Source organism: Ochotona princeps, chromosome 4 (assembly GCF_030435755.1).
Source record: "Ochotona princeps isolate mOchPri1 chromosome 4, mOchPri1.hap1, whole genome shotgun sequence".
Lineage (NCBI taxonomy): Eukaryota > Metazoa > Chordata > Mammalia > Lagomorpha > Ochotonidae > Ochotona > Ochotona princeps.
The window spans coordinates 1,501,547-1,562,468 of record NC_080835.1 but is presented as its reverse complement, the minus strand read 5'-3'; the positions used below and the strand labels follow the sequence as shown (position 1 = coordinate 1,562,468).

Below are 60,922 nucleotides of genomic sequence, written 5' to 3'. Positions count from 1 at the left end.
GCTGTCACCTTCGACCTCCACCACAGGCTGCAATTTCTAGTCACAAAGCAGACGCCTGCACGGCCAAGCCAGGCAGTCCTAGCGGACAGGGGCCCCTACGGAGACAGACGCCGAAAGCAATACCTCTTGCTCGTCTGCCCTCTGGTCCCGCGGGCTCCCGCGGGCATCACGGACGTGACGAGCCCCACCCAGTGTACCCCTGTCACACGACTGAGCAACTCCAATTCCGGAACAATAAATTCCTTCAGTAAACACTCCGGGTGCACTTTCCATCCAGGGTCAGGTGGGGGGCGCGCTGGGACCACCCCAGGTTGAGCAGTCAGGGGCAGGGGCGACAGGGTCCAAGTGTGTTGCCCCCACCCCTGGCAGCTTGGCGGGCACGTCATCACGGTCGCCTTCCTCAGGAAGTTTATTCCTGCTTTCTTGGCAGGTCTGCACAGGGCGTCAGACCTGACCCTGGGGGGCTGTGGGATCTGGGCCCCTGCAGCTCAAGTTCCAGGGCAGGGCTTGGTACAGGGCTAATCCCCCCCCACACACACAGGGCACATGGGGTGGGCCATCGCTGAGTCCCTGGCATCAGGCTGTTGGATGGCACTGTGCCATGGTGTATCTTAGCCTGATGGACAGGTGAGGGGAGAACCTTGCCCCTCACAGCAAGGACCAGTCTGAGGTCCCCTGCAGCTGACAGCTGACCCAAGCCACCATCTGCAGGTGGGAGGGGATGCCTGGAGGGAGGGGCTGTGCTCCATGGAGCTGGGAGGTAGAGCAGCAGGGCTGTGGAGGCAGGTGCAGGGTTGTCGGCATGGGCACCCTCTCCCGGGGAGCCCAGCCCAGCAGGTCCAGTCTTCCTGCTACACGCAGCCCCTTGGCCCTTGCTCCAGGCCTCTGGCCCACGCCCCACCACCTGCCGGAGTGCCTACCACAGTCGGCAGCCAGCCAGAGGAAGGTGGCTGCTGACAGGCTCGGCACTGAGGCCTGGCCGCCTCTCGCCACAGTTCCTAGTCAGTGCCAATTCAGCGTCTTCAAGCAGAGGTTCATCGGGCAGAACCAGGCCGGTCCCCCAATGTGTGGCTGTCAGCAGCTCTCCTGGTCCCCTCTGGGGAGCCAGGTGCAGAGTTGGGCCTGGCCCTTAGTCACTCCGCCACCCTGGGCAGCCTGCAACGCTCCCAGCATTGCAGCAACGTTCCCCAACATGGCCACACTAGGAAGGGGCCAGGCAGCCTACCCAAAGGCCCCACACCTCCATCCACCAACCCCTGCTCAGGTGTGTGGGGAGCAAACCAGCAGCACACTGGTGGGTGGTGGGGGGATGCCGCTGCTCTGCCAGGCTCCCACAATACCCAGCCCCAGCCGTGTCCTGCCCGCCGGCGTTCACCGACAAGCCTCTGCTACAGCCAAGCATCCCCACCTTGGGCAATGCTGGGGCGATGCTGGGGCCCAAGCCACTTCTCACCTGCCGTTGCCCCTGGCTGAGGACAGGGGGCCACAGGCGCCACACAGTGTCTGCTGCAGCCCAGGTGGCCCCGGGTCCCGATCTGCATGCCAGCCCCTGGCACTGGCAGCTCTCCCCCCCAGGTGCGACAGGAGCCAGGCTGCATCCCCATGCCCATGCTGAGTGCACCCAGGTTGCAGGAGATGCCAACTCGGCTCTCCCATGGCCAAGGGCGAGGTTAGGGTCACCAGGGTCAGACGACCCTCCCCTGCAGGGCCCAACCCACCTGTGTGCTGAAGTCAAGATTCCCGGGTGCTGTCCGAGTTAAGCTGGGGTCACCTCCTGCAGAAGCCGGCAAAGCCTACTTCCCAGAACCCAGCTCCAACACTGCTGACACCACAGCGCCCCCTGCTGGGACGGGGTCCATCCACTTCTCACCACTGCTGACCCCGAGAACTCAGAGCCTCACACACATTCCTGTTAGCACACTGTGCTAGCAGAACTCAGGACAGGCCTCGTCGGGGGGAAATGGAGGGTTCCATCACGAGAGGGTACGGCAACTCCACGGCTGAGCGGGCGAACACCCTGGAGGGTTGGGGATAGCCCCTGGTGGCCCACTGTGCAGTGAGGGGCTCTCGTGGGCCAGCAGCAGACCAGCCGTTGGAGCTGGGCCGCACTGCATCATCCAGGGCTGAGCGGGCGCAGTGAGGGGGGCTGTGTTCAGGACGAGGCTGGTGGCCTGCTGGGCAAGCTGCAGAGGTGGTGCTGGTATGGCAACACCATACGTGGGCCTGGCTGGGGCAGGGCTGAACACCCTGGGGGTCAGTACTGGGACAACCACCCCTCACTGGCAGGAAGAGTGGGTAGGGCAGCTCTGCGCTGGCCTCTTCCTCCTTCACCCACCTGGACCATGGGCCAGCTGCAGCCTCAGCCCAGATGCCAGGCTGGAAGGGGCTCAGATGTGGCCATGGTGGAAGGGCAGGGCCGGGGCACCCTTCACAGGAAGGGAACAGGCACAACTCCCCTCACCATCCAGGCACTGCAGGGAAGGCCAGCGGCCACCAGGGGGGCAGCAGTGGGAGATCCCCGCACCCCCAGAACAGGTCCCCGAGATGCTGAGGACACACACCAGGCCCTGACCTGAGAGGATCCTCTTTATTGTGACTGACCGGACGCACCCAGGCCCAGCTCCGCCTCTGTTGGCCCGGCGTCTCCCCGGGGCCCGCACATCAGGACCCCTCCTTGGGTGCCAGCAGCAAGCAGCAGTGTGCAACCCCCCAGGCCACGGGGCCCCACCGACAGGCAGGCCCAGGCCAGGCAGGGGAGCGGGTGTGGGTGGAGGGCCTCTGGGAAAGCAACCCCACCCTTCAGAACAGAGCAGAGCCCCTCCCACCAGGCGGTCTACTGACCCACAGAGCCCTGGGCAGGGGGCGGGGTCTGCGGGAAGACCAAAGGAAAGCCCTGCAGAGGGACGCAAGCCGCAAGCCGCCAGGCTGGCAGCGCTGAATGAATGAATGGGTCCACGCTCTTCCCAGCACACGGCACTCACCCACCCAACGGGGCAGCCAGGAGCCACGGCCCTCAGCGTCAGGCTCCCCTCGCTCGGCACGGCCCGGGCCCCGGGGCCTCTCTGGGTGGCGTGCCCGGCACCAGCACACGGCCACGCGGCCTGCCCCCTGCACCTGTGTGCCTCAGTCCGCCCGTTCATCTCTCCTTCACGTGGTTCTGTGCCCCCGGGCCCCCGCCCCCGCCGGGGCCGCCGCACAGCACCTCCGTGAGGTCGTCCATGACCGCGGTCTCTTTGGGGTCCAGCAGGTTGAACTCCCTGGCGAAGAGCATGAAGTGCGCGTACAGTGTGTTCAAGTGCGCGTGCAGCTCGAGGGCCAGCGTCTCCTTGAAGTGGGCCCAGTAGATGTGGCCCAGCACGTGGAAGAGGAGTCTGCAGATCTTCTTCACCAGCGACTCGAAGGAGCTGGGGAACTCCCTGCCTGCAGGAGCCGAAGGGAGCCCTGAGCTCAGCCCTCACCTCCTGCCGCCCCCCGGCCTTCCCCGCGGGCCGGGACTGAGGCACGCCCCTGTGTGCCCGTGTCGGCCGAGCCGGGCCTGGCAGCACAGGGCGGGCCCACGCCTGGCACCGAGGCCCCGAGCCACGTACCATACTTGGTGGGGAAGACGTCCTCGTCCGTCACCAGCTTCTGCACGGAGCTCATGACGAAGTCCACGTACTGCGGGGCAGTGCACTTGACCTTCTTGCCCCGCTCATCATACCAGTAGTACTGTCTGTGGGACAGAGATGTGGTCAGGGCCGCCCAGCAGCAGGGAGACGCCGCAAGCCCAGGACGGGGGCCAGGGAGGGCGGGCTGCAAGCAAGGGTGGACAGGAGATGCTGCTGGGGCCGGGAGGGCCCACCTTCCCCTCACAAGGCCAGGGCCATCACCCCGGAGCCCTGCTGGCTGGAAGCAGGCTGGCCTGAGCGCTGCTCAGGGACACCCACCCACACCACTGTGGGCCTCTGGCTGGAGAGTTCCGTGGGCACTGGCTCCCTTCACCCTCCTGCGGCCAGGCAGAGCCGACTCCTTGCAGTGCCCCGCCTCTTACTGGCCACGGTCCCTACCACTCCCGGTGTCAGGGCTCACTTAGCACCCCAGGAGACCCTGCTGGCCAGGAAGCGGGCCCTCCTGAAGTCATCCCCACCGCACCCCTGCCCCTCCTTGTCCAAGCAGGTGGCCCCGATGTCACGGTTGTACCTGGCTTGGAAGAGACCCACGCCACAATGCAGACGCGGACGGCTTGGGGCACCCTCGGGTAGCCTAGCCCGAAGCCCTGGGTACTGCCAGTGAGAGGCCTGCTGGGACCAAAGACTGACAACTTTCCACAGGCAGGCAAGTAGACAGCTCTCCCAGGAGCGCGAGGGTCACTGAGGGCCCAAACCCACAAGAAATCATGGAACTACGGTCCACGGGGGCTGCCCGAGTGGGTCCCCAGCTCAGCAGATCCCTGTGCTGCGTGGCAGGAGGTGCAGGCACAGGTGCACTGGCTACCCTCAAAAGTACCCTCTGATCGGAAAGCTAAGGACCCTGCTGTTCTGGGTGAGGGGTGGGCAAGTCTGTGATGTACACTAGGCGCTGGCCATCCTGCACCCTGCCCTCGGCGTGGGCCTGCAGTTCCGTTTGCTGCAGAGTTCTATGTGTTGGGTGATGGAGCCCAGCCTGCCAGCTCCTTCTCATCGTCGGCTCCTTAGTGTCCGGTCAGATGACCATCCAGAATTGCACACACGTGCACCTGTGCCAATGGGGTAACTGCAGTGTGCTGCCTCAGTTACACCATCTCACAGCCCAAACCTCCAGACTGGGGACCATGTGGCGCTGGGATGCCTGCTGTGGTCACAGGGGCTCCCTAACCAGGTGGCATGCGTCAGCAGAGAGGTTGGGCTGGCCTTTGGGGAAGCCCCCAGCCCACCTGATGCCCAGTAGCTCCTTCTGCAGCTGCCGTCAATGGTATCGCACGATTTGCAGCTGCTGGGGTCAGGACATGGACTAGTATTATTATTATTACTATTATTATCGTTTTGGGAAGGATGTTACACATGCGGGTCTCTGATTAAGGCGGGGAGGGTTGAGGTCTGAGGAAGGTGAATGGAACACGTCTTTCCCCAGAGATGAAGGAGTCACTGGGAGACCTCAGAGACCCTGCAGTGTGGAGAGGCCCAAGGGTGTCGCGTGGATGGGTCCGAGACGTCCTCGGCTTCACTGCCTCAGAGTTGAGAACAGCTTTCCAAGGTCTATCGGCCAAGCAAGTCCACTTTAGTGCATCCACAGGCCCAGACGCTGCAAAGCTTGGCCAGGAGAGCGGTCCAACCTGTGCAGCTCTGCATTCCCGAGGCACTCAGCACCCTCTACTGGCCTGGAGGAGCTGCCCATCACAGCCCCCGCGTGTATTTAGGCACACTGGCTCACCCGCTCCCCCTGCTGGTCAATGTACTGACCAACTGAGCCTAACGGGCTCAGAACCCGCTGCAAGGCTCGCATCTGGGTGCCTTTCCTCCCTGTCCTTGCCTCAGATTTCAGGCTTGTGTTCTCCAGGCATGACACAGCGGGCTAAGCTGCCACCTGCCATAGTCGAGGCCCAGCGGTTCCCTGCTGGTGCTCCCGGATGACTCACGGGCTTTGGCCCTGCCATCCCCACGTGAGACCTGGCTTCGGCCGTCTCGACCCTGCTCGGTGCAGCCCTTGGAGAGTGTGCCAGAGGTGGAAGAGCTCATTCTCTTGCATGCCAACTCTGCCTTTCGAACAAATACGTCAAATGTCTCAAAGCAAGCAAAGTGCTGGCCCCTCTCCTCGAAGCTCCAGAACGTCTGAGCGTGTACCCACGGCGTCCCCTAGGGACAGCCCTGCCTCATCCCTTACGCTGCCAATTTCTGCCTTCTTGAAAGAGAATGCATTTGAAACTATTTACTCAAGAGGCACAGCAATTGGTGGTGGGCGGGTGGTTAAAAGGGGAGATGTGGTGAGAGCGAGCCTTCCACCTGCTCAGCCACAGCAGGTTACAGGCGGCCAGGCTGCCCTCCCAGGCACATTAGCAGGGAGCTGAATCGAAGTGGAGACGCCAGGACTCGAACCAGCACTCACTTGGGATGCTGGTGCCCCATCCCCAGCTGTTGTTGTTATCTGAAAGGCAGAGTGACAGCCAAGACCTACCGTCAGATTGCCCCTGCCGGCTCACTCCCCAGAAGCCCGCAACAGCCAGGGCTGGGCCTGCCAGCCTCTCCCGGGCGAGTGGCAGGGGTGGAAGTGAGCTCCCTGCTGTCTCGGGGCTGTCCCCACGGCTGGGCAGGGCGCCCGCCCCTAGCTCATCGCTGCTACTCCCACCCGAGCCGTTCCGCTCTTGTAATAGCCTTTCTTCTGCTTCATCCAAGTTTATTTTGCTTTTTCTAGACAGCTGAGATGGAAACTCAGGCTTGCCTTGACAATAAGCCCTTGGGGCCGGGTGTGCCAGGACGCGCTTCCCTGCTGCCTGGTCATGCTGGCGCATGCAGGTGCCTGGTGGTCTCTCCGCTTCCTTCAGTCCACAACTGCCCCGTGGGATCTACACTGTGGACTACTGTCTGTGCCTCGCACCTGCAGGGAGAGGGCCATGACTTGGGTCCCATCTCCCACCTGTGGCGTGGGGACCCACAGGCAGCCAGTACCCCAGCTGAGTCCCTTCTGGGTTCCCTGCAGCCCCATCGTCTTTCTCCCTGGCTTTTTTGGCTTCCTTTTTATCTGCTGAGATCACAGCCTCAACACTCATCGTCTGTCCTGCCCATGACCATGGGAGGTGCTGAGGTCACGAGGGGACCCTGGGGGAAAGCCCATCTGAGCACCTGGGGGACTCTGGCACCGTGCCTTGGGCCTTCTGGCTGCCACAGGCCAAGCTGACGGGACTGGCAGACGACTAGCTGTGCCGTGAGACCACCTCTTCCACTCTCACCAGAAGGCTCTGACTTCCGCTCCCACGGTCTGGCATCGCCTTGGGAGTCCAGAAGCGGCCCTCCCAGCGGCCCCCTCTGCTAGCCCCCAGGCTCCCCGGGCTGCAAGAGTGCCATGCCACTGTCCTCCAGCTGCCTGCACCTGCTGAGCTTCCTTAAGCACCGGTGTCCCTGTGGAACACCTCCAGCTGGGACGGGGTCCTGCTTCCCACCTCCCAGTCCCGTGGACGGCGTGGGGTCAGCAGCTCTGTCCCAGGAGGGCCCTCCCTCCAGCAGGATGCAGGGAGGCGAGTCTCTCAGCTGTCTGGTCACCCCAAGGGCCAGAGGCATCTATGCCAACATGAATGCCATTCTCTCTTCCAACACACTGCCACGACGCCAGTGGGAGCTGAGGGAGCTGGAGCTGCCCAGTGCGGCCCAGGGCCTCTGTCTGCTCCTCACACTCCATCTCCGGGGGACCCGCGGGGGCCATGAGCCCGGGGCTGTGGTGACTCACGTGTTGCACACGGCCATGGTCTGGCACGTCTCCCCCGTACAGAACTCCGAGACCGTGCTGTACTGCAGGTTGATGTGATGGAAGAAGGTTGTTGCTACAAGGGAAGGAGCCGGAGTGAGGGTGCGGCCGTTACCCTGGCAACCGCTGCTGCCGGCTGTCCCAGGGAGCTCGGCTCGGGCACAGGCCGCACCACCCAGGGGCGCCAGCTCGGGGTCCTCCCACCGCCCACGCACTGTTGCTGGCCAGCCACTCATTGAGGTCGATTTCCCGGGGCAGCACCACCAGCTCCTTGAAGGCCAAGTCGGCAATGCGAGACGCGGCGTGCTCGGGCTCCAGGTAGGCCTTCTTCTCCTCGGCGCCTGGCTTCTTGCCGTTGGGCTTTGCTTTGGACTTCCTGTTGGGCAGAGGGGAGGCGTGGTCAGCAGGTGGGGCCCAGATCCCGAGGACCCCCCAAGCACACCCTCTCTCCCACCCACTCCCCAGCCAGCCCCGTCTGTGTCCAGGGCCCCCAGGCCTGCTCCCATGGGACTGCCGAGTCGGCCCTGCTGGGGGCTGTGCTTCCAAGGAGGGGCAGGCTGATGGGGCCTGCCAGGGCGTGGGCACCTGGGCCCTCAGGAGACTCAGCAGGCCAAGGGGGTGCCCCTCGCAGAGACCACAGGGTACCCCCAAGTGCTGGCCCAGCAGAGCATCAGCCTGCTCCTTCGAGACAGACCCCATGGCGACAGCTTCCCCTGTACACCAGGCCCTCGGCCCTCGGAGGCAGCCCACTCGCTGCCAGTGCCCGAGCTGAAGGCAGGGGCCCTCGGCACTGCCTCCCTGGGGAGCACGCCCTCCTATACGGGAGGCTGACAGAACGGACGGCTGTCCCGTGAGGGACACTTGGAAATGTCTCGTCACTGTTGACAGGGTAAACACCCCAGAACACTCCTGCTGCAGGCCGGCTGTCCCCACCTCAGACTCATGCCTCAGTGGACTCAGGAGCAAGCCACCACGTGTCGCGTGGACCTGGGGACACCTGCAGAGAGCTGGATGGGAGCATCCTCGCTATACCACCTGGCACTGGGAGGAGCTATGGCAGCCAGGAGGCTTCCTGACTGAGGCACCCGCAGGGAGCTCCTGCAGGGCTGGCCAGCTTCACTCCAGGGGCCCCAGGCCCTGCAGGCTGGGCCCCTAAGCAGGCACTGGCAGGCAACTCTCGTCCTGACCACACGAGGTCACTGGAGAGCAACCAGAGGATGCAAGCAAGTGGCGTGCCAGGCAGACCGAGACCCGGCAGTGGGGTGCAGCGCGGCTGACCCCCGCCCCAGCAGAGGGGAGCAGGCGGGCCGCTGCTGGTCCCACTACCAGGACACAGTGGTGCAGCAGCCCTCCCTACGCCAGCCCGGGGGGTCTTCACATCACCCTGAGCCCATTCTGGCTTTCTGCTTTCTTCTGTTTGGAAAGGCTGCTGGTGGTTTATCTAAGCGAGAGAGGAAGGAAAAATGCTCCTTGGGTGCCAGCGGAATGCTCTCCTTTCTGCATCTCACAGGCGATCTTCGCCTTAAAAGGCGACGTGTGTCCAGCCTCCAGGGCAGGGTCCAGAGTGGCCGGAGCCAGCCAGGGGACAAGCCAGGCCTGTCCCAGACGGGGGCAGTAGTGCCATGCTCACTGACAACCCCCTGGGAGCAGTGCCGGGCACAAGGGCTGTGCTGCCGTGTGGCCCACGCCCCTGCCTGGCACACTGTAGAGCCCGGCCTTCCCTGGGGCCACAGCTGAGGGGCTCGGAGGGACCCCAGCCGTCCCGGTCCTCAGCCTTCCGCAGACCCAGGGCCTTGGACGGCTGTTGCTGCCCATGGGCCACCCTGTGGGGAAGGCCGAAGGCAGCTGAGGGCCCCACACCCACAGGACCCTCCCGCAGCCACGTCCGCAGGACCTGCGTGGGAGGCACCCAAGCCCTATGCCGGCTTTTGCTGGGTCATGCCCAGGTCTGCCTGCCAGTGAGCCTGGGCTGATCAGCCTGCTGGCTGATCTCACCCTGTGGGCTCCTGAAGACCCCCTGGGCCAGCAGCCGTGGTGCCCGCCTCCTGACTCCAGGAGCCACGATCCCATGACCGCATGGAGGGTGTGGCAGGCCCAGTGCACGTGTTCTGGGGTTTAAGAGCCTGGCCTGCTCAAGCGAGGGATGGTGGCTCCACTCGGCACTGTGCTGGGACCGGGGTTTGCACTTGGGCCCGCTGGGAAGGCCGCCCTAGGCCAGCAGTGAGCTGCCTGGCCCCCCAGGCCAAAAGTGCTTCTGGATCCCAGGTTACCTCTGTGTCTTGGGACTCTTCTGGATCCCGGGTTACCTCTGTCTTGGGGCTCTGGCCTAGCTGCCAGGCCTCCCGGCAGCAGCACCTCCCACCCTAGGACCTGCCTGGGCCCCGGGGCTCTGTGTCCTCTGGGGGAGTGGGGGCGCAGGCAGTGGCTAGGGGGTCTTGATGACCACGTCCTCAACTTCCCAGCAAAGGAAGCCACCGTGTGCTGCTCCCCCAAGCCGGTCCACGGGAGCTGCCTGTGCCCTTAGAGGACTGGCCCCTGACAGAGCCGATCTCTGCACCCCACTGAGGCCCGCAGGCTCCATGCACCCAGAGCTGTGCCCAGGCCACCCTGCTTCCCACTCCCCGCAGGTCCAGCCAAGTCTCTGGCCGGGAGGTGGCTAACAGTCGGGGCTTGTTTGGACAGGACAAAGGCTGCCCTGAAGGGACGGGGCGTGGACACCAGCCTCGGCCCTGCCCAGGCAGCCCCCACCTCCCAGGAGAGGAGTCCTCTGATAAAGCTCCATGGGCCACTGTCTGCCGGGGAGCTAGCCTCTGCTTGGAGGGCTCCATCTTGCCCAAGCCCACCCAGTCTCACGTTACCAACCATCTCCTGAGCCCCAGTCATCTTAGCTGGGGCCCTGGACAACACATCCCAATGGGACCAGCACAGCAGCTTCTCCTGGCCTGACAGTTCCCCTCCCCAGGGCAGCTGTACGCAGGCCTCCCATGCACCCTCGCCAGAAAGGGCCATACGTGCACGGGGCAGGTCTGCAGCACACATGGGGCTGTGTTGGCACGACCACCAGCCTCAGCCCTCCTCAGCCCGGGCCCGTGTCCAACACCCACAGCCACCGGGGCTGGAGGCAAGGGAGGGCCGTCGCCCCAGCGGCATGGGCCCTGCTGACCCTCACAACCTGGGGCAGGCCACCCCAAGCTCCAGGTCCAGGAGCCGTGGCTGCCTTCTCCCTTGGTACCTGCTGCCCGGGCCAAGCTCACAGCTGGGACTGCGCCCCTGACCCCAGTCCAGTTCTCACACGGGGTTGGAGTCTTGACTGAGGCCTGAGCCCTGCAATTCTGATACCGCACTCTGAGCAGGTCCAAACTGCATCACCTTTGCCACCTGGCTGCCAAGGCAGCAGCAAAGGCCAGGGCACTGTCCCCCTCCTGCACAGGTAGGCCCAGACAAAGTGCATTCTCTCCAGGCGCCAAGCCCCTTCCGAGGGGCTGCCTGACCGTGTAGACGGGCCCTGAGAGGCGGAGCCCGGCGTCCACACCAAGGAGCTGCCTGACCGTGTAGATGGGCTCTGAGAGCCGGGGCCCACACACCAGCACTTCTCACTCTGGCCTGGCTTGGAGCGCGCTCACCTGTGGGGCCTGCTGGGATGGAGGTGGATGGGGGCCCCAGGAACCAGCCTGGCCTCTGTCTCCTGCAGCCCGGGCTCTGACGTGCCAATCCTGCCCCTTCTCTGCCCTGAGCCCACAGGGCCCCCAGTCCCACACCTCCACCCCAGCGGGTTTGCCACTCAGCTCTCTGGTGTCCACCTCCCATGGGGACACATAGGTATGCAGATGGTCCAGAACTTAGCAGCCACTTGCCCACTTGGCAGGCGGAACGGCACAGGAAACAGGAAGACCACGGAGGGAATGGGATCTGCTCCCTCAGGTTTGCACGGCCCTGCCAGGGACAGCGGGGGTGAGGGGGTACCAGCACCCCACTCACACGTGCAGGCCACCCACTGCCTCAGAGCTCACACCCCAGGAAAGGGAGAGGTGACAGTGGACTCGTCACCCCCCAGCAGGGCAGACACCTCCTACAGCCCACCTGCCGGCCTCCCTCCTGTGGTCCAGAGATGCCGGCTTGGCTACCGGCCCATAGCTGCCACGACCTCACCTGGGCGGGCGGGCACAGGCTGGCTCCCCCTGGGCGGGCGGGCACAGGCTGGCTCCCCCTGGGCGGGCGGGCACAGGCTGGCTCTAGGCCAGGTTACCTGAGCACTCTGCTGACTGCCTGCAGCACCATCTTGCAGTGGAGTCCGGTTTTGGGGGGCTGGCCAAGCAGAGCTCGATCTGTGGGGGCAGCACTGCGGCCCCCTAGCATGCTGTGTGGGCGGCAGTACGGGCTGGGCTGGCCTGAGGCTGGCGGCAGGCACCCGGCTGAGAGGCAGCCTGGCTGCTTAAATAGGAGAGCGGCAGAACGGCCGGTTCAGAGGGGGCGTGGCCAGCAAGGCCCAGGGCGGGAGCACCGCAGGACAGGCAGTTGGCCTTGCACCTGCAAGAGGCCCTCGCTGGCTCTTCACTGGTCCCCGGGGTCCTGAGGGCACGGGGCTCGCCAAGGCCTCCCTGGCGGCTGGTGTGCACACAGTGGACCACCAGGGCCCAGAGTGGGTGAGGCTCTGCCCTGTCAGTGTGGGCTTTGCTCGGGGACAGAAGGGGGGGCATCGGGCTGCCCAGACCCCCAGTGTCTACATAGTCAAGAAGGCAACAGCGACCAGCAAGACATGTTGGTGTGCACCCCAGCACCCCACGAGCTGTGTACACACACACACACAAACCCCCAGCACCCCATGAGCTGTGTGCACACACACACAGCACCTCACAAGCTCTGGTCCATTGGATGTCTGCATATGCGTGCATATACACACACACACACACACGCACACACAGAGCGCTGGGCACACAGCGGCCTCTGCCTACCCAGCACACAGCCAAGGAGGGCTCCCACAGCTGCACACACACACACACACACACACACACACACACACACAGAGCCAAGGAGAGCTCCCACAGCTGCACACACACACAGGGCCAAGGAGAGCTCCCACAGCTGCACACACACACACACACACACACACATACACACAGCCAAGGAGAGCTCCCACAGCTGCACGCACACACACACACACATACACACACAGGGCCAAGGAGAGCTCCCACAGCTGCACACACACACACACACAGCCAAGGAGAGCTCCCACAGCTGCACACACACACACACACACACAGGGCCAAGGAGAGCTCCCACAGCTGCACACACACACACACACAGCCAAGGAGAGCTCCCACAGCTGCACGCACACACACACACACACAGGGCCAAGGAGAGCTCCCACAGCTGCACACACACACACACACAGCCAAGGAGAGCTCCCACAGCTGCACACACACACACACAGCCAAGGAGATCCCACAGCTGCACGCACACACACACACACACACAGCCAAGGAGAGCTCTCACAGCTGATGTCCAGACTGAATGCTGGGTCATCTATGATGGCGAGGTGCCCATTGCCTGTGGGCCTCTGGTCACACTCATGACTGTCCACCTGCCACAGCGGCCCCTCCCGCACTGGGGAAATGCTATCGGGGCACTAAGGTCCCAAAGGGGCCTGGGGGACGGGGGTCTGAGGGCCGAGGGGCCTGGGGCCGTCTTCAGGCTCATCAGGCTGCCTGTGACTCCCATAAGGTGAACCTTGACCCACACTCCTGTGGAGGTCCCCCTGTGACCCCTTCCTGTCCCCCCAGGACATCCGGACCCTCTCCCTAGACACCTCCTGACCTGGGTGACCTGCATGGCTTGGGAGGGTGGCTTTCAGGAGGAGGCTCTTCTCAGGTTTGCTGGCATCTTCCTCCGGGTGAGGCTGGGGCTTCCCAGCTGCCTGCATTGGTCAGGGCCCCACAGTGGAGCGACACACCCCCTTTGCACCTGGTGCTACCAGGAGGGGGCTGTGTGCACAGCCCCCAGCCAGGGGGACACCCACAGCAGCCCCGCCTCACTTGCCCAGTCTCCGGGGGCACTGCTGTGTAGCTGTGGGTGTCCGCACCACACTGGGTCACAGCAGTTCCCTGGCCTGAACCCCAAGAACCGAGTCCCAAGCTCAGCTGCTCTCTCGCAGCCTGGGTCCTTAGCTGCAGCCCACCAGAGGCGCTGGGGCTGTGAGGAGGTGTGTTCCAAGCACCCCCATCTGCGCATTTCCACCCTGCCCTACTGCACAGCCTAATTAGGGGTGCGCCCTGCAGGCCCACTCCCACCTCCAAGGCGAGGAGATCTGAGAGCAGGCATCACTTTGTAAAAACAGAGGAGGGTGCTCCTGACCCCTCAGTTAACAGTGAGCTAGCACGGTACAGCATGTCACGCTGCCACCTGCAATGCCTACATTCCAATGGGCAACAGTTCGAGTCCCGGCTGCTCCACTTCAGACCTGCCTTTGTGCTAATGGCCTGGGAAGGAGGGAAGACGGAGCAAGCCCCAGGCCCAGCGGAGTGCTCTGGCTCCCGGGTCCAGCTCGGGCTGGCCGCAGCCACTGTGGCCCTTTAGGCAGTGAATCAGCAGATGGGAGATGCTTTCTCTCACAACCAGACTTTCAAATAAATAAATAAATAACAACCCCCCCCGAAACAGTGAGCAGGGAAAAGGTTTGCTGGCCATGAAGGCAGAAGAGTGACACTTTCAGAAAGGCTCGTGTAGAAGCAATGGGCCGCAGGCAAGGCTGCAGGACAGGAGGGAGAAGCCTGCACCCAGGGAGTGCGCGCAGGTTCCGGAGCTCCACTGCCCATCCACATCCCTGCCGGGGACCTGGGGAGGCACCGGAATGTGGCCCCCGTGCTTCAGCGGCTGCACCCACGCGGCAGACCCGAGGGAAGAACCTGCACCAGGCCTGGACACACGGCACATGACAGAAATGAGCCCAGAGACGGGGGTGCAGAAACACCCACTGCCCAGCAGGACTTCCCCCCACAGGGCAGTGCCCTGCAGTTGGCGGGCACAGGCAAGAGAAGGGATCTGGCGCAGCTGCCAGCTGAAGGTGGGCGCCACCTTCCAGGAGCCCCAGCAGGCCTTCACAGGAGACGCGACACTGAGGGCCCGGCGGCACTGCGCTCTCGCCCGCACAGCACTCCAGCAGGAACAAAACCCACCGCACCAGGAAGCCTGCCGAGGGTGCCGGGGTGCGGGTGTGGGGAGGGGACACCGTGGCCCCACACCTTGACAGCCACACTGCGGGACGTCGGAGGATTCCACTGACTCCAAGCTCCGCCAGGCTGGGCAGAGCCTCACCCAGCACCCACTCACGCACACCCATTGCTCCCTGCATGGGATGGGGGTGCCCTAATGAACAGGCAGGGTGGAGTGTGGTGGTGGCAGCTTTCCGGTGTGCTCCACGTGTCCCCACATGTGTTCCTCAGGGGGTTCCCTTCCCAGGCCTGGAGGCAGGTGCAGCCCAGGAATGTGGCATAATGGACATGCAGAGGGTGGAACCAAAGTGTGGGCCACACACTGCGGGAGCATCTGCCGGCTCCACTCTCCCTAGCTCCTTGCCCAGTTTGCTACTCAAAAATAATGAAATAAAAGAAGGGAAGAAGGAAAGCAAAGGCCGCACGCAGGACACCCCTCATGGGCTGCCCTGGCCAGGCTGGCTGGGCACTGTGCAGGATCAGGAGGACACCCCTCATGGGCTGCCCTGGCCAGGCTGGCTGGGCACTGTGCAGGATCAGGAGGACACCCCTCATGGGCTGCCCTGGCCAGGCTGGCTGGGCACTGTGCAGGATCAGGAGGACACCCCTCATGGGCTGCCCTGGCCAGGCTGGCTGGGCACTGTGCAGGATCAGGAGGACACCCCTCATGGGCTGCCCTGGCCAGGCTGGCTGGGCACTGTGCAGGATCAGGAGGACACCCCTCATGGGCTGCCCTGGCCAGGCTGGCTGGGCACTGTGCAGGATCAGGAGGACACCCCTCATGGGCTGCCCTGGCCAGGCTGGCTGGGCACTGTGCAGGATCAGGAGGACACCCCTCATGGGCTGCCCTGGCCAGGCTGGCTGGGCACTGTGCAGGATCAGGAGGACACCCCTCATGGGCTGCCCTGGCCAGGCTGGCTGGGCACTGTGCAGGATCAGGAGGACACCCCTCATGGGCTGCCCTGGCCAGGCTGGCTGGGCACTGTGCAGGATCAGGAGGACACCCCTCATGGGCTGCCCTGGCCAGGCTGGCTGGGCACTGTGCAGGATCAGGAGGACACCCCTCATGGGCTGCCCTGGCCAGGCTGGCTGGGCACTGTGCAGGATCAGGAGGACACCCCTCATGGGCTGCCCTGGCCAGGCTGGCTGGGCACTGTGCAGGATCAGGAGGACACCCCTCATGGGCTGCCCTGGCCAGGCTGGCTGGGCACTGTGCAGGATCAGGAGGACACCCCTCATGGGCTGCCCTGGCCAGGCTGGCTGGGCACTGTGCAGGATCAGGAGGACACCCCTCATGGGCTGCCCTGGCCAGGCTGGCTGGGCACTGTGCAGGATCAGGAGGACACCCCTCATGGGCTGCCCTGGCCAGGCTGGCTGGGCACTGTGCAGGATCAGCCCCTGCGGGAGGCTTGAGTGGACATCACCCACCCCAGAACCCACGCTGGGCTGTGAGGTAGGGAGCCAGCGCTCAGCTGCCCCGCGGGCACGGGCAAGCAAAGAGACCTGGGGGCAAGGGGGCAGTACCTCCATCCCTTCCACCGTCCCCCACCCTGGGAGGTGGGAGAGGGAGAAGCCTGCACTGTCCCCAGCACCCTGGGTTAGGGTTAGGGCTGTTGGGGAGGAAGACAGAGGAAGGAGCTGCACCCCCAGCACCCTGGGTTACAGGCCTCTGCAATCCCTCCTCATCACCCAGAGGAAGCCCTTCCTCCCTAGACCAAGTTAGATGTCCAGGTGGCTGAATGGAGAAGCCAGGGTGGGGGCAATGAGGGGAGGGTGGACGGGGAGACAGGGCACTGCAGCCCAGGCCTCTGCCCAAGGGCCCGGGGCCGAATGTGGACCTCAGGTGGAATATCCCTGGATGCAAGTGGGAAGCGCAAACCACAGCAGGACAGGAAACGGGGCTGGGTTCCCACGGCCACTGGGCAGGCAGGCAGCAGCACCCCACAGAGCTACGCCATGCCAAGCTCAAGACCAGTCGATGTGTGCAGGCCTCAAACGGCTGCTGCCACGTGCCTGGTCATCCTCCTGGCCCCAGCCAGGGGTCAGGAAAGGGGCTCCCAGAGGGCGGTGGGAGCTTGTCCCACAGCTGAGGGACACTCGTGTGCTGGCAGCGGCAGGGCACAGGCAGCCTAACACACCTGCGCAGAGCAGGCCTGGCAGCTGAGCCAACGGTACTGGCCAGCTCCCAGGAGGCTGGGCTATGAATAGCCAGACTTCTCGCAGCAGGGACGGGTGGGGCCCTGGGAAGGGTGACGTGGGCCCCTGCCAAGCTGCCCCACCTCCCCGTTGGTATAAAAACCTCAGCTGCAAAATTTAGCCCAGGCTCAGTAGCACAGGAAGCGGTGGCGGCCTCACACAGGCCAGACCTGTACAGCCAGCCCGCCCGCCGGGCTTCTGGCCAGGGACACCGCACACAGCAGTGCCCTGGCTGACTCCGTGGCACAGGAGTGCTGTGTTTCAGCAAAGCTGTAACACACTAAGAAACTGCTGCCCATTACTGAAATGCCAGGAGCAGCAGAGGCGGGAGCCTGCAGGTGCCCCCGCAGCACCCTACCTAGTGGGCACAAGAAGTGCTGGGCCTGGGCTCCGCCACCACAGTGACCCAAAATGCGAAGGCCACTCGAGCAAATTCCAGCCGACTGAGACAGGAGCCTGGCCCAGCCCTGAGCGGGCCATGAAGGCAGAAGGCAGGCTGCAGTGGGCTGAGGAAGGCCACCCAGGCAGGACGAGGCCAGGCCCGGCTGGGTAGTTCTGCCTTCTCGGAGGATGGTGGGAAGACGGCAGGTGTAGGCACAGCAAGGCAGTCAAGTGAGCGGCGAAGCAGTGGTACATGGGAACAGAGGGTCCCCACACAGGACCCCAACACGACACACTGAGGCCAGCACCCCCACTTGGCCCCAGCAAACCCAGGCACACCCCAGCCACTGCAGCTTAATGCCATGGTATCTCAGCACCCAACTCCATCCCCACCCCCAGGCAGCACAGAGGCCTAAGTTGAAAGTCCTGCCCTTTAGCCCACCCACAGCTGTTCCCAACACTAAAACATCACAGACAATCTGACCCTCAAGACCAATAAACTCCACCCTGCCCTGTCCAGGGCGAGGCCACATCCCATAGTTAAGCTAAGCTGTTAACAGGATGGTCTTTCAGGTGGGTATGCTGGTTCAGCGACCTAAGCCAGCACATGAGACCCCAGCACCCCACACGGGAGCCCGTCCCAGCACCCCACACGGGAGCCCGTCCCAGCACCCCACACCGGAGCCCGTCCCAGCACCCCACACGGGAGCCCGTCCCAGCACCCCACACGGGAGCATGGGAGCCTAGCCCAGCCCTGGCTGCTCCACTTTATTTGGAAAGGCAGATTTACAGAAAAAATGAGATGGTACATACAGAGAAAGATCTTCCGTTCACTGGTTCACTCCCCAAGTAGCCATAATGGCCAGAGATGAGCTGATCTGAGGTCAGAAGCCAGGAGCTTCTTCAGGGTTTCCCACGCGGGTGCAGGGTCCCAAGGCTTTGGGCCATCCTCGACTGCTTTCCCAGGCCATAAGCAGGGAGCTGGATGGGACGAACTGGTGACTATATGGGATCTCAGAGGTTGCAAGGGGAAGATTTAGTCATTAGGCCATCGTGCTGGGCCCCAGCTGCTCCACTTTCAACCCAGCTTCCTGCTGAGGCCCTTAGAGACAGCAGGGGACTGCTCAAGTATGTGGACCCCTCCCTGCGACAGAGGAGATTAGGATGAGCTCTGGGCTTCTGCCTTGGGCCTTGTCCAGCAGCCCTGTCTGCTGCAGCCGTGTGGCAATGAAGCAAGGTGGTACATTTCTGTCTACCTCTCAAATAATTTTAAAACAAAAACCAAAAAACACCCAGTTGTTTTCCCAGGGCCCTGCTGAGAGCGCAGATCGGATACTAGCTGGCTCTGAGTCCACAGGACAGGGCCTGGCACGCGGGGCAGGACCCAGCATCTGGGGCAGGGCCCGGCACATGGGGGTACAGCAGTGTTGGGCTGCATTGTCCTGAGGGGCTGGAACTGGGGAGCTGACACAGCCCTGTACCTCCTGGGCAGCCGAGAGCCAGGCCCTGAAAGCGGCATGGGCACGACTCAAACAGGAATGCTAAGACTCAACTCCAGGTCAATGTAGGCAGAACAAAGACATTAGCGTGTCACTCAGAGAAGGGGCGTGTCTGCTGCCTGAGCTCCCTGGAGGGTCAGGTGGAGGCGCGTCCCAGGGGCCATCGTCCTGATGGGCACGAAGCACCAGGCCAAAGTGGCCCCTTAGTGAAGACCGACTCAGGGCTTCCCTCACTTGGGGTCAGCCACGGGGCCATGGCACCAGCCCTGATGCTTGGCCAGGTGGTCCGGGTGCTTCCAGCACAGAGCCTTCTGCAGTACTCATTTCCTCAAGCCACGGGGTGATGGGGCCTCACCAAATGGGCCTCCCACCTAAGTGGGCTTGCCCCTCAGACCCAGGACCCTCCACCCGGCTTCATCCAGGACATAGGAGCTGGCAGCCAGCAGCACCCTCTGGTGGAGATGGGGTGCAGCCCACGCCCTTAGCTAAAAAGCAGCCCAAGAACTGGCCTGTCTTTGTCCCTCTCCCCGGTCCCCAGGCCCACTCCCTCCCTCCTCAGCCCTCAGCCCACTTCTGAGCATTAGTCCTGGATGGGAGGTAGTGGACTGCTTCCCAGGCAAGGCACCTTGGGTGGGGTGGGCTCCAGGGCAGAGCAGGCAGCCAGGGCCCAGCCTGTGACCTCCCCTCCCTAGGCCTCCCACCAGTGACCTCTATGGAACCATGGACCACAAACTCCTCCTCCAGGACCCCACCCTGCACCCTGGTCGCTCCTGGCTGCCTGGGGCATTGAGATTTCTGCAGGGACACCGCAGGGAGATGAGGACCCCGCAGGGCAGCAGCCCTAAACGCCAGGAAAACCCACTTTACTGAAAAACAGCTCAGGGCCAGGGGCTGGGGGCTGGGAGCTGGGCGCCAGGCCCCCAGGGCATGGCCAAGTCAGCGTGTGGCACCAGGAAGGTCTGCCGGAGAAAGCTGGCCTTGCTCCGAGCCCAACCAAACACCCAGCAAAGCCAGAGGCGGCAGGAAGACACAGGAGACCTCGGGAAGGAACCCAGCACGCCATGGCAGACCCTCCGCGAGGGCAGTGCTGGCTGAGAGGCCCGGCTGCCAGGCGCTGACGGACGCCAACACTCCACGGAATCTCAGTGCCTGAGGTTGCCTCGAAGCCTCCAGCCCCAACCGTGTGTGGGAGCATGCGGAGGCAGCCACTGGGCCATCGGGCCTGCTGAGGGGAGGGAGGGCCCTGAATCAGCCAGGATGTGCGGCTGACCGGGGATCAGGGCAGAGGCCAGAGTGGGGGGGGGGGGCACACAGCAAGGCTTCCACCACCCAGGGAGCCTCGAAGATCCTCACCTGTGTGCACACCCGGAGCCCATAGGGCATGCCGGCACCTCAGGTGAGCCTTAACCTACTGTGCCATGGCACCAGCCCCTAACTCAAGGTTTGTTTGTATCTACTTAAAAAGCACAGTGACAGAGAGATAGGGAGAGATCTTCCATCTGCTGGGCAACACCCCAAATATTCACAACCATCAGCAGCGGGCTCAGCCCAAGCTATAAGCCTGCTTCACCCAGGAACCCATGGGCTGGGAGGGGTCACAGCGCCCGAGCCTAGACCTGCCACTTCCCGGTGTTTACTGCTCACTGGTAGGAAGCAGGCGCCCAGGAGGTGAGCTCACTGCACCACAACACCCTCTCCCCCCGAACCATCACCTCCAATGCAGGCGCCCAGGAGGTGAGCTCACTGCAGCACAACACCCTCTCCCCTAGAACCATCACCTCCAGTGCAGGCGCCCAGGAGGTGAGCTCACCACAACACCCTCTCCCCCAGAACCATCACCTCCAATGCAGGCGTTCAGGAGGTGAGCTCACTGCAGCACAACATCCCTGCACCATCACCTCCAGTGTAGGCAGGAACACATCAGCTGAGGCACACACCAACTATGTAAACACTCGGGGACAGTGTAGATATCGCAGCCAAATACCAGCCTCTTGCTGCTCGGTGCCAGGACGACGAGCTGCACTCTCCTGCCACTGGCAGTGTGGGCACCGGCATCGACCAGCTCGGGTCTCCAGGCCAGGTAGCCAGCCCCATGTGGGCACTGGCATCGACCAGCTCGGGTCTCCAGGCCAGGTAGCCAGCCCCATGTGCAGACGCTTCGAGGCATGCTGGGACTGCACAGGGAGGACACGGCAGGGCTGGCCCTTGGGACCGTGCCAGAAGGTGGCAGACACCCTGCTGGTGACACTGGGCCCTCAGGAGCCAGCACAGCACACGTGCCGGCACGGAATCCCAGTGTGTGTGAGAAGGCAGGCGGGGTGGGGCACTCCAGGGGCAAGACAGCCACACCCAGGCCCAGCTGCCCCACACCCACGTGTGGCCTTCCCCACAAGGAGACGGGCCTTTAGCCCTGCACACTCTGGCCAGAGTGCCACGGAGGGGCCTCAAAGCTGCCGCTTCCCTGCAGTGGGAGACCCGGCCCTCTGGGCTCAGCCCAGTGGTGTAGGGCAGGTGGCTCTCCCTGCAGAACCCGGGGGGTGGGCACTGGGAGCTTCCTGTAGACCACAGAGCAGCAGGGGCTGAGGGCAGGCTGCTAGCGCTCTGGATGCCAAGGGGCCAGCCAGGAGCACAGCCAGCCTGAGCCCACTCCAGGCAGAGCTGCAAGAGCATGCCAACAGAAGGTGCCATGGCCACGGGGGCTCCAGACAGATCCTCTGCCACACCCACAAGAAGATGTTGCCCCAGGCCATGTGCCATACTGTGAGCCAGAAGGTGGAAGGTGCAGTAGTGCGTGGGAAGACCCAGGGCAGGGAGCACCCGCGGCAGGTAGCACCCAGGGCAGGGAGCACCCGCGGCAGGGAGCACCCAGGGCAGGGAGCACGCAGGGCTGCAGGAGCACCCAGGGCAGGGAGCACCGTGGCAGGGAGCACCCGCAGCAAGGGCTGGGCCATCTGCTGTCCTGGCTGGAGGAGCTGGCTCAGCCACAGGGCTGACACAGTCCAAGCACTGGGAGCAGGCTGCCCTACCCTCATGGTGCGTGTGCTGAGGGACTTGTGGCACAGCGGGCGGAGAAGCCTACAGAACCCACAGCTCTGTGCTGCTCAGCACCCAGCCCTGCTGCCCGTCAGGCTTCCACCAGGACCCTGCGAGCATGCACAGGCTCGCTCTGAGGACAGTGTGCCTGAGGGGAGCACGGAGGAGCCATGTGAGACAACCTGCAGGGTCTGCACACTTGGAGCAAACGTGGCCAAAGGTGCCAGTCCAACCTGGGCGGCTCCGGACGGAGGACACAGACACCAAGTGAGGCACCTGCAGGAGGGAGAGACAGGATGGCCAGAGGACAGAAGGAGAACACCAGAGCACCCAGTGGGACTGTGAGCTCTGCTGCAGGCCTGCCGGAAGCCCTGTACCTGAGTCCTCCCTCCTCACCTGAGTCCTTCCTCCTCACCTGAGTCTTCCTCCTCATCTGTGTCCTCCCTCCTCACCTGAGTCCTCCCTCCTCACCTGAGTCTTCCTCCTCACCTGAGTCCTCCCTCTTCACCTGTGTCCTCCCTCTCATCTGTCTCCTCCCTCCTCACCTGAGTCCTCCCTCCTCACCTGTGTCCTCCCTCCTCACCTGAGTCTTCCTCCTCACCTGTGTCCTCCCTCCTCACCTGAGTCCTCCCTCCTCACCTGAGTCCTCCCTCCTCACCTGTGTCCTCCCTCCTCACCTGAGTCCTCCCTCCTCACCTGTGTCCTCCCTCCTCACCTGAGTCTTCCTCCTCACCTGTGTCCTCCCTCCTCACCTGTGTCCTCCCTCCTCACTTGAGTCTTCCTCCTCACCTGTGTCCTCCCTCCTCACCTGAGTCCTCCCTCCTCACCTGTGTCCTCCCTCCTCACCTGAGTCCTCCCTCCTCACCTGTGTCCTCCCTCCTCACCTGAGTCCTCCCTCCTCACCTGAGTCCTCCCTCCTCACCTGTGTCCTCCCTCCTCACCTGAGTCCTCCCTCCTCACCTGTGTCCTCCCTCCTCACCTGAGTCCTCCCTCCTCATCTGTGTCCTCCCTCCTCACCTGAGTCCTCCCTCCTCACCTGTGTCCTCCCTCCTCACCTGAGTCCTCCCTCCTCACCTGTGTCCTCCCTCCTCACCTGAGTCCTCCCTCCTCACCTGAGTCTTCCTCCTCACCTGTGTCCTCCCTCCTCACCTGAGTTCTCCCTCCTCACCTGAGTCCTCCCTCCTCACCTGAGTCCTCCCTCCTCACCTGAGTCCTCCCTCTGCACACAAAGGAGCCCCCTAAACCCACAATAACATTTGTCGGCATGGCGTCTACACCGCACAGGGAGGAAGCATACATGGAACACAGTCTCAGCTCTCTGAACAGCGTCTATACTGCACACTGCACTGTACGGGGAGGGTGACCACCTGACCTCTCCCTCAGTGGGCAGGAGCACCTGCAGACTTGGGGGCCCTTAGAGGTGCCAAGAACACAATTCTGACTATCACAATGTAGCACTATAGGCTGTTGGGCTTGTTTTGTATCTTTTTTGGTGAATTAACATGGCTTATCATAATTGCAATTGTTATACTAAGAGAGTAACAGCAAGGAGCAGACACACAGACACACACACGGCCACCCACACGGCCACAGGCACACAGGGACACACAGACACATGGACACAGGGACATATGGCCACAAGGCCACAGGGCCACAGGGACACACAGTCACACGGGCACAGGGACAAACGGACACACAGACACACATGGCCACATGGCCACACAGACACAGGGACTCGTGGCCACACAGATACAGGGACACACAGACACATAGCCACAGAGACACATGGACACATGGACACATGGCCACAGGGCCACAGGCAGTGTGAGGCCCCTCATATCCTCCTGCCCCGTGGACAGAACCAGCCACAGTGTCACCATCTCACTGACAACATCATCAAGGACTTCAGCTGACAGTGGAGTCCCAAAGGAGAGCCATCGAAGTGCACCACAGGGTCGGGGGGGACAGGCAGCCCTGTGCTCTCCAGCCCTGCTCCCAGAGCCCGTGTCAGCACCGCCTGCACCACTGCTCGCCACAGACCAGGCCAACACACGCACGCTGTGCCTGCGGCAGAGAACCGCAACCCACGCCAGAGCTCGCCTTGCCTCCTGGCTCCCTCCCAGGCCTGCTCAGGCTCCGGCCACCCAGCCCTCCCAAACACTAGGGCTGGGAGCTCCAAGAGAGACACAGGCGCATGCCGAGCTCCACTCCCTTCCCCTGCGCTGCGGGGACAGGCTCAGGCAGCCCAGACACCAAGACCGAACAGAGGCGTGCCACCAAGCAACGGCTAAAAGAGGAGGTTCCTGACCCGAGAAGGGCAGGACAGGGCCAAGCTGGGCCGCTCTGCAGCTTTCCAGTCCCCAGTGTCTCTACTCCGGGGAGAGAAGCTGCAGACCCCTGGGCAAGCCCCCACCCTCCCACACAGGCCAGCCTTTTTGGGGCCCTTCAGGGCGTCACCATCCTTCAGTGACACCTGCAGCGACGGGGAGAAGCAGAGGCAACCTCACAGCCCAGACGATGGTGCTGCCGGCCACAGCGGGTCCACAGGTGGTCAGCCCACCGAGCGCCCGGGGCCTGGGCGCCCTGCCGAGCACCTTGTCCTTTTCCTTCCAAACACCCCCATCCGCCCTGCTGAGGGGGGTGGTGGGTATTTTTATCTCAATTGTTTCTACTTCCGGGTTCCCAGGCACTGGTCTGCGGTGCTGTGTGGAGCACCAGTGGGTGTGCCCCAGCCACGAGATATCCTGTGCAGAGAAAAAAAAAAAAAGCACCAGGCAAAGAATGGGAGCCCCCCCACCCCGCCCAGGAGACTGAGAACAGCACCCCCCACTGCACTGGCACGGCCGAGGGCCCCTCTCATAGCAGCCCCCAGCACCACCTGCCTGCCTCCCCCCACTTCAAGTCTCAAAACAAGGCAGCCGAGGGAGGGGCTGACAGAGAGCTGAGGTCCCTGCTGCCAGGCCTGACGGGGTCCCCAACACTCTGCCCCCGTGCCACTCACAGGCTGGTCCCTGCCAGGCTGGGGCAGGCACCGCTGGGACCTCCCCTCCCCCGGGTGAGCAGGCAGGCACCCCACCTGTCTGGAGCCCACCAGCAGGTGCCTGGCACTTCCAGGATCCGGGAAGAAGCCTCGTGGCAGCAAGGACGGGACGTTCCCACCCGCATGAGGAGCTGCCACAGCCCACGCCCCTCCCTACTGAGGGGGCGTCTCCAAGGCACCTCCCCAAGCAAGACAGGACAAGCCTCTGCCCCAGCAGGGCCGCTCTAGGCACCTCCAGCGGGCACTCACCTGCCCATTTCCTGCTGGCTTCGAGCACATGGTACCAGGGTTGTCAGTGGCCCACAGCCATGACCGCTGTCCAGAGAGCAGGGAATCTCAATGTGACACTATTTCAGGCCCTGGAGGGTCAGCAGACGGAGCTCCCTGCAAACCGGCCCCTCTTGAGTGTCCTCAGGAGTTCAGCTCCCGGGCCACAGCCCACAACCTTCCCTACGACAGCCCCTGCTCCTGCTGATGCCTGGTCCATGGCCCTGCACCATGCCCACCTCGGGAAGCCCTTCACCCTTGGCCCTGGGTGGGCTCAGGGCAGTGAGAGTTGACAAGGAAGGTGGGAGAGGCAGCCTGCCCCCTGTAGCTCACCACTGGAAACAGGCAGGTTTATAGCAACACCACCAGGATGGCCAAACATGGACACCACCCAGACGCCCATCAGCCGGTGGACAGGCCAGAGTCACGCAGAGCCCCTGTGGTGGACTCTCACCTGGCAACCAGAGAGTCCGGGTGAGGATGCAGGCAGCAGGCAGACTTCCTGCAAACCGTGGTCCTCATTCGCCCAGCGCCCAGGCGGAGCGGATGGCAGCAAGGCTGCTGCACTTGAGTTACACTCTCGACTTGAGCTGCCGTGGCTGCCCAGCCCTGAAATTTCACTAAGAATTACTCAACCACATACCCAGAGCAAGGGAACCGCAGGGAAGCCACACCTGGGCCTCCCACTGAGGACGAGGCCCTCCTCAGACCGGTGCAGACTGGGGAAGTCCTGAGCCCGCTGGCCCCGCTGAGCTGAGCGACTCAGGCAGCCTCCAGCCACAGGCTGCTTTCAGCACTCAGCCCCCCACGCACCGGCCCAGCCGCTGGAGATGCGGGCAGGCAGAGCGGGCCTGGGCCCGCAGCCTGGCCTGCAGGCCCCATCCTGAGCCCAAGGCTAGCCTGGCCAGCTCCCATCAGCCAGAGCGGAGGCAGGGAGCTTCCCTGCGGAGTTCTTGGCTGCCATGAGCGGCCTGGGACCTCAGGCTTAGCCTGCCACGGCCCCTTCAGCACTGGGCACAAGGCTGCCCTCCACGTGTCCCCGTGATCTGCGGTCCGGAACGGACAGAGGTGGCCTGCGCAAGTGGACACAGCCTTTGTCAAGCCACAGACTGCTCTTGGTAAGACAAAGGCAGCAGGTAAGTTCAGCTCACTCCTTGTGAAGCCGCACAGGAGAGGAGGGCATGGCCTAGAGCCGCACCCTCAGCAGCACAGCCACCAAGTCCTAACGTGCACAGTTTCTCCCACTTCCCAAGCCGGCCCCACCAAGGCGGGGCTTTCCACCTGCAGCTGTGCAGCCTCCGCCGCCACAGGGGATGCAACCCTTAGGACAGACACCTTTGGGTCGCCACAGTGGGGCACAGCTGGTCCTCCCCTGTGCGGCTGGCGTCCCATCTGGCTGCTCTGCCTCCCTTCCAGCTCCCCGCTAAGCAGCGGGGGTGCAAGGGCAGCACCCAAGTCCTTGGGTCCCTGCACCCGTGTGGGAGACTCAGGGGAAGCTCCAGGCTCCCAGCTCTGGCTCAGCTCAGCTCCAGCCACTGCGCACCTCTGAAGGACGATCTGTCTCTCTTCATCTTACTCTTTCAAAGAAAAGTAAGTCTAAACACAAACAACACACGGTGGCAGCCGCTTGTGACCCGCAGTAACACAGCCATCAAGGGACCCTCAGAAGTGACATCTGCCCCCCGCCTCAGCCTTCCAGACACCGCTAGCACACACACCAAGCCCCCGGCCTGCCACTCCCCTCATTCATTCCCACTTGTGCCACCAGGGACCAAGTGACGGGAACAGTGGATCTGGGGGGCCACGTGGCTCGAGGCAGGCCAAGGGCAAGGAGACAGAGGCACCCAGACCGGTGGGCTCCACATCCCAGACAAGCTATCAGGAAAGAGCTGCCTGGGGTCCACACAGAAGATTCCAGTGCACAGCTCACAACCCACAGTGGCCCCCAGGCTCCCTATGCCCTCACAAAGCTAGGCCCTCTTGAGTTTTCCTGTGGTTTGTGCCGAAGCCCACAACAGAGCGCAGGCCTCGGTCGGCTCAAGCTGACCGCCTGCTGGTCAGCTTCCTTTCAGACACAAGCAGGAAAGAGGCAGGCACACGCCGGTGGCGCCCTCAGAGATCCGCTGCATCTGCCCAGGGCAGAACCTGGTCCTTCCAGGAACCGCGGAAGCCCTTCCGCCCTGCATCCCAGGCTACAGGTGGACACCATCACCCACCCCAGGCTACAGGTGGACACTTACCCACCCAGGGCTGCAGGAGACGCTCACCCACCCAAGGATACAGGCAAACTCTCAACCACCCAAGGCTACTGACGGACACTCACCTGCCCAGGGCTACAGGCAGATGCTCACCCACTCAAAGTTACAGGCAGATGCTCACCGACCCAAGGACCCAAGGACCCAAGGACCCAAGGTGGACACACAGCCACTCATGGGCTACACTCACCCACTCAACGCTATAGGTGGACACTGTCACCCACCCAAGGCTACAGGCACTCACCCACCTATGGCTACACCCACCCACTCATGGCTACAGGTGGACACTGTGAACCACCCAGGGCTACAGGCGGACGCTCACCCACCCAAGGCTACAGGTGGCCGCTCTCCTACCCAAGTCTACAGGCGGGCGCTCACCCACCCAAGGCTACAGGTGGATGCTCACTCACCCAGGGCTACAGGTGGATGCTCACCCTCCCAGGGACCCAAGGCTACAGGTGAGCGCTCACCCACCCAAGGCTACAGGCAGACGCTCACTCACCCAAGACTACAGGCGGCCGCTCTCCCACCCAAGACTACAGGCGGGTGCTCATCCATCCAAGTCTACAGGCGGACGCTCACTCACCCAGGGCTACAGGCGGATGCTCACCCACCCAGGGACCCAAGGCTACAGGCGGGCGCTCACCCCGGGACCCAGGGCTACAGGCGGACACTCTCCCACCCTGCATGCTGGCCACCTGCACGCGGCTCCGCCCTACAGGCTACACGATGGGCAGCTGACAGCTCACCGTGAACAGGCCGGTCCAGCAAGGTGACCCAGGCAGCAGCCCGGGGTCCGGCGTGGGCATGGCCGTCCCGTGCAGCAGCCGGACAGAGCCTGCACGCCCCCGGAGGGTCCTGCGCCTGCACCAGACCCTCCCGGGCAGCTGTCCGCCCCACGCTTCCCACCCCGGGCGGCAGAGGCGGGCACGCAGGCGCCCACGAGGCCGGCGCCGGCCCCTCTCCGCGCCCGGCCGCCCCTCTCCGCGCCCGGCCGTCCCGCTCACCCCATGAGCCAGTCCATGGCTGCGCGGACCGCGCCGCCGCCGCTCCCGACTCCCTCGGCCTCAGCCCGGCGGCGGCCGGAAGTAAACACGCGCCGCCCGCCCGCTCCCACGCGCCGCCGGAAGTGACGCCGCGCTCCTCGGTCCCGGCAGGCTCCGCGGCTTCGTCCCCTTCGGAGTGGCTTCCCCGAGGTGGATGGGGTCGTGGGGGTCGCGGGGGTCGCGGGGTGCAGGCGTGTCCAGAACCCACAGGTGCCCAGCAGCACCGCGCCCTCCCGAGCCGGGACTGACCCCCGTGCCCCCCCCGAGCCGGGACTGACCCCTGCGCCCCCCCCCCAGCCGGGACTGACCCCTGCGCCCCTGGCTCGTAGTACATTCTGGAGAGGATGACATGTTGAGTTTCCACGTGCAGATGGCTGCGGTGGGGAAGTTGGCCCAGCCGGCGTGGCCTTGTCCTCGGTCATGGGGAAGCCACCGTCCCCCATCCCAGAAGGTGGCCCTCCTGTTCGTGAAGCCGGCCGTGGTCCCTGTGTGGGTGGCCGTGCCCAGCTGTGTGTGATGACACTAGCCTGGACTGCACGCTGCTGCGGGGGGCTGTCACCGTGCCCCGTACCTGGTCCTTGGACCCTGCTGGCCCATGGTCAGCCCATTTCTTTTCAGTCACTTTATTCTGCTACAAATGGAAAACTGACAAGTCACCACTCGCCTTGTAAGACTGCTTTTTTTTTTTTATTGGAAAGAGCAAGAGCTGCAGAGAGGATAATCTTCACCTGCTGGCTCACTCCCCAAGTGGCCACAGTGGCCAGGGCTGGGCTGGTCGCCCACAGGGGTGCAGGAGCCCCAGCACTTGGGCCGTCCTCGCTGCCTTCCCCGCCCATTACCAGGGAGCTGGGTGGGAACTGGAGTGGCTGGGACTCTGTGCCTGTTGCAATCAGAAGCCATTGCAATTCTGGTTCTTGCCTGCTGCCAGATGTTAAAGATAGCCACCTAACCGATTAGGGGGTAGCAGTTCACCTCCACCTTGCCAGCTTGTCGGGAGGCCCCCCACAATGTCACCCTGGGGACTTGTCCCTCCAGCTTCATGGGATGGCATCTCTTGAGCCAGCACGAGTCTCGTCCCAGTGTCTGCCTGACCCTCAACTCCGGAACTTGTACACATAACATCGCATAGCAAGGCTGGCCAAATCCATCGCCTAACGGACGTGTGTGGGCCCAGCTTTAGCACCTGCCCTGGGGTGGGAGTGGGTGGTGGTGGGTGAGCTGGCCAGTGGATCCATTAGGACTGCACGGGGCCAGGGCAGCTGCAGATGGAAGCAGTTACTTCCCTCGCCAAGGACAGCCACTGCCTGTCACCAGCACTTCGTGTCTGGTGAGCTGCTGCCTGTCCTCCCCCCACCCCGGTGTCCCTTGGGTCTGGGAGGGTGGCTGCTGTCTGCCTGGAAGTGGGTCTCCTACGTAGCCCTTCATGTGTCTCAGCTGTGAGGACAGAGGGCAGATGTTGCGGGGAGTCAAGGAGAGGGTGCTGACGTCTCTTATGGGCAAGTCCCGCCTGGCCACCTGACGGAGCACCTCCTGTGTGGGAGACCTGGGTGGAGCCCCTGGCTGCAGGCCCAGACGCGGCTGCTGTGGATGGAAATTCTCACTCCCCCTCTTGGTCACCGCCTTCCCGAGAGATCAACAGAGCCCTAAAGGAAGTAGTTCTTGTTTGCTGGAGAATACAGTCAAGAAGAGGCTCGAGAGGGCCTGCTGCCCTTGGGGAAGGGGCATCCAGGTCCTGCAGGGTTGGGAGTAGGGGGCAGGGTGAGGATGCGTCCGCTGGCCAGTGCGGGACAGGTGCTTCCCCGCCCAGCTCTGTCGACACCTAGGGTTGGACCACAGATTCCTGCCGGCTGCTCAGGGGGTGGCCCCTGGGCAGGAGCCAGACTCCCTCCTGCTACTCTGCTTGGAGGTTGGGGGCACCTGGGCTCCATGCAGCCTGAGGGTCATTCCAGGGAAAGAAAGAATGCTGACCATGTCCATTGCAGGCTCCTACCAGGTAGGCTCCCTGCCTGTCCGGACACAGTCCTCACCCTTAACTCTCTGCCCTGTGTGACAGCCACTCTCCTACACGTGGGAGCCGGGGACAACGGCCCCCTCAATGTATGAGCCGCTGCCCGTGCTCGGGATGGTGCCTAATGAGACCCAGGTGGCAATGGTCACCAGCGCTGGCCACCAGGACTAGCCACAGCCTCAGTCCCCACAGGGACTGTGGAGGGCTGGGGAAGTCACTCCCCAGGGGCAGCTGGTGGTCAGCGTCTCCTTCCCCATCCCCCAGGAACTTGGTTCTTTTTGTTGATGTGAAAGGCAGAGTTCCAAGAGAGAGGTCTTGCATCCACGGGTTGATTGTCCAATGGCCACAGTGGTAGGGGCCGGGAGCTTCTTCCAGGTTTCCCATGTGGACTCAGGGGGCCAGGTCTGCTGCTTCCTCAGGGTCAGCAAGGAGCTGGACGGCACGAGTAGCAGGAACTGGAGCCAGGTGCTCAGGTGAGGGACAAGGATACCCCCTTTGGTGCCCAGTAGCCCCTGGCCCTTCTCTGTCCTCTTGCCGTCCACGTGGAGACTCTGCAGTTGCTCAGCTGGCGGGTGGTGGCGGGTGGAGAGTGTGGACATGTCCCACCAGTGCAGGGACTCAGACCACAGGATCAAGGCAGGGCCGCCCCCAGTTGGGGAACAGTCCTTCCTGTCCAAGCAGGCTTTCAGGGGCCCAATGGGTGACTTGGCTGCCAGCTTAGCTCTCAGCAGGGTGCCCAGCTCTCCTGGGTGTGCCAATCCCTATTATTAGCTGAGTCTCCCAGGGTGGCCCTTTAAGCTGCCCTCAGGAGGGACTCTGGGCACCCCAGGTGTTGTCCCCTGCTAAGGTCGTACGACTGTCGCCTTGGGGTGAGTCTAAATGAGGGTGGAGGGTCCTGGGGATGGGCAGCCAGAGCTTGTAGGCACATGGTTGCAGACTAGACCCCTGCCTTCCTGTCCCAAGCGCTCCACCCTGCTCCCACAAAGACCCCATCCCTGGGAAGGTCACATTTACAGGCCCCCGCCCATCGAGGTTTCCCAGCACACAGGAGGGGCAGGCCCAAGTCCACCCCATCGCTGGCCCCTCCTGTCCCCGCCACCCCCCCCCCGGGGGCAGGAAACAACTTCCTGGAGGGAAATTCCTACCAAGTCCAAGGAGCCTGGGCAGGCTCAGGCCTAGGGCAGGGCTGGCATGGATGGCTGGCAACCGGCAGTGAGGTCAAGGTGGTCTCCTGCCTCTTGTCCTTGGCCCAAGGTCAGCAGATCAGCCCAGCGAGCACACACGGATGATTCCGTCTTTTTTCACGGTGGGTCCAGCTGTCGGCTGCCGGCTGTGACCTGGGCTCCGCTCAGCACCTACAGTGTGAGCTGCAAAGTGGACCACGGAGATGGGGTTGGAAATCTGAGTGGCAGAAAGACAAAGACACAGTCATTGGCCCCCAAATCCTGTCTGTTGGCTTACACCCCAAATGTCCACAACAGGCCTGCAGAGGGCGGCCCTCCCCGGGGTGGGGGAATTCCTGGGTGCCCTCCATGGCTACTCATCTGTCCAGGATGCCTTGGTGCACCTTGTGAGTGGCAGGTGGAGCTGGGGCGAAGCCCTGCGGGACCTGGACAGACAGGACACACTGCTCAGGTGGCCCCAGGTGACTGTGGGAAGAAGGATCTCTCTCCTGAGTGTCCCCCAGCACCAGAGGGACAGACAGCGACATTCATTCTCTACCCTCACCACTCTGCTGCGAGGGACCAGCAGAGCCCTGGCTGGACGCACGCTTCGGAGTCCCGGTCAGCAGGAAGTGGCCACCGGGACTGCTCGTGTCCCCTCCCCAGACGCTAACACTGAAACCTGTGGGCTGGGGGGTTGGGCACTGCCCTGTCGACCAGGGGGTAGGGCACGGGGAGCTATGCTGGCCACTCCCCTTGCCTCCCAGGGAACCACGAGGCAGGACTGTTGCGGTGGCTGCCCCGCTGGGTGCTTAGTGCCATGGCAAGCAGCTGGTGTTGGAGAGGCATGGGCGGCCTGGGTGAGAGGGGGCTGCAGCAGGGGTTGCCAGCAGCCTTGTGTGGCTGCAGCCTGACCTGGCCAGGACCGGCAGGCCTTAGAGGGCCCTAGCCCCTTCCTAGGTAGAGCAAATGACCCCCAGGGCTCTCATGGGACCCCTGCCAGGTGGCCTACAGCCCTAAACTCCAGGGGGCAGATCTGGGAGCATGAGGCTGCTGTGACTCCAAGGCCACCTCCTTCCTCCCAGGGTCAGACTGGTTGGGGTAAGGCAGGCCTCAGAGCCGTGGTCTACACACACACACACACACACACACACACACAGAGGACAGTGGGAAGAGCTGGCGCAGAAGGCCCTGGACTGCCTCTGACCTCACTGCATGATGGGTGGTGATGATTGGGTCACAGATCTTGGCGACAGGCATGGCAGACTCCCTGGAGAATGCCCAGGCTAGCCCTCCAAGAGTCTGACTCTATGGGTCCAAGGGGCGGGGCCCAGAACCTGCATTTAGAGATGCTCCTAGGTGCAGCTGGGCGAGAGTCCCCACGCCAGGTGACACCTTTATGACTTACCTTGCACTCTGGTCTTTGAAGCCCGCCTCTGACCAGGATGCCAGCCTGGGAGGCGGGCTCTGCAAACCTGCAGGGGGCACAGCCATGTGTGGTTCAGGCCCTGGGCTTCCCTACTCAGACACCTCCCACGTGAGGGCCCTGGTCCCCAGCACCCAGAGTGGCCTCTCTCGGCAGCTGGGTGGCCACTGTGCATGGGGGAGAGGATCCCCAGGGAGGCCTGCAGCTTGCAGCTGCAAGTGCCTCTGGGAACAGGTGGGTGAAAGGCGGCCAGGTGAGAGGCTGAGAGGCAGCGAGGGGCCTGGTGCCAGCAAATACTCAGAACTAGGCTCAAGCTGCCACACATGGTGGGGACCTGGACTGAGGCCCGAGCTCCTGCTTTGGGCCCTGGGTCAGTCCGGACTGTTGAGGGCTTCGGGGGAGGGAGCCAGAGATAGGCACTCCTTCCGCCCCTCTGCCTCTTCCAAAGAGGGCACTCCGTGAAGCGAGAGGTGAAGCAGTGCGTGCCTGCGAGGGCCTCGAGGTCAAGGATAGAATCTGGCAGCAGACCAAGCTGGGGCAAGGGTAAGCATCCCATGGATATGGCTGACTGCTCTAGGATGGGGCGGTATGGTGCAGGAGCAGGCGCACGGAGGATGGAAGCGGGCCACGGCAGGGATTAAGGACGCGAACCCCAGGACCCCCAGCCCTCGAACTGGCTCCAGCGTTCGCAGGGGCGGGCGGCAGGTGGCGCAGATGAGCCGTGTCGGGCGAGTAAAGGACCCGGGGTGGAGTGGCCCAGGACGCCCCTGAAGAGGCGGGTACCGGGAAGGAGCGCCTGCTCCCGACCTCGCAGGGCTGGTGTGGACCCATTGGACCGGCCGGATTCGCCCTACCCGCGAGCTCCCGTGCACAGCAGGTGCACTGTGGCCTGCTCCTCAGCTCTCGCTGAGCCTCGGACCTGGTCGTGCGGAGGGTTCTGAGAGGGGCCAAAGGGGCGGGAGCCAAAGAGGGAGGAGTGGCCGTGAAGTCAGTGCGAGCTGCGTCCAGCCCTCGGCCCCAGGAAGCCCGGCTGTGCGCGCAGGGGTGGACGCCATCTGGGCTGCCTAGGGGTGGGAGTGGGGGTGGACGCCGGCTCCTCCCGCACCAGCCACCCAGGCCCTGGGGCAGATTCTACGTCGGGTGGATGACGCTGCCCAGCCCCTGGAGTGGTGTCCGGCCGGTCCTTGTCCACTCCGCTTCGGCGGGGGGTCCGAGGCCGAGCTGCACCTGCTGGAGCCCTGAGGGCCCCAGTGCCCTCCCCCGACCCGCCCTACTGCCCTATATCCTGCCCCGCCCAGAGTTTCCTGTCAGGACTGACTCACCACACCCAGCCCGCCCCGCAGGCCTTCCTCGACCTGGCCCTGCCTGGAGCCCAGTCAAGGCGTGACCACCACCAGGGATAAGAGAGAGGGTGGGAGCGCCACGTGGGGGCAATCCAGGAAGCCGGAGAAGTGTCAGCATGGCCTGCAGTGAGGGTCCCCTGAGCTCCTCTTAGCTGTCAGCGTTCCTGCTGACGGCTCCCCAGAAAGAGCCAAGTGAACCCACACTTGAAACCTTGTCTAGCCAGGCCTGGGGCAGGTCCGGTGCCCATGCCCACACCTCCCTGTGGGCATGTGTGTGGGGGGGGGAGTGGTGGCAGGGGCCCTACTGGAGAGGGGATAGATCGAGGAGTAACACAGGAACCCCATCTCTCGCCTGTCCTGGAGACACAGGGAGAGTTCCAGCCCTCCTGCCCCTGCATCTGTGGGGCCCCTAGGTCTGACCCTGGCTCTCTGGGGGAGCCTCTGTCTGTCCATTTTCTATTCCAGGATCTCTGTCACTGTTTCTGGTTTCTCCTCCCATTGCCTCACAGGCCAGGCAGCAGCCTTTCCCCCTTTCTGGAAGGCTGCAGCTCCAGGTGTACTGGATGGGTGTTGTAGCCCGCAGGTGCACCTGGCCCTGGGGCACAAGTCAGGGAGGGGTTAGCCCTGTCATCTGCTTTTGCCCTGGCTGCCTTTGTCGCGGCCCCTTTCAAGCTTGGAGTTGGTGCAGACACAAGCAGTGGGGCCTTTCTGAGAGATCAGGGAGCCAGGCCCAGCTCCCAGACGGTTGTGGATACTCCCTGGACACTGGTCTTCCATGTAGGAGGACCAGGGGCCGGCCTGCAGCCCGGTGGGAGGGGCAAGGCAAGCACAGAGCTCCCACCCTCTCAGCTCAGCACGCTTGGTCGGAGGGCTAGAGAGACACAGGTGGAAAGGAGGGCACGGCCTTCAGGGGGTGCTGTCCAGCAGGTGCAGTTGCCAAGAGCCGCTGGGGGCAGGACACACCGCCAGGGTCGCAGTGTTGCTTGGCTACCTGCTTTGTGCAGCCCCTGGTCTGGTTCCAAGCATGCCAGCTGAGGAGGGGCTGCGCCCCCACCTCCTGCAGTATTGGGTGCTCAGGTTCACTGCTGGGGTGTGTGTGTGTAGGGGGAAGGTCGGACACCTTGGTGTTATGGAAGTGGCCTCGGCTTTTATTGACTGTTAGGGGCTGCCAGAGTTATAAATAGATGTTCTTGAGCTAAAAATAGCCTTGCTGGAGTCAGAGAATGCGCCTAGCTCTGCCTCTTCAAGATGCAGGGATGCCTCGTTCCAGCCTGAGCCAAGACCGCCCGCCCACCAGGCCCTTCCCCTCCTCACTCCTCTTCCTCAGTGATGTCACAGGCGGGCGCTCTGGACAGGCAGCGTTAACCAGGGCCCACAGTGGTGACCCTCTGCCCCAGCTGGCATCCTGGCTGGCTGGCACTGGTGCCCGCGTGTGGCTGGTAACCTGGCAGATTCTGTGTCTGGATGCCCCCACTGGCCCCAGCAGTTTAGGCTGCTGCATGCCTGGGACCACCTTACTCAGGAGTGTCCCACTTTGGTGGGGAGGAAGGTTAAGGTTGAGTCTGCTGGCTGGGCCTCCAGGGAGGGATGGAGGTGGCAAGGGATGCCGGCTGTATCTGTTGAATTTTGAGTCATTATTTGTGAGCCAACAGCAGCAAAGCCAGCGCTTTAGGTGTTGGGGGTGTAGCAGAGGCACAGGGGCCCTCCTCCTGGACTTGGAAGCCCCCTCCTAATCACCCCCTACTCCAGCCCAAAGGAAAGAGGCAGAGGAGGCGCCAGGAAAACCTCGGTCGCAGGATTTATTACAACACAGTATTCCCAAATACAAAACGGGGTGGGAAGGTGGGGTTCATGGGGGAGGGGCTCATAGGAGCTGGGGGGCTGGCAGCCCAGTCCACAGACTGGAGCCTTGCAGGGAGGGACCTGGCACCGCTCCTCCGCTGGACTTTCCAGCAAGTAACAGGAGGGGCCTGGTCCATGTGGGGCAGTCCCCGTGCCTGGCAGCAGCTGGGCCAGGTGGGGCACACGGAGAGCTTAGAGAAGACTGGGCAGCGGCCCCTCCTGACCCCGGAGTGGCCATGGGGAGGAGGCAGCGGCCGAGGTGGCGCCCAGGCCCTCGGCAGTGAGAGCTGAGCCCGCTGGGTTCCCTATACCCAGCACAGAGCCATGCCCGGGGGAGGGGGAAGAAGGGGCGGGGAGGGGAGGGGTGAAGGCTAAGGGAGCTCCCTCCAGGTTCCAGGGCCCAACCAGTGGCCTGGACAGCATGGGGTGGGGGCAGGGTGAGGAGGGGTGAGCCAGTACATTCCTCCACACCCAGGGTCACCTGGGAAATCCAACACGACAGACATGTAGGAGGCGGGTCCACAGACATCATAATCATAATAATTAACCCATAGTAATAAATACTGAAAAACCTCTAAGAGATTGCAGATACAACAATGTTAGCTTATCTCCTGGGGGCCGGGGGCTAGGGACACGGAGGGGCAGAGCAGCACTGTGGGTGGACGGGGACATGAGGCAAGGGGTCCAAACAGGAGAACGGAGAGGACACGGCCAGGGCAGTGGCGGTGGGAGGGCAGCCCTCCCGAGGTGGCCACTGCTCCCGGAGCCTGGGCCCAGTGGCCCAAGAGGGCGTGAGGAGGGCAGCTGGAAGGACTGCCAAGCCACCTTGAAGCCACCAGGAGCAGATGCCAGTGGCGGGACACCCCCCAGGGGTTCCCTCTGCCTGAAGAGGGCTATCCCAGAGCCAAGCACTGCACCCTTCCATAGCAGAAGTCTTGGCGGGTGCAAGGCGCAAGGCACCAGCTTGGGGAGCACCCCTCCCCAGCAGCTGCAGGTGAACACCACTGGATTAAAGTCAGGCCTGGACCCAGCCTGGAGGAGGGACCAGAGCAAGGCCTGAAAGCTGCCACCTGTTCCTAGCTGGTGCAGCTGCCCCTCTGACCAGCAGGGTCAGCACTGGCTGGCCCTGGTCCTCCTGCCCCCTGGGCAGTGCTTCCCCAACAGCAGGTGGCCCTGGATGGTGGGGTGGGAGAGACCTCTGGCAGTCAGCCAGTGCAACTGGCCCATGTTGGGGAGGGGGCAGCTCCACCCCCAACCCAGCCAGGGTCTTCCTTATCCAGTACTCAGCCCTGACTCCTGGGCCCACCTCTCTCTACTGCTGAGAAGAGCCAGCCAGGCCCTGCCCTCCCTGGCACCTGGTGCTGGCATCAGCGGGGGGCCACCAGCCCCACCGACTTCTTGGGAGCAGAGGTGGACAGCAGCACCCCAGGAAAAGGAGGCGTGGAGGGAGGAGGAGGGGGATAGGGAGAGTCTGCGGCTCAGTTTGTGGCAAAGAAGTTTTTCTGTTTGTTCCCCCCTCCCCTTTTTCTTATGTAAAAAGTGCATGAAAGCTGGGCAGCCTCTTCCTGGGCAGCAAGTGTGTCCCGGGGTGGGGGTGGGGAGAGGGAGGGCGGGGAGAGGGCACCTCAGCTCGCCACTGCAGGTGGCCTGTTCCTATTGCTTAGAAACGTGGAGTTTCAGTTTAAATCCCGGACAGTAAAAAGAGCGCCGAGGCCCGCCAGCGCCGTGGCCAAGTCACGGATGACAGAGAGAGAGAAAGAGAGAGAGAACAGCTTAAATAAATAAAAATGGAAACATCCGCTTCTGGATAAAAACCCGCAGTGACAGCTTCTCCCCTGGCCCGCGGCGGTCAGGACACCCGGATGACCTCCACGCTGCCCGAGAAGCTGGCCTGCTTGCCCAGCGCCACGAGCTCCTCGCCCCGCGTGCGGCCCTCGGCTCTGGCGTCCTCGAACTCCATCTGGCAGCTGCGCCGCTTGAACTGCGAGTCGGGCGCCGGCTCGTCCGGCCAGCCGGTCCGCGCATCCCGGGGCTCTGCCCGCGCCGTCTCCCGCCGTCGCAGGTCGCCGCCGCTGCTGCTGCCGAAGGGCGCCAAGCACGGGCCACCCGCTCCCTGCGCGCCCTCGGGGCTGAAGCACCAGGGCGCATCGGGCGACGGCGTGCCGGGAGAGTCCAGCGGCGGCACCCAGGCCCCAGGGCCAGCGGGCTGGCTGGGCCCAGGCAGCCCAGGCACCGACAGGGCGGAGAGGCCGTGCCGCGGAGTCTGCCGCGCCGAGTCGCCAAAGTTCAGGCCAAGCCCGTGTGCCGGGGAGCGCGCCGGGGAGCCAGCGGGGGCGCGGGGCCGCCGGCGGGGCCGTGGGCGCGTCTCGGGCGCCACCGCATCCGGGCTGTCGGCACCGGGTGAGGGCAGGCCCAGAGTGCCCCCAGAAGGGCTGTCCAGCTTGCAGAGTTTGGGTGCCTCGCCCGGGTCTGGAGGCCCGGGGCCATCGGGCAGCCGGCTGGGTGCGTAGGCAGACTTGATATCCAGCGAGAAGGAGCGCTTGAGGCGGTTGGTGTCCTGGAGGCGGTCGGAGGACAGGTGTAGGCCCCGTAGGCCCCGCTGCAGCGCGCTGGTAGCCGGGGCGGCCGCGGGAGCGGGTGGCTCCCCGCAACAGCCGCCGCTGGCACCGCTGCCCTCGGTGGCCGCGCTGCCGCCGGCAGCCACCACGCTCCCGGCAGTGCCGGTGGCCGCGCTCTCTGAGGTAGGTGGGGGCAGTCCGGGCAGCGGGGCTGGGCCAGGGAGGGGCTCGGGCGTCCCCGGGCAGGAAGCCGCGTCCCCCTGCAGCGCAGCCAGCAGCTTCAGGCTTCTCTCGTACTCCAGCAGCTGGCCCAGGAAGTTGAAGTTGGGCGAGATGGAGGGGCGCCGGTCCTTGACGAACCTGCGGTGGGAGAGCGGGTGGGTAGCTCCGTGGGTGGGTGTGTGGGGCTGGGCCCCGGGGGCTACCCCGGTTCTCCCATGGTGGAGCCAGCGGGAGAGGCTCAGGGAGGGTCCCCTCCCCCTGCCCAGTGCCAGGTATGTCCACCTGTAGGCGTCGTCTGAGGACATGCCCATTGTCTTCATGATGTAGGCGATGGCGATGGTGGCGGAGCGGGAGATGCCGGCTAGACAGTGCACGATCACTTGGCAGCTGGACAGCTTGGCCTTATCTGGGGGCAGGTAGGTGGGTGAGATCTGTGTCCCCGGGTAGGCGGTGACCCTCCCCCCCCCCACACACCGCCCATCTCCTGCAGCACTGGCCGTGGACCTCACCGATGAACTCGATGGACTTGTCCAGCCAGGGTAGCAGCTTCTCGCAGTAGTTGTCGTTGATGGGGATGCGCAGGAAGCGGCTCTCGCAGATGAAGTCGGGCTTGGGGCAGGAGTTGCTGGCGTTGAGGACGTAGCTTATTCCGTTTTGGGTCATCAGATCCTGTTGGCAGGGCAGGGGGAGCGGAAAGAATGCTTGGGGCTCAGCAGGTCCCCATGGTCTCAAGGCCAAGGAAGGAGCCTCTCCCTGCTGCCCACCCCTGCGAACCTGGACCTGGCCAAGCCCCGCCCACAACAGGCTGCTTGGCATTTTACGGCTGGCCTGCGTGGCTGGGCGGCGGCTTTGCCCACTTCCCTCAACACGGGAGCCTTTCAGAGCTGGCCAGGGGCCCAGTGACATCAGAAGCCTGGCATGCCTCGTTGGGTGCAGGGCCCTGGGCGGGCGGGCAGCTTCCTGCTTCTCCCTGAGCCTGGCCGGCCCCTGGCCCTCCCGCGCCCCTAGCAAAGCCCTCTCTCCCCATACCTTGTTCAAGACATCCTTCTGAGAGCCCAGGTAGAGGTGAGGCAGGATGCGGGTCAGGCCCACACTGGGCACGGGCAGGCAGGGCTGCGAGAGGCTCATGGGGAGCAGGGTGGCAGGCTTGCCCTCACAGAGGCCGGGGAAGCAGGAGGAGAAGGTGGCAAAGCCCCCTGTGGAGGAAAGGAGAGCGAGGGAGACCTGAGGCCAGGGCCAGCAGGGGCACCAGGCGGGAACCCCAGGAGGTTGCCCGTCAACCCAGGGCTCACCCACGCCCCGGGGGGACCCAGCTAGAGCCCAGGCGAGCAAGCACGTGAGCAAACAAGTGTAGTCCCTCTGGCCTCTGTGTTGAAGGTGGCTCTGGCTGGCTGGCCGGGCGGCGCCTGCTGCAGCATTACAGTCGGCACCGGCGCCCACATTCCTCCCCACGCTAATTAGGGGCTGGCCCCGCGAGGACGCTGCCTTGATGCCTATAAACACTGCTGGAGGTGGGTAAGGACAGTACGTGCCTGACCCTGAGGCTGTGCGGGTCTCCCGTGGGGACAGACAGTGGGACCAAGGCCCCCAGCCAGGCTAGCGGAGCCACGCCTCCCTGCCCTCAGCTGGCGTACAGCCCAAGGCCGGGGCTCGGGCGCCAGAGCTGGGAGGAGACAAGGGCTTCTGCCAGGGATGTGACATCACCCTGTGGCCCGGCTCAGTGGGCAGGGGCCATCTGTGGTAAGGTCATGGCTACACTCTGTCCAGCAGGAGGTAGCAGGTGCACGTGGGGCTGGAGCGGGTGCCCATAGCAGCACACAGCCAATGTGTCCTGCTGCTACAGCTCCAGGTTGGGGGAGGGGAGGGTCTGCCCAATGTGAGCCAGAAATTGTGAATGGGCCAGTAACGATGCCCCAGGTGCCAGGTCCCTAGAGGCTGAGCAAGCGTCTGCTGAGGCTGCCTGCCACGGGTGTCTGTGGATCTGTCCATGTTCCAGGCAAAGTGAGGGGCTTGAGGGAATCCCATTGGAACCCCTATCCCCCAGAGCCAGGAAGCCTCTTGCACACCCTGCTGGACACTAAGGCCACTTCAGGGGTTGTGGGCTGGGGGCACCACTCTAGGGCCCCTTCTCCAACTCCCACAGGATCCTGTGGCTGCCATTCAGGGCCAGGAAGGGAGGGTGCCCCATGCCCCCCATAAGGTGGGTCAGGGGGTATGCACTTGCACGGCCTCTGGGTAAAAGTTCCCCTAGGAGGGGCGTAGGAAGTGGCATGTACAACCAAGCAGGAGGCGGGGCTCCCCGGGCCTCACCTGTGAGGATGGCCACGCTGTCGAAGCAGCCGTCCAACTTGCTGAGCAGGATGGAGAGGAAGCTGTCGGCGGCCAGCACGCTGGCGTCCCGCGTGCTCTGGTCATACACCACGACGTCCTGCGGCTCCGTGGCCTCCACCTGGGAGGGCAGAGGTCAGGCTGACGCTGGTACGCCTGTCACTGTCTGGGACCCCACACACTTGCTGCTGCCTGAAGGAAGGCAAGGAGATGGGGGGAGGGGCCGCTGCCACAGTCCTGCCTGGGGGGCGGGGAGGTGGGCCGATAAGGTGTCCTGCCCACATCCCTACACTGTCTACCTGCCAGGGCACACCTGGACAGGTGTCAGTGTTCAGGGCCACAGCAGCAGCTGTGGGGTGGGGGAGTGACAGAGGGCTTGCACACACACACACACACACGCACGGAAGGCATGGACGGGTGTTCACCGAGGCCAGGCTGCCACTGAGCAGACACAGGCAAGGGGGCTGGGCAGGGCCCTGGGACCCAGATGTTAAGCGGCTTTTGCTCAGATGGCAGTGGGCACCCCCAACACCCACCGGGCACACTCAGCCCTTAAGCCAGCTGAGCCGCCAACCCCCGGGCTGCATGATGTCACCGGCGGCCAATCACCTCACACTCTGGCCTGGAGCCCTCGCTGGGGGTGATTCGTCACTGGATTCCCCCTCCCCCTCCCCCCGCCACAGGAGCCACAGGGAGCCTGCTGTGGCTGCAGAGTGGAGTGGGGGTGAGGAGGGTGGGGGCAAGGGAAGGCAAAAAGCTCCGTCCCACCTGGGTCTTGAGCTTACACAGTGAGGATTGTGAGCCCCCCAAAGCCCCCAACCTCAATCACAAGGCCTGGAGGGGTGGGGGTGGGGTGTCAGAGAGTGGGGCCAACTGCACAGCTCCCTGGTCCAGTTCCCCACATCCTGGAGTGGATGGGCCTGGGAAAGATGGAGCTGGCAAGTGTGCCCTTGGAGGCTACCCGGGCTAGGGGCCTGGGAACACCAAATGCTCCCCCAAGCTTCCTGTCCATCCCCCACCCCTAGACTGTACCAGCTTGCTCCCACCACCCTCTGTTCTTGAGCCTGTCTGGGCCCTGGGGACACTGGAGGCCAATGCAGGGCGCTCAGGGCTTCTGGGTGGGAGCTGGGGTCAGCAGGCTCAGGGAACCAGGGAACATGTAGCAGTAGGGACCCCATGGTGGTGGTGGAAGGTATGACCCTAGGGCTGTGGACTGTGGCGGGGTCCTGGGCGAGCGCCGGGCAGGGGCAGCCAGCTCCGGTGGGTGTGAGGAGGGGTTGGCGCCTGGGTACCTGGCTGCGCGCAGCTGGCTGGATGAGCTCGGCGATGGTCACCTTGCCCTGCTGCAGCCGCCGCTTCACCAACTTGGAGCAGCAGATGTTGACGGAGCTCAGCACGTGCCAGCTGTTGTACTCCACAAAGGAGCGGCTGTCGATGACCAGGGGCCCCCTGGGCCCGCCCCGCAGCAGGCTGGCCAGCTTCTTGGCGTCCATCACCTTTCTAGGGAGCCGGTCCCCGGCCATGGTGGCGCAGTGGACAAGGCGACCCCCGGAGTGGGGAGGGTGTGACTGCACGTCCCAAGTGCCCTAGCACATGACGGCAGGCCTGCAGGGGAGAGGGTGAGCTGTCAGCAGCTCCAGCTTGCCCAAGGGCAGCCCCGGCCAGCCGCACCGGGATCCCAGGGCACCTTCCTCCCAACGTGGGAGGCAGGAAGGCCTGCGGGAGACCAGGTCATCTCGGACAGCAGGACACTGTGCGGCAGGGTGGGTCTCGGGTCAGACCAAGGGGTGCTTCTCCTGGGCCCTGGTGTCCCCTGACTCACATCCCAACAACGGACCCCAGCAAAGCAGAGCATGTGCCCCGTGCCCTCTGCCCTGCTCTCCCCTCCCCCGGCACTCCACTGCCTGCTGAACCCAGTGTGTCGGGGGGGGGGCTGCTCTCTAAGCTGATAATCGCAGTCCCACCCACAGTGGGCTCAGGCTGAGGCAGGTGGAAGGGCTCACCCCTTGGCTCTTGCGCACTTGCTGCGTGCTAGTCCCTGCCTCACAGAAGACCCAGGGCAACCGGAGCACTCAGGTCAGTGTGCCTGGGACCTGTGGGCTGCTGCAGCCTCCATCTGCCTTCAGAGCCCTCAGCTGAGGGGTGCACGGGGGCAGCTGGATAGCTTGGGAAGCCTGGATGCTACGCCCCCACCCCTGTAAGGCTTGAGCTGCCTGCCATTTGCCAGGATTGTCCAGACACACCCGGAAGGCACACAGTTTGACATAAAGATGAGGAAGCTGGGGCTCGGAGCAGGAATGTATTCCACCAAAGCTTCCCATGTCGGCAGGTGCTGAGGACAACAGAGGCAGCCATGGGGGGCTCTGTACCCCCTTGCTGGGGCAGGCAGCTCCCAGCCCTACCTGTGCTCAGTCCTGCCATTACCCCCTGCAGCCTGGTATACCTCTCACTGCTTCCACAGGGCTACCGAGACAAGACAGGACTGCTAAAGCTGACGCTGGGAAAAGGCAGGTGGGTCTGCTCTCCAGTGCCTGCTCTGCTGGGGTCTGCACCTGCTAAGCCACACCCACTACATCTGGCAGCACAAGGGCTGCCCTGCCGAGGGTCTCCCAGTCCACGGAGGAGGTGACCCCTGCCTGCACAGGTTATCGCTGCCCTGAGAAGGTGGGTCCTTGGTCATGGTGGCGGGCGGGGGAAAGGCGGGAGTCCCTGGTTTAATTTTTGAAGGTGGTGACAGGCCATGGCTACATGTCCCGTGGGTTGAGGGAAGCAGCCACTTCCACTCTGGCTGAGTCTCTGCCCTGGACAATGAGACATAGAGCTCAGCTCAGAGAGACCCCGGAGAACGGACAGTGTGTTCATCTGTGAAATGGGTAGGTCGGGGATCCCTCATGTGGCTGGCTCCCACCACCCAGAGAAGCAGAGGATGTTGACTCCACAGAAAGGTATGGAGGTCAGAGGCAGTGAGGCAGGCTCAGGCCAGGAGCAGGGGGGCCTGAGAGGAGGCAGCGTGAGGGCCGGGCCAGCACTCACAGAGCTGTGGGCAGGGGCTGCAGGTACCTGGTCCTGCTGTCCCAGGAACCCTGGCGCCAGAACTGGGCCCCGTCCACCACCCAAGCATTGTTGTTTGCAGCCAAGGGGGACTCATTAGCCAAGGCAGCGCCTCCGCTGTCGCCATGGCAACAGCAGAGGCACCAGGCAACCTAGGCGGCTCCCGACACTGCAGCTGCCAACCTTGGTAGACTCCCCCTCCGTAAGTGGACAGGTTGGCAGCCCCCTTGATGAGCCCCAGCCGATGCTGGGACCCCACCTGATGCTGATCCCAGCTGTACCCACAACTCTTCCTTTGCTGCACTTTCTGTACTGCCTGGGGCTGGTCCCTGCATAGGAGGTTGGTGTGGGGGAGGGGAGACCCTCAGAAAGCCCCCAGCCCCTCAGGGGTTCACAGCAGGCCGGTAAGGGACAGAAGTGCGAGTGGTGGCTTCTGTTGGGCCCGGGCCTTCATGTCCAAAAACAGGTGTTCAGCTCTGGCCTTGATTTGGCCAGGCCTCATTCCTGGGGACCAGGGCCGGTGGGATGGGAACTCAAGGCCTCTCCTGTGGACCCTCTCCTCCTAGGCTGTGCCTCTAGCCCCCAGAGGCTCGGGACATGCCCACCTACATGGCCTGGCTCCTGTGTATGCAAATACCCCTTTACATGTGGACACACATGCCACTGCAATGCAGAGTCTGGGCACACACGTGCATAGCATACATGTCCTCCACCTGTCCCCAGGGGCAGAGCCCCCCTACTCCCACATGCCTGTCCCTGAGCACACGCGTGACCACCTGGCTCCCACATGCCTGTCCCTGAGCACACGCGTGACCACCTGGCTCCCACACACCTGTCCCTGAGCACACGCGTGACCACCTGGCTCCCACACACCTGTCCCTGAGCACACGTGTGACCACCTGGCTCCCACACACCTGTCCCTGAGCACACACCTGTCCCTGAGCACATGTGACCACCTGGCTCCCACACACCTGTCCCTGAGCATATGTGACCACCTGGCTCCCACATGCCTGTCCCTGAGCACACACCTGTCCCTGAGCACACACGTGACCACCTGGCTCCTACATGCCTGTCCCTGAGCACACATGTGACTACCTGGCTCCTACACGCCTGTCCCTGAGCACACACGTGTGACCACCTGGCTCCCACACTCTTGTCCCTGAGCACACACGTGACCACCTGGCTCCTACACACCTGTTTCTGAGCACATGTATGACGACCTGGCTCCTACGCACCTGCCCCTGAGCACATGTGTGACCACCTGGCTCCTACACGCCTGCCCCTGAGCACACGTGTGACCACCTGGCTCCCACACGCCTGCCCCTGAGCACATGTGTGACCACCTGGCTCCCACACGCCTGCCCCTGAGCACATGTGTGACGACCTGGCTCCTACACGCGTGCCCCTGAGCACATGTGTGACCACCTGGCTCCTACACGCCTGTCCCTGAGCACATGTGTGACGACCTGGCTCCTACACGCCTGCCCCTGAGCACACGTGTGACCACCTGGCTCCTACACGCCTGCCCCTGAGCACACGTGTGACGACCTGGCTCCTACACGCCTGCCCCTGAGCACACGTGTGATGACCTGGCTCCTACACGCCTGCCCCTGAGCACACGTGTGACCACCTGGCTCCTACACGCCTGCCCCTGAGCACACGTGTGACCACCTGGCTCCCACACGCCTGCCCCTGAGCACACACGTGACCACCTGGCTCCTACACGCGTGCCCCTGAGCACATGTGTGACCACCTGGCTCCCACACGCCTGTCCCTGAGCACACGCGTGACCACCTGGCTCCTACACGCCTGCCCCTGAGCACATGTGTGACGACCTGGCTCCTACACGCCTGCCCCTGAGCACATGTGTGACGACCTGGCTCCCACACGCCTGCCCCTGAGCACATGTGTGACCACCTGGCTCCCACACGCGTGCCCCTGAGCACATGTGTGACGACCTGGCTCCTACACGCCTACCCCTGAGCACATGTGTGATGACCTGGCTCCTACACGCGTGCCCCTGAGCACATGTGTGACGACCTGGCTCCTACACGCCTGCCCCTGAGCACATGTGTGACGACCTGGCTCCTACACGCCTGCCCCTAGCACACACATGCCTGTCCCCAAGCACACGTGTGACCACTCAGCTTCCACACGCCTGTCCCTGAGCACACGCATGAGCAGCCACAACCTGCATCCGAGCCATGGCCAGCCTCTCCATCTGCCTTCAACTCGGCCCAGCAGCAGGGACCCCACACCCTTTATGACTACCGTCAGGGACTGCAGGGCCACGGCTGGCATTCACAGCTGTGTCTCAGGCTGCAGCTCCTACCTGGGTGGGCTCATGGGACTCTGTCACCTGGGGCAGAAACCACTGCCTGGCAGTGCCAATGATGCCCACTCTCACCAGATGCCCCAGTGTTCCCAGGGGTGAGCACCGTGGGCGGCCCCTGCCCCATGGAGGCCTTTCTTTGCGGAGCAGATACAGCTAGGGCCTGGGGAGCCCCTGGGTTTTGGAGGTCTGTAGGGGATGGCAGGTGCCTGAGCATCCCGGGGTGAGAAGACTTGGCAAGCAGAGGCTGGGAACCTCCCGGCGCCTGCTTCCTTCCTGACAACCTGACCGGTGCAAAGGAGCGGAGGGTTGCTGGGGCCCTGGCTCCTACACTATGAATCTGAGTCAGTTCAGGGCCTCCACAGGGCACTGCCAGCCCGAGTGGTCCAGCCAGTGCTGCCCTGGTGCACAGCCCAGCCACTTCTCTCTAGCCTGAGTGGATGGCTCCCAGAGGCACCTGCCAGGCTTGGCCTTGGCCGAGCAGAGGGTGGGGCTCGGACCTGTTGCCTGGAGCACTCCCTAGGGGCTGAGAGCAGGGTGGAGGCAGGTACTTAGGCCAGACTACAGGAAGAACTAGCCCGGGGCACGTGATCTGTCAGTGGGGGTGGGGGTTATCAGTCAGGGGGACAGCACCAAGGACTCTGCCCTCCTGCAGGTGCCAGGCCCAGCAGCGTCCTGCAGCCTCGACCGAGGACACAGACCGGGCCCTTAGGACCCCTGGGTCCTGCTGCACCGCACCCAGCCGCATAGCCATCCTGCTGCCCCTCCTCCACTGCACAGAGCCCGCAACCCTCCCTCCCCCTCTACTGCAGCACCAGAGGCCCCTGTGGAAGCCCTGGCACCACTGCAAGGCGGGGGGCTGCGGGGGGCCTGTGGTCGCCTTATCCTTGCATGCCAGATCTCTGGGTACCCCCGACCTGGGCCGGGAGGCGGCCATGGGCAGCCTGGCAGTGCCAGCCCCTCCCCCAGCATGCTGCAGACGCGGGTCTTTATTCCGCAGAAGTGGAGGAGCGCGCGCATGGGGTGGGGGGGTGGCTGGCCTGGATCTGCAGTCCCCCCAACCCTCGATTGCAAGGAGCCTTTTCCTGGGTGCCCCCACAACCCAGGGCCAAGACCTAGCTTTTTCCTGACCTGCTCCGCTCCGGGTCCCAACGGGCTGCCCTTGGGGATCGCGCAGCGTAGACAAGTCTGCACCGGAACGCAAATGGCTTCTTGGTCTTGGGTTTAGGCCCCCCACCCCCCACCCCACACACACCGGGAGGAGGATTGTTGGCCCCAGGCGGGGAGATGATTGGGCCGGGTCCGCAGCACGCTGCAGCAGGCGTGGGAAGGGTTTCTGGGTCCACCGCAGCTCTGCAAGCGGGGAGCCGCCTCCTCCGGGGCGCCCTCCGGGCGCAGCCCCCAACGCCCCACCACCACCCAGCGTGGGGTCCCTCGGGCTCTCTGGCCCCCGCATCCCCTCCCCTCCGCAACGTCTCCCTCGGCTCCCATCAGGGCCGGCGCCCGGCTCACCTCGCTCCCGCCCGCCTCGGGGCGCACCGGGGACCCGCGCCGCGTTCAGGGCGCTCGCTCGGCCGCGCCGCCCATGGGCCCGGCGGGGGCCCGCGCAGCCGGGGCAAGGGCCGGGGGAGCGCGCGGGCCGCGTCGCCGCCGCCGCCGCCGCCGCCACCGCCGCGGGGAGCGCTCGCTCGAACCGGGGTGCGCGCACTGCGGGCGGACACGCGCGCTCGCGGCGCGCATCCCAGCCCCGCGCTCGGCGGGCGCGGCCGGGCTGCTCCGGCTCGGCTCGGCTCGGGCCCCGGCGTCCGGCGTCCGGCGTCCGGCGTCCGGCGGGGCGGGGGCCGCGGAGCCGGCGCGGCCGCGAGTGACAGGCCCGGGACGGAGGGCGGGGCAGCCGGTGGGGATGAAGTCATGCCGAGCGAAAAAAGCCCCTGACGTCACCTGTAGCCAATCAGCGTGCGGGGCTCGGAGGCAGGTGACGTCAACCGGAGCCGGCTTTGGGGAGGATCAGAGGCGCGGCCGGGTGTGGGGGGTTGGGGGTGAGGGTGCTGGGGCTGGCTGCCCTGCGCCCCGCGCCAGGCCCCGCACGGGCTCTTAAAGGCGCCACGCGACTCCCAGGCCGCGCGCCGGGACCCCACCTCCAGGAAGTCTTCCTGGCCACAGGGCTCCGCGTCGCTCGCGGATCGCCCTTCCACCTCTCCGCGAGCAGGCCCGCGACGGTCCTGCCGACGGAGTCCGCGCGCGGGGGTCCTCTCCACGCGCGTCGGTGGCGGCGCCGACGCTGGCTTCCCTCTAGGGACCTCGCCTTTGTTCGTGCGCAGCCGCCCGCTGGCGAGGTTTCTCTTGCTTCTCTCCCCACGTCCCCCGAAAGGCGAGCCCGGATCTCCTGTCCGCCCCCAGGAGGACCTGGGAGCGCAGAGAGAGTTGTCTCCGGGTGCACCGCCTGAGTGCCAGGGCGAGGAGCGTCCACTAGCGCCACGCTGGTCTCACAGTCCCACTCGTGACTTCCAGCACCCCGTGCACCCACCCTGACATGCGCGGGTGTAAGCTGTCGAGGGCGCGCAGGAGCGGGACGCGGTGGGAGGCAGGTCCAGCGGGAACAAAAACGTGGCTGAGGACCCCCGGCCCCCGGGCGCGGAGACGCAGGGGCTGCAGCCTGGGGTGGCCTCAGGCCACTCTAGGAGGTGACCCAGAGGTTGGGGTGTGTGTGTGCTGCAGGTTGTAGGGAGTCTGGCTCCTGCTTGGAGAAATGCCAGGTGCGTCCACTGGGCCAGACCCTAGGCTGGGCCACACCCCCGAGGGTGCCCCAGGGAGTCCCGGAGCCCTTGGGAGCCTTCCTTTCTGGGTCCTGACTCCGGAGTCAGGGTACATGCAACCCCATCTCGCCACCTGCCGTTGCAAAGTGCTGGAATTCCCATCCAGAGTAGAGGTGACCCTGCAGCTCTGAGAGGTCCCCAGGGTGTGCCGGCCCATCCTCTTCCCTGTCTGGGCTGGGAGCAGAAGGTGTGTGCGTGGGGGGGAGGGGGTGTCACAGGCTGGAGCTGGCCAGGGCCCTAACAGAGGTGTGCACACAGTAGGTGCTCCTGGCTCCCCTAGCAAACCCAGGGAGCAATCCTGGGGCCCAAAGCTGCTCCAGAAAGGGCTGCTAGGCCTGTGGCTGAGTTCAGGTCTGTCTCTCCCTGCTTCATCCAGGCTGGGCCTGAAGGAGGGGGCAGTGGCCGCAGGTGGGTGTGGGGGATGCATCGGGAAGAGTCTCATCTGGGGACACCCTCCTATCCCAGGCATCCGGGTTGAGTTCAGGCTGGGGGAGGGGTGGCAGAGTGTCCAGGAGGTCCTCCCCAACCCCCAGTCTTTTGCCTGGCCCTGCTGTGGTCAGCCCTCGGCCCAGCAGGTGGAAGGTATCCCTGGGAACTGGGGCGGGGTGGGGATTGGGGGTGAACTTTGGCTTCTCTGGGCTGTTCCTGGGGCTGGAGTGCTTTCCCACCGGGATTCTTCTAGAAACCTGGAGATGCTTTTCCAAGACACTGAAATGGTGACTCCTGCCACCGACCAGCAGCCCTGGGTGGTCGCAGCCGGTTCTGCCTTTCTCTCCATCCCTCCCTCCCTCGGAGTGGCCTGGGTGGCTGTGCTGTGGGTGGCTCGGGCCGTCGGGTCAGCTGTGCCCGGCTGCGTCAGCGTCTGCCCGGCGCAGGTGCGGTGGCGGGTGGGGACTCAGTGCCAGGACAGGGTTTGCAGCTGTTCCAGGTGCTGTCCACAGGCGAGCACACGTGAGCGCCGCCACTCCTGCCTGGGCTGCTGCGGGGCGGGGCAGAGGGCCAGAGCGTCCCCTGGACCGGACAGACCCGAGCCCGCAGCGCGGGGTCCCGGGTCCTCCAGCTGGGGACAGGTGGGTCGGAGGAGCTGGGCCGGCGGCCTGCGCGCGCCCTCTGCTGCCGGCGCCGCGGCTCCTGGCCCTGCTGGGCTTGGCGGATCTGCACCCAGCTGTCAGGGCTTCCAGCAGGTGCTGGTCCGCGGGGCGCACGTCCCCACCTGGCTTTTGCTCTCGCACCCCTTCCCCCGCGCGCCCACCTCCAGGTGCCAGTCCCAGCCCTACTTCCTGCCGCAGGTGGTGGCTCGAGGTCCTGCCACTCGGGATTGGACCCCGTACACCTCTTTAACTTGTGGGTCGATTATTTGGCGGTTGCACCTTCTGGTGCACTCCGCAAGTGGCTGCAGCGGCAGGGACTGGGCTGATCGGAAGCCAGGAGCTTCTTCCCGGTGGTGCAGTACCCTAGCCTGCTGTGCTTCCCCCCGCTAGGTCTCCGTGTTGCCACGGCAGTAGCGGGGGCTCCAACCCGGTTCCCCAGGTGAGCGGCAGAGGCCCAGGCACCTGAGCCCTCCCAGCTGCCTCCTAGCTTCTGTGTTGGCGGGAAGCTGGGGCCCGGAAGCAAACCCAGACCGCTGACATACGGTGAGGATATCCAGGGTCTGCCTCCAGTGGGCCTTGTTTTTATTTTACTCTTATTTAAAATTTAAAAATTTAATTTGTTTTGGGTCCAGCAAGGTAGCCCAGTGGCTAAAGTCCTCGCCTTGCATGTGTCGGGATCCCATATGGGCTGCTCCACTTGCCATCCAGCTCCCTGCCTGTGGCCTGGGAAAGCAGTCGACGACGGCCCAGAGCCTTGGGACCCTGCACCCAGAAGAAGCTCCGGAATCCTGGCTTCAGATAGGCTCTGCTCTGGCCTTGGGGCCACTTAGGGAGTGGCCCCGCGGATGGCAGATCTCTCTGTCTCTGCTTCTGTCTGCAAGTCTGACGTTCCAATAAAAACAAACAAAACCTTTAAGAATTTACTTGTTCTTCTTTGAAAGTCAGAGAGAGATCCTCCATCCTTGGGCCTTGGGCCATCCGTGGCTGCTGCCCCAGGCTCCAGGGAGCTGGACTGGGAGTGCAACAGGAACTGGAGACCAAGTGGGATGCTGGGACTGCAGGTGGAGCCTTATCTGACAATACCGTAACACCTACCCCACACTGCTGTTGGTTTTTAAAGATGTATTTATTTTTATTTGAAAGAGTTACTGAGAAAGTTACAGGGAATTAGATTCTGCATCAGCTGGTCCGCTCCCCGGATGGCATCAGTGGCCGCAGCTGGGGCGTTCTGAGGCCAGGAGCTTGCTCGGGGTCTCCCATGTGCGTGCAGGGTCCCACGCGCCTGGACCAGCCTCTGCTGCTTTCCCAGGTGTGTTAGCCAGCAGCTGGATTGGAAGTGGAGCAGCTGGGACTTGAACCAGCAGCACAGGCAGTGGCTTGACCCATTATGCTGGCTGAGATTCTGGTGGCTGTATGGGCCCCGTGGGTCACAGGGCCCCCTGTGCTGGGGACAGCCTCTTCACTGCGGCCCCAGAGGCCCGTTTCTGCTCACTGTCGCAGAGGGATCTCTGCGGGTGTGAGGAGCCCACGTCTGCGTGGTGCAGACACATGGCCGTCAGCCTGGGGGGCTCCCCTCTGCCTATCGGGCGAGACCCACGTTTGAGGCCTGGAAGTTTCCTCTGGTGGCCACTCTGGCGTCTTACCTGCCCTGTGTGCGGTGTGGACCCACTGCGTGGCCTCCAGAGCACCTGTCCCAGATGGAGCGCTGAGTAGTCCCGCTCCTCACCCATCCCTCCAGGGAGTCCAGGAGGCCTGCTAGGTGGGCAAGCCTGTGGAAGTCGGCTGGTGCTGGACGCTGGATCTGGGCTGTGCGTGGACATCGCAGATGTGGGGAAGGACGAGTGGGCAGCCTTAGAGGCCCTCTCTTAGATGTCTCTGGGGCCATGCTGGGGCAGGGTTCACTGTTTGCTGGGCTGTGGCAACCAGCAGCCACAGGAGTTTTTCCACGGTGCCCCGAGGGAGGCGTGGTCCCTTCCCTCCCTCCCCACGCGCACCCCTTCCATCTGCTGGTGTGCCTGGACAGGAGCATGGCAGTGTTATGAGAGGGGCGTGGTGAGTGGCCAGGGCAGAGGACGTGAGGGGCGTGGCTTGGTGGGTGGATGGGCCGGGGAGGAGAGTGCATGTCTGAACAAGGGGGCTCCTCAGTGTGGGGTTCCTAACTCTGCAACCCTCCCAGGTGTCCCGGAGCCTTATTTCCCTCCTGCGGCCTGCAGTCCCTTCCAGGCCCCGTCACTGAACGGGCAGGTGAGTCTGGCAATGGCCCCCTTCCTGCTGGCCGCTGTGGGGAAGAGGCCCCAGGCCGTGCAGCTGCCAACTTGGGTGAAGTGGTGGCCTGGTGACGTGGGGGGCGGTGGCTTTGGGGACCCGGGCACCTGTCACCCAACACTGTGGGGAAGGGGCGCTGAGCTGCCCACAGAGCCTGTGGAGCAGGAATATGGACGACCAGTGGCAAGAGACAGCAGATACCCCTCCCCTTCTCCCCAACACACGCACACTGTGCCCCGGAACAGGCCCTGCTGTGCCCCCTGCCCTGGAGTCTGAGGTCACCAGAGTGAGAGGGCTCGGAGCTGTACCCTGGTCTCTGGTGCTTAGGGGTTCGTTAGGAAGCAGGGCCTTGGCAGTGATCCCAAGGACAACAGCTGCCCAGGGGCTCTCTGGCGTCTTAGCAGACCCTGAAGTTGCCGGCTTTGGTCCTAGATGCCCAGCCCCCCGGCTTGGTTTGTTGAAATTGTGCCAGCAGACTAAGATGCTGTGGTCAGCAATGCCAGGGTGTCTCCAGGATGGCCCCAGCCCCATGATGGCAAGTCCTCTGTCCCCATCCCCATCAGATGCCCAGACCGTGTGGGGACTGTGCACCCTGGGACTGGGCCAGATGGAAGGATGGACACGCACCACAGAGAGATTAAAGCCACCAGGGGGTGCTGGATGAGAGCTTTCCTGCGTGTGTAAAGAACGTGGCTGTGGGCTCCTTGTGAGCAAAAATGGGTGAGTGAAGGATGCCCACGGTGGACAAGGGCCGAGGCAGGCTGGGGTGGACACTGACAAGGCACGGGCCACACAGGACCCTTGCTCCGAAGAGAGGCTGAGAGGGGCAGCCAAACAGCATAATCTTGGGTGTAAGGACGCATGGTGTCTGTTGGCAGGAGATAAGGGAGAAGTATTCGCCTCGGTGATAGGGAGGGCTGAGGAAGGAGGGCCTGGCTCACAGGGTGCTGGGAAGAGGCAGAGAGGCCGCACTCCGACCATGCTGCCTGGCCAGAGCTGGCTCTGACCTGGTAAGGATCCTGCAAACCTCAAATGAGAGCGTGCGCTGACGGCACATGGGCTCCCACAGCTGGGTGTGCAGCAGCCTCAGGAGCTGCAGGAGCCACAGCTCCAAAGCAGCCAGAGCAGCCCCCACAGCTGGAACTGCAGCCCCAGAGCACCCAGAGCAGCCCTGGTGCTGGAGGTGGAGGTGTGCAGCTCCCTCAGCCAGGGCTCTTTGCACACCTGCCGGGCACAGGCCACTTCCTGGCTGCCGTCTGGGCCCTTACCCAGGGCCAATGCGCCTCAGCGACTTCCTTGTCCCTGTGTCTTTTCTTTTCTCTTATGGGCTGATGGCGTTTTCCTTTTTTTTTTTTTTTTTTAAAGATTTATTTATTTCATTACAAAGTCAGATATACAGAGAGGAGAGACAGAGAGGAAGATCTTCCATCTGATGATTCACTCCCCAAGTGAGCCGCAACGGGCCGGTGCGCGCCGATCCGAAGCCGGGAACCAGGAACCTCTTCCGGGTCTCCCACACGGGTGCAGGGTCCCAATGCATTGGGCTGTCCTCGACTGCTTTTCCCAGGCCACAAGCAGGGAGCTGGATGGGAAGTGGGGCCGCTGGGATTAGAACCGGCGCCCATTTGGGATTCTGGGGCGTTCAAGGCGAGGACTTTAGCCGCTAGGCCACGCTGCCCGGCCCGTGTTTTCCTTTTGTAGGGCAGAGAGCAGCAGGGTCCCAGTGCCCCCGGGCATCAGCTATTCTGCATCCTGACCTTGCAGGTGCCGAGTGCCTCGAGCAGACGGTGCACCAGAGGGACCTTGAGGCAGGGCTCATGCAGCTGTTCATCTTAGTGGGAGGCTCCACAGTGGTGCTGGGGGTCTGGCACAGGGCTCTCCCCCGGGAGTGTTGCACATCCTGGGCCTTGGTGGGTTTGTGGGGAGGGCTTCACCCATATGACCAGGAACCACAGCATGGCAACTTGGAATTCTTACCAGTCCCCCCAGCTATAGGCAACTCCCTGGCTTGCCCCATAGCTAGGCGAGTGTTACACTGTTGGGAGAAATACCGCTAATGGCTGGCAGGCACTCAGGGCCTGGTTGATGCCAAGTCTGTGTTAAGGATAGCAATGGTTCAGCCTAGTTGCCTATTCTAATTTTTTAAAAGATATGTCGGATCACCATGCGATGGGGGTGGGGAACACCTGGCCAGGACACGCCACGCACCACTGTGTGGCAGGCGCTGCAAATTACTTGGGGAAGGGCATCTGGGGACATGTTGGAGTAGGGGCCGCAGAGAGCAGGTTTGATGGGTGAGGAGCACCTTCTGGGGTCTTCCACGGCCACTTGCAGGTAGGTGAGGGAGCTGAGATGGGGTGGCTTAGAGGAAGGAAATTGGAGGGCATGACTGGGTTAGGACGAGGCACTCGCCCACATGGATCACGGGGGCTAGGTGGCTGGCCCGTGTGAAGCTGGGGTCAGAGGACATGCCTAGCAGGGCTAGGCCACAGTAACTGCCCGCAAGTGTCGGCGTGAGACTGCGGCACCCACCGCAACAAGATAGACCTGGATTTGGGGGCAGTTCTGTAGATTTGGGGGCTCCCATCCGTGGCACCCCGCTGGGTGATGCGCCAAGCCAGGCTGGACCATGGAGCTCACCAACCCTGACAGGGGCTGGGAGAAATCTGGGCTGTAGCACCTCCTGGCACTGGGGGCGGGTCTTGCCAGGCAGGGCCATGGCACATGCTGGCACTTGTGAGATCAGGGGCTGGGAGCAAGGACTTTGGGAATTCTCCTGCTGGGACACAGCTCCCACTGGGAAGCAAGAGTCTGGCTGGAGGAGGGCCAGGCTAGGTAAGGTTGCAGGGCTTGTTGGCACGTGTGTGTGGGCCAGGTCCTGAGGCAAGCTGGGCCGGGTGAGGCTTTAGCACCCACTGACATGCATGAGAGCCAAGATGGGGCATGGGCTGTGCTGCATTGTGGGTGCAGCACCCACTGACTTACATGATACGTGGAGCTGGGAGCAAGCCTGGCAGGGGAACTCAGGGGGAGCCTGCTAGGCTGCAGCTCCCACTGGAGAGCATGGACGGAGCTGGGGATGGACCAGGCCAGGCCAGGCTGCTGTACCCGTCAGCATGTGTTCTGGAACTGTAGCATCCTCCAGCACGCCCTTGATCTGGAGCCGGGAGCAGGCCTGGTAAGGGAATGTCAGGGGCTTCCCTCGGCCACTGCTTGCACTGGTGAGTTTAATAGCTGGAACTGGGGGCAGGTCAGGCTGGCCAGGCCTGTAGTACCCATTGGCCTGTGTGTGGGCTGGGTGTGGGTCTGGGGGCTGGTTTGGCTGAGCTAAGCTGCAGCACATGTGGGTGTGCGTGAGTGCCAGATAGAACACAGGACAACCTGAGCTAGGCCACTGCACGTGCCAGCATGTGCAAAAAGGGACTGGGCAACCTGCCAGGGTTGTTGGGGCGGTGGCCCCACCTAGGCTGTAGCGCCCTCTGGTGTGCGTGAGGAAGCCTGTAGCGAGCTCAGCTGTGCTAGGCCACAGCAGCTGTTGGTTCAGATGAGAAATGGGGCTGGGGGAAACTGACCAGGCAGCTGCATCCACCAGCATGTGGGTTGGCTGGTGCAGCTGATGGACCAAAGGGGACGCGCAAAAGTCAAGTCTGAGGTCATCCTAGGCGAGGTTTCTTAGGGGACTCCCCACAGGGAAAGTCATGACATACGTGGTCCAGTCTTAGAGTGCATGTGTTGAGACTGGGCCTCTGAAGCGCTAGTGCCCGTGCAGGGGACAGCATGCCCAGATGCCCCCGGGGGACATGACAGCCAGCTCCTCTAGGCCAGCAGGGGACGTCGAGTGCCTCATCAGGAGATGGAAAGCACGGGGTTGGACAATTCTGCCCAAGCTTTGTAGCAAGTGTCTGGGGCTGTGGATGTTCCAAGGTGGACTTCGTCAGCCAACAGACCTTGGAAAGATTTTCTCAACTCTGATGCAATGAAGGTGACAATATCTCAGAAGTTTTAAAACTATTCCAGCAATACTCTCAGAACTTTCTTTTGCACGTTGGGGTCTCTAAGGCATCCTCAAACACCCCCCCCCATGCCTGGGTGCTGATGTAGTTTTACAGCAAGGAGCAGCCCCTACCCTCCCCCTCCTGTGGACACAGAAGAAAAAAATAGAACAGCCGAAGCGTGTGCCTCACTCACCTTCCTGCCCACCCTGGTCAGAGAGCCACGTGGGCGTGCACGCCTAACTATGTAAAAACCGTAAAGAAAGCATTTTAAAAAGAGAGCCTTAGCAGGCGGAGCTGTGAAGAAACACAGCACACCCCTTGCAGTTCTCACTGGCCTTGGGTCACAGGACAGGGTCATGTACACCACCATGGAGTCAGAACAAGCATTGATGTTGGTGTGAAACATCTGCCCTCCGTGAGAGCTTGCCCCCGCCCCCGACTTCTCTGCGCTTGTCTTGAAGCGTAAAGATCACTGTCTGAGGGTCCTGTGCTGAGTGCTTCAGCCATATCCTCCAACCCAAATGCCCCACGAACCTTTAAAGGCACCTGTGTAGGTGAGCCGCACCTGCCAGGCCTATCTGCTGTCAGCCCACACTTCCAGGCTGCTCTGCTCCATCCTTCCCCTTGGGCTCGGGTTCTGCCTCAGCCGTGCCCAGCCCTCCTAGGAGCCAGCCACAGGCTTTCTTCGCTCCTCCTCCTTGGCATCCCTGCGTCTGGCCTGGTTGTCTGCGCTTGGCCTCGGTACCCTGGGCACGGCGTGCTTGTGATTGTCCGAGGCGTGACGTGTTCTCTCATGTCTGCGTCTGGTCCAGGGCTGACTCTGCCTCTCAGTCGCTTTGCCATTCTGTGTGTGTGTCTGGGGACGATGCGGTGGATGATGTGGTGGGTCGTGGATTTCGCTGGTATCCCTCGGTGTAGGGAGCGACTTCCTCTGAAGCCACCATGAGAACCTGGCTGGTCCTCTGGTCGTACGACCCGTGGAGGGTATGAGCCCCACCCCACAGCTGGGTCCCTGTCTCATTCCCAGCTCACCTGCACCGTGCTGTGCCCGATAATCTGTCAGCCATAGCTCGGGGCTTTTGTGTGTGCCCCTCATCTGTTCAGCCATGGACCCAGGACACTGCCAGGTCCCAGCGTGCCTGCTGGTCAGCTCATTGTGGACTACGAGAGCGATCACGCCAGATAAGTCCAGGATGTATTAAGGAGTCTGTGTTAACCAAGCTTGGCGATGGCAGGGCCCAGTAGGAATCAGCACATGATAGGTCCACGTGGCGAGCCAGTCTGGATCGAAACCCTGAGAGGAACAGTTAGTGGCCATTACAGTGGAACCTGTCCGTGAACCTGAAGCCCTGTCCCAGCGTCCCAGGCTATAGAATTTATCTTGCGAGACATGCAGTAAACAACCTAGTCACACAGCTGCAAACATTCACCTTTCCCTGGCTTCCCTGCCCATATCCCATTACTGCTAGGCCTCACCTCTCCTGGAGCTCTTAAAAGTACACAAATTAGGGCCCGGCAGCGTGGCCTAGCGGCTAAAGTCCTCACCTTGAACGCCCCGGGATCCCATATGGGCGCCGGTTCTAATCCCGGCAGCTCCACTTCCCATCCAGCTCCCTGCTTGTGGCCTGGGAAAGCAGTCGAGGATGGCCCAATGCATTGGGACACTGAACCCGCGTGGGAGACCCGGAAGAGGTTCCTGGTTCCCGGCTTCGGATCGGTGCACACCAGCCCGTTGTGGCTCACTTGGGGAGTGAAACATGGGATGGAAGATCTTCCTCTCTGTCTCTTCTCCTCTCTGTATATCCGGTTTTCCAATAATAATAAAATCTAAAAAAAAAAAAGTACACAAATTAGAAATAGAAAGCATCTTAGTATTTGCATCTTCAGTGCCCCACCGAGGTAGTGAACAGAGGCTGAGGAATACAGGCACACAGGGCCACGTTCAGGGCTGCCTGTCCTAGCAGTCTGTCTATGGGAAGCCAGGGAGTAAACGGGTACCGGGGCCCCAGAGCAACGGAAGCACATGACCAAGAGAGAGGCCCTCCCTATCGTGGGCCATTGTAGGGGGTGTGGGGAGTGGTGATGCAACCAGGCAATACCGCTCCCTCTCAGGTCCAGGTGACACAGCACAGGTGGGCAGCTAGGACCGCATAGCTTATGACCCTGAACTAGCTGCCCAAGACCGCAACCTTCTTCTTGTGTGGGTGGGACGCTGGTGCCAGGCTCGTCATGCCTGGACTGGCACAGTGCCCATGCTTCAGCTGTCCTCTGTGCTCCGGGTCGGTAACCTGAACTGTGACACACGTCTCACAATGTTCACAGGGCAGCACAGGGCAACGTGGGACCGTGCTTGGAGGATTCTCACACACACTGGCCGTTCCCTACCACTAGGCGGCTCTCGTTGCCTGTGTGCAGCTGGCCCTGGAAGCACCAGTCGCGTGCTGGTGTGGAAGTTCACAGCCACACGCAGGGTCCTCAGCAGGTGAGTGGTACAGCTGGCACATGAGGCAGTCATCCAGCCGTAACAGTGTCCATCCTTGGCGGAGGCCCCTACCCACACAGCCGGCAGGACATGGTGAAGTTGCAGGCCCGACCGAGAGGCTCTGTGTTGAGCTGGGCTGCCCCTGACCTGTGAGCCTGTAGCCTGGCAGAGAAAGCCACCTCCTGCGTGGCAAGAACGCCTGAACCCTTGGCTAGGCTGTCACCTGACTCGGCCAAAAAGCCTTCCCAGTTAGTAACTGCTTTATCCTCAAGGTGGTCCCGCATTAGGACTGTCCCCCCGAAGCCCTCCCAGCTTGTGGTTCTGTAGTAGGGGGTCGAGAGGTCTTTGGGGGCACGAAGCCCCTCTGCGCTGCCAGCCATAAAGGACTTTGGGATCGTATGAGCGCATGGAGCTTCTCTCTGCACATCTGGAGCCTCACCGGTGAAGCATCTTGCTCTGGCGCTCCCTGATTGGCCACAGCAGGGCGCGTTCCGGGCCACCGGGCAGAGTGCTCCGCACACACTGCTTTACTCATCAATGGGCTGCAAGGCCGGTCAGTCAGCTTTCTGGTTTTCTTCTGGACTAGTCGCTGGGTGTGGGGGCCTGGGACGTGTCAGGACAGTCCCCTCTCCTCCTGAGCGTGGTGGCCTTGGGACAGGGAACGCGAGCGCGGTCAGGAAAAGTCTGGTTGGTTTTTGTCATTGTGGCGGCAGGGTCCTGTTTTCAGCTCTCATTCAGAGTTTATTGTGAGAGGGAGTCTGTCTCCACCTTGTGTATGTTAAAAACCTCAAGAAAAAGTTTAAGGGAGGCTGTGGAGTCGAGTGCACGCCCTAAACTCTTCTGAACGTTTGTGAATTAGAACTGCCAGCCTTGCGGGCTGATTTGCCATCGGTTACATTCGAGGATCCCTCTGTGGTCGGGAAAATTTGGGAAAAGGTAGCCACTCCTGGTGCCCTTGGGCACATGGATTAGTCACTACCCACTGATGAATGGTTACATCTCATCTTGAAACCTCCTACACACACAAAATGTGTGACAACCTGCCCCACTGGCCCCTCGTCGTCCCCTGCTGTCGCCCACAGGGACCACTTCCCCTCGACAAGGGTCCAAACATTCCAGCTGCACAGGCTGCGGGCTACCTGCAACGCCTTGTGCCGGCTCATCTCCCGCTCAGATTTCTGCTTGCAGCTCAAGGGCGAAGCTGCGCCCTCCTCCTGTGGCTGCAGGTTTCAGAAATTGCAGTTTAAACTTGTTTTGTTTTTTTTCTCTGTGACTCTAGCCCTTAGCCAGGGAGGAGGTGGGCGGAGGAGGGAGGTCCTTTAAATTACTGTCTTGAGGGGGAAAAGACAAGCAATGGGTTGTAAACTGCCAGGCTTGTTTTCTAAGTTGGTCGAGCAGTTTCTGCGTGCCTCTGAAAATCTATCAGTTGTACTGCTCTGGACTTCCTAGGATGGATCTCGCAAAGTTGAAGATCTTGGGTTAAATAAAATAAGTGTTTCTAAATGTCAACTCAGCCTCTTAAATTCTATATTTGGAAAAAAATTCTGTATTTGGGTGCGTTGCCATAAATTGTGTGTATTTATGTAAAGTAATTCAGGATTACCTAAAAGTAAGATTAAAATTGAATATATTCTTTTATTTAAAAATGTCTCAATTTAGAGT

At 63.2% G+C, this 60,922-nt stretch overlaps 2 protein-coding genes across 4 annotated transcripts; both read right to left on the bottom strand.

Annotated features, from left to right (window-relative positions):
* Positions 1-2,573: 2,573 nt before the first annotated feature.
* MOB2 (MOB kinase activator 2) lies at positions 2,574-28,417 on the bottom strand. 2 transcript variants are annotated; one of them, XM_058662685.1, is made up of 5 exons: positions 28,300-28,417; positions 7,629-7,789; positions 7,396-7,489; positions 3,588-3,712; positions 2,574-3,420 (listed from the first exon to the last, which is right to left on the bottom strand). In XM_058662685.1, the coding sequence occupies exons 1-5, from the start codon at positions 28,314-28,316 to the stop codon at positions 3,137-3,139; spliced, it is 681 nt and encodes a 226-aa protein (XP_058518668.1). In that variant the 5' UTR covers positions 28,317-28,417; the 3' UTR covers positions 2,574-3,136. The 2 variants fall into 2 exon arrangements, with proteins under 2 accessions (XP_058518668.1, XP_058518667.1); XM_058662684.1 differs by lacking the exon at positions 28,300-28,417 and adding an exon at positions 11,660-11,798.
* Positions 28,418-37,969: 9,552 nt separating this feature from the next.
* Positions 37,970-49,307, bottom strand: DUSP8 (dual specificity phosphatase 8). 2 transcript variants are annotated; one of them, XM_058662683.1, is made up of 7 exons: positions 48,750-49,307; positions 42,521-42,833; positions 41,211-41,349; positions 39,930-40,096; positions 39,410-39,569; positions 39,183-39,306; positions 37,970-39,038 (listed from the first exon to the last, which is right to left on the bottom strand). In XM_058662683.1, exons 2-7 carry the CDS (start codon positions 42,749-42,751, stop codon positions 37,970-37,972), a joined length of 1,890 nt encoding a protein of 629 aa, XP_058518666.1. In that variant the 5' UTR covers positions 42,752-42,833; positions 48,750-49,307. The 2 variants fall into 2 exon arrangements, with proteins under 2 accessions (XP_058518666.1, XP_058518665.1); XM_058662682.1 differs by lacking the exon at positions 48,750-49,307 and adding an exon at positions 48,124-48,410.
* Between the last annotated feature and the right edge of the window lie 11,615 nt (positions 49,308-60,922).

Coding starts and splice junctions, on each gene's coding strand:
- MOB2 (XM_058662684.1), bottom strand. CDS start 11,769: ATGCTAGGGGGCCGCAGTGCTGCCCCCACAGATCGAGCTCTGCTTGGC. Junction 7,790..11,659: donor GCAGTCAGCAGAGTGCTCAG/GTAACCTGGCCT, acceptor TCTGCCCAACAG/GAAGTCCAAAGCAAAGCCCA. Junction 7,490..7,628: donor TGAGTGGCTGGCCAGCAACA/GTGCGTGGGCGG, acceptor CTTCCCTTGTAG/CAACAACCTTCTTCCATCAC.
- DUSP8 (XM_058662683.1), bottom strand. CDS start 42,751: ATGGCCGGGGACCGGCTCCCTAGAAAGGTGATGGACGCCAAGAAGCTG. Junction 39,570..39,929: donor AGAAGGATGTCTTGAACAAG/GTATGGGGAGAG, acceptor CCCTGCCAACAG/GATCTGATGACCCAAAACGG. Junction 39,039..39,182: donor TCCTCAGACGACGCCTACAG/GTGGACATACCT, acceptor CTCCCACCGCAG/GTTCGTCAAGGACCGGCGCC.